Source organism: Cryptomeria japonica, chromosome 8 (assembly GCF_030272615.1).
Source record: "Cryptomeria japonica chromosome 8, Sugi_1.0, whole genome shotgun sequence".
Classification (NCBI taxonomy): Eukaryota; Viridiplantae; Streptophyta; class Pinopsida; order Cupressales; family Cupressaceae; genus Cryptomeria; species Cryptomeria japonica.
Genome location: NC_081412.1, coordinates 202003316 through 202075404, shown reverse-complemented (window position 1 = coordinate 202075404; position 72089 = coordinate 202003316). Strand labels below are relative to the sequence as shown.

At 35.9% G+C, this 72089-nt stretch overlaps 1 protein-coding gene across 1 annotated transcript; it reads right to left on the bottom strand.

Moving 5' to 3' along the window:
* Nucleotides 1-22168: 22168 nt before the first annotated feature.
* Nucleotides 22169-48482, bottom strand: LOC131048363 (pheophytinase, chloroplastic). The gene is made up of 5 exons (XM_057982305.2): nucleotides 47360-48482; nucleotides 33764-33990; nucleotides 33286-33477; nucleotides 32931-33087; nucleotides 22169-22490 (listed from the first exon to the last, which is right to left on the bottom strand). The coding sequence occupies exons 1-5, from the start codon at nucleotides 48149-48151 to the stop codon at nucleotides 22236-22238; spliced, it is 1623 nt and encodes a 540-aa protein (XP_057838288.1). The 5' UTR covers nucleotides 48152-48482; the 3' UTR covers nucleotides 22169-22235.
* Between the last annotated feature and the right edge of the window lie 23607 nt (nucleotides 48483-72089).

Sequence of the window (72089 nt, the reverse complement as noted above, 5' to 3'; positions counted from 1 at the left end):
GTTCTGATCATCAGTCACAGTTGAGTTTTTCTAATTGTACCGGTGTAATTGTCTCAGTGTCTTGTACCGGTTGAGGCATTGTCAGTTCAGTTATGATCATTTCCACTGCCGTTTTCAGTTCATCTTCCTTTAAAGCATAGAACACCCATTCCTTTCCATCGCCAGATCCACTAGCAGAGTCTGTTGTCGGTTCATCCTCAGAGTCATCACTTACTCCTTTCTCATCCACTATGTAGCATTGTTTACTTTTCTTGAATCTATATCTATTCTGATTAGGCTTAAATGATTTCTTAACTCTCTCTTCAAATCTTGCATTCCTTTCAGGACATCTAGATGCAAAATAACCAATCTTATTACATGCAAAACATTTAAAAGGTGTTTTTTCTTCATACTTACTTCTTGTCGGTCCTTTAGGTACTCTTCTAGCAAATAAGGCTTCAAGTTGCTCAAATTCTTCATCCTATTTCCTCATATCTTCCAATTCCTTTGCATATAAGGCTTTCCAATCACTTTTGTCGGTAGATGATGATGCATAAAAAGAAGGTTCAGATTTTGCAGTTCCAGAAGGTCCAAATTCTTCAAGCTCAAAAGCAAATAATTTCTCAATCAAAATGTCTCTGTTAATTGAAGTGTTTGTCATCATTCTCAATTCATTAATTGCAGTTGCCTTCATCTTGCAAGTTGTTGGAAGGGCTCTCAAGACTTTGGAAACTATTTCATCTTCACTCAGAGTTCCTCCACAACATTGAATTCCCATGACAATCTCATTTTCTATTTCCATAAATGTAGCAATTCTTTCATTATCTTCCACCTTCAAGTTCTCATACCTTACCCGGTAACTGTCAAGTTTATAAATTTTGATAGTAGGATCACCTTCATTTAGAGTTTGAAATTTATCCCACATAACCTTAGGCGATGAGTTATCAGTTAATCCCATGATTTGTTGATCAATAAGTGCACACAAGAGGGCTTCTCTATCTCTACATTCATTTTCAATATTATTGTCTAGGTCTGCAGGAGTAGGATTGCCAGATGTCGGATCATAAGGTGTGTATCCTTTCTCAGTGATCTCCCAAATATCCTTGCCAAGACATCTAAGATGAGTCTCCATTCAAATTTTTCATATCCCATAATTTGTTCCATCAAGCTTAGGGATTTCTCTTCTGAAAATAGTTGTCGATGAATTTGAAGTGTTAGTTGCCATAGGATCTACCTCAAGCGGTTAAGCTTTTGCAAAAGAGGACCAAAGCTCTGATACCAATTGTTAGGATAACCAGTGAACAACTAAGAGTGGGGGTGAATCAGTTGTTAAAAAATTATGTAAATCAAACCACTTTATAACCTTTAACCGGAGCACACAAATATTGAATACCGGAATAGCAGAACAGATACCGATAAGCAATAAAACTTAAGAATAAAACAGAGAATTAATACAATGCAACCATACCACATAACACCATGATTTGTATGTGGAAAACCCGGTAAAGGGAAAAACAATGATGGGAATCCTACCCATAGTCAGATGATACTTCTGCAGAAAGTATGTGATACAATGAGGGGCCATCACATGGAGGAAGGCACACTGCCTAGAGCGTACTGCTCATTACAAAAGAGTTTCACTGATTATAGAGAGGTTATAACCACCTGAAGATAATTGGACAACAATCCAAAGAATGAACTCCCAGAGATAGCATCTACCATGTCTGATTATGGTCTCGGTTAAGCTCAATACCAGAGGCCTTTGACCTCTTACATAAACCCAATTCGATCTTCAATGATTGACCAAATCTCCTTCGTATATGATTTTTTTTTTTTTATTGGTAAAATATATATTTTTATTTAATTAGACTTAAAGTATTACAGCTTCAAATGAACTATCAAAATTCTCCCAAAACAAGACATTACTGTCATCACCACCCTCCCAAAAACTGGAATTCAAAACCAGTAACCAACACCCATACATCCCCTCCCCAAACTTAAGAGTACGAAAATACTTATTACATCTTTCCTGTTAAAAATAGGCATTTCAAACTGAAAGTTAAAGTTCAACTGTAAAATTAACTAATAAAAAAGCAGAGATAATTGGCACCTATGGGTACCATGCCTGTAGTGAGCTATTCATGGTTCCTCCTTGACACCTCTTACAGTCGAGGCAGTCGATTCACTAGTCATCCAATTACGGTGAGTCTTCACTTTTGACATGTTGTCGCCTCCTTCTTCCTCTTGCCTTCTTGCTCGCTGCACCTCGTCGGCTTGGAGAAACCACCCACCATCCCCTCCATCATTTGCATAATCTCCCACATGTTTATCTTGTTCTACGGATAGTCTCCTTATTATTCTCCTCATAGGGCTCACAGTCTCTGCCGCTTTGCTGCCACCCTCTTGTCTGATCACGTCTTCTATGTTCATGATCTAGACGAAGATTAAAATCCCTTCCCACCCTCTTTGCGCGTCATCCTTAAACTGCAGTTTAACTTCCTCACGTCGTCAAAGAAACTGAATGCGTGAGAGGGGCGCCTTCATTTCTTGATTTGCCTCTAGAATACCTTCTGCAAGATCGAATCGCCATCCCGACACTGCCCACTCCAACAAAGTCTCCAGGTTTAACAGATATTCCCCTGGGATTAGTCTCTACATCACCTTTTGCACCTCATCCCCGAGTGTCCCAGCTCTAACCCCCATGCCAAGAGCAACAAATAGATGTCTACTCTACATCTGTAGCGATGACCAATGACAACCACCTCTTCACCTAAAACCAACTGAACCGCTTTTATAAGCAGCGAGTCTTCAGTGAGAAACATCCTCTCGAGTTTATTTGGCGGAACAGGACCACAAAATGTCGGCATCAGTTCGGAAGACTCCAAGGTGAAATTAGCTTCCATATCTAAGCTTACAAAAAAAAAAAAAAAAAAGCAGAGGTTTCTAATAAAACCAGATTCAAAATTGGTTTCACCAACTCGCCGAGTCTATTCATAATCCGTGCAGGCATTACGAAATTGGCATTGAATTCATATCTCTCCATCATTGCCATCATTTCATAGCATGTCACAATAACTACTCATTAACACACACTTGTGCAGGAAAAAACAGCTTCTGACAAGGGATTTGAATTTAATGTCGTACCAACTTGGCAGTGCGTCTTAACTCCATTCAACAATTTTGTTTCTTTCGTTCCGCCACCTCACCTCCCCTAGCTCAAGGCCACACGCTTCATTTGACAACTCATCTGCAAGAGTGTTTCCCTCTCTTTTCATGTGTGAAATGCAATAATTCTTAAACAGCTTGATTTTTCACTTATTATCTTTATATACTTGTCTAATTTCCAGCACGGGGTGTGTCCTTTAACCAGAGCCTGGACCACAATTTGGGAATCACCTTCTAAATATAAGTTCGACACCTTCAGATTAGCTACTAATTCAACTGCAAGTAAAGTCGCTTGGATTTCTGCCTCATTATTTGTGTCATCTTGAAGTCTTCTAGCCCCTTTACACAAGACCGTTCCTTCTTCATCACAAGCCACACATCCCGCTCCTAAGTTTCTTGGGTTACCTTTTGAAGCTCCGTCAAAATTTATTTTCACCCACCCCTTCTCTAGTTTTGACCATTTAATCATCTCTTTATCTACACGGTCATTAGCAGAATTAACCCTAGGGAACCCATGAACGGGTCAAAATTATGGTTTGAACCAAGGATGTAAGCACTACAGGCAAGAAGCCCCACTATTTCTCCAAGGTTCTCCCCAAGGTAATGATACTCCATTTTTAACATGGTAGAGATGAACCCATGGGGGTTTGAACCTAGGTTGTAAGCACTACAGGAAAGAAGCCCCACAATTTCACCAAAGGGCCATCCCCAAAATTATGGTTTGAACCAAGGATGTAAGCACTACAAGAAAGAAGCCCCACTATTTCTCCAAGGTTCTCCCCAAGGTAATGGTACTCCATTTTTAACATGGTAGAGATGAACTCGTGGGGGTTTGAACCTAGGTTTTAGGCACTACAAGAAAGAAGCCCCACCATTTCACCAAAGGGTCATCCCCTAAAATTATGGTTTGAACCAAGGATGTAAGCACTACAGACAAGAAGCCCCACTATTTCTCCAAGGTTCTCTCCAAGGTAATGGTACTCCATTTTTAACACGGTAGAGACGAACCTGTGGGCGTTTGAACCTAGGTTGTAGGAACTACAGGAAATAATCCCCACCATTTCACCAAAGGGTCATCCCCTTAAAATTATGGTTTGAACCAAGGATGTAAGCACTACAGGCAAGAAGCCCCACTATTTCTCCAAGGTTCTCCCCAAGATAATGGTACTCCATTTTTAACATGGTAGAGACAAACCCATGGGGGTTTGAACCTAGGTTGTAGGCACTATAGGAAAGAAGCCGCACCATTTCACCAAAGGGTCATCCCCTAAAATTATGGTTTGAAACAAGGATGTAAGCACTGCAGGCAAGAAGCCCCACTATTTCTCCAAGGTTCTCCCCAAGGTAATGGTACTCCATTTTTAACACGGTAGAGATGAACCCGTGGGGGTTTGAACCTAGGTTGTAGGCACTATAGGCAAGAAGTCACACCATTTCACCAAAGGGTCATCCCCTTTTAAATTATGGTTTCAACCAAGGATGTAAACACCACAGGTAAGAAGCCCCACTATTTCTCCAAGGTTCTCCCCAAGGTAATGGTACTCCATTTTTAACATGGTAGAGATGAACCCATGGGGGTTTGAACCTAGGTTGTAGGCACTACAGGCAAGAATCCCCACCATCTCACCAAAGGGTCATCCCCTTAAAATTATAGTTTGAACCAAGGATGTAAGCACTACAGGCAAGAAGCCCTACTATTTCTCCAAGGTTCTCCCCAAGGTAATGGTACTCCATTTTTAACACGGTAGAGATGAACCCGTGGGGGTTTGAACCTAGGTTGTAGGCACTATAGGTAAGAAGTCCCACCATTTCACCAAAGGGTCATCCCCAAAATTATTGTTTGAACCAAGGATGTAAGCACTACAAGAAAGAAGCCCCACTATTTCTCCAAGGTTTTCCCCAAGGTAATGGTACTCCATTTTTAACACGGTAGAGATGAACCCGTGGGGGTTTGAACCTAGATTGTAGGCACTACAGGAAAGAAGCCCCACTATTTCACCAAAGGGTCATCCCCTAAAATTATGGTTTGAACCAAGGATGTAAGCACTACAAACAAGAAGCCCCACTATTTCTCCAAGGTTCCCTCCAAGATAATGATACTCCATTTTTAACACGGTAGAGACAAACCCGTGGGCATTTGAACCTAGGTTGTAGGAACTATAGGAAAGAATCCCCACCATTTCACCAAAGGGTCATCCCCTTAAAATTATGGTTTGAACCAAGGATGTAAGAACTACAGGCAAGAAACCCCACTATTTCTCCAAGGTTCTCCCCAAGATAATGGTACTCCATTTTTAACACGGTAGAGACGAACCCGTGGGGGTTTGAACCTAGGTTGTAGGCACTACAGGCAAGAAGCCGCACCATTTCACCAAAGGGTCATCCCCTAAAATTCTGGTTTGAACCAAGGATGTAAGCACTACAGGCAAGAAGCCCCACTATTTCTCCAAGGTTCTCCCCAAGGTAATGGTACTCCATTTTTAACACGGTAGAGACGAACCCGTGGGGGTTTGAACCTAGGTTGTAGGCACTATATGCAAAAAGTCCCACCATTTCACCAAAGGGTCATCCCCTTTTAAATTATGGTTTGAACCAAGAATGTAAGCACTACAGGCAAGAAGCCCCACTATTTCTCCAAAGTTCTACCCAAGGTAATGGTACTCCATTTTTAGCACGGTAGAGATGAACCCGTGGGGGTTTGAACCTAGGTTGTAGGCACTATAGGCAAGAAGTCCCACCATTTCACCAAAGGGTCATCCCCTTTTAAATTATGGTTTGAACCAAGGACATAAGCACTACAGGCAAGAAGCCCCACTATCTCTCCAAGATTCTCCCCAGGGTAATGGTACTCGATTTTTAACACGGTAGAGACGAACCTGTGGGGGTTTGAACCTAGGTTGTAGGCACTACAAGCAAGAAGCCCCACCATTTCACCAAAGGGTCATCCCCCATCTAAAATTATGGTTTGAACCAAGGATGTAAGCACTATAGGCAAGAAGCCCCACTATTTCCCCAAGGTTCTCCCCAAGGTAATGGTACTCCATTTTTAACATGGTAGAGACGAACTCGTGGGGGTTTGAACCTAGGTTGTAGGCACTACAGGCAAGAAGCCCCACCTTTTCACCAAAGGCTCATCCCCTTTAAATTATGGTTTGAACCAAGGATGTAAGCACTACAGGCAAGAAGCCCCACTATTTCTCCAACGTTCTCCCCAAGGTAATGGTACTCCATTTTTAACATGGTAGAGACGAACTCGTGGGGGTTTGAACCTAGGTTGTAGGCACTACATGCAAGAAGCCCCACCATTTCACCAAAGGGTCATCCCCTAAATTATGGTTTGAACCAAGGATGTAAGTACTACAAGCAATAAGCCCCACTATTTCTCCAAGATTCTCTCCAATGTAATGGTACTCCATTTTTAACACGATAGAGATGAACCCATGGGGGTTTGAACCTAGGTTGTAGGCACTATAGGCAAAAATCCCCACCATTTCACCAAAGGGTCATCCCCTAAAATTATGGTTTGAACAAAGGATGTAAGCACTACAGGAAAGAAGGCCCACTATTTCTCCAAAGTTCTCCCCAAGGTAATGGTACTCCATTTTTAACACAGTAGACATGAACCCATGGTGGTTTGAACCTAGGTTGTAGGCACTATAGGTAAGAAGCCCCACCATTTCACCAAAGGGTCATCCCCATCGCATATGATATAACATTCTGGATGACCACAATACATATTATTCTCATACCATGCCTCGATCTATAATGATATCTAACATCAATTTATACAAACCCTAAGGCCTAAACCAATTTGGTCGGCCACCTAGAAGATATTACAATAAGATCATTACATACATCCATATTACAGTGATATGCCATGTCGACTTTAGACCAAAACAACAATAACCAATCCATAAATCATCCTGGTAATGTGTAGAGAACATGTTATCATGATACTGGTCCATAACCTAGATAGGTACCAGACCTAATCTGAGTCCACCATGCCAAATCGATGTCTCCAATCAGTTGAGGCACGATCAGGGATCACCTTCTGCATCTAGAATTCCATCTAGAAGTTGCACCAACACCATTTAGTATTATGTCAAATATTCTCAGTAAAAGCTCTGTCGGTTAAACCTTAAACCCTTACCGGTAACACAAGATCTTCTACTGGTAACCAAAACCTGTCTACCGGTAACCAACCAAAATAGCTAGTGTTGACATCAATGACAAAACATCAATGCAACACATAATCAATTCATCCAAAATGCCAACAAACATAAATTTTGAATAGGTTACAAACACATCAAAAATATGCTAGAACAAAATTTGTAGCAAATTGAGTGTAGTTTCTAAGCTGCTAGCTATTTTCTTTTTAAAAAAAATCTGTTTAGTGGGAATTCGAAATTTCAATGCAATAGTACTAAATTTTTAGGAAAAAGATTAAAAGTAGGTGTATGTCTAATCAACCTAAGTACAAGAAAAACATAATAATTTTTGTGAAACTTTAAATATAAGTAGAGGACACATGCCTTGATGTGTCACCTTTTTTTTTGTAATTTTTTTCTAAGTAATTAACTATGATTTCTTTACTATAACTTTTTTACAAATATAAAAGCTCATATTTCTAACCATCATAACTTGGTCAAAACTTTATGAGATTTAATTTTTTATTTTTTAATCCTATAGTATGTGAAGCATAGAATGTGGTACAACTTTCAAATTCAAAAAATATGAGATTGTTTAAGAGTTATAGATGTTTTTCAATCAGCCTATCAATCAGGACTTCAATCATAATGCATGTTAAAAATTAGTAAGAATTATTTATTAAATTTAAAATAAGAAATAATTTATATTGGTAGAAAGTAGATAATTTCCCTAACAAACCCTTTTTGTTTCATCAATTTTAGGTAAAAAAAAGTTGTTAGCCACATAAGTGAAGTTTGGAAAACCAAGGAAAAATTCTAAACACATTTTTTGTATTGACTTTCTAGTGACACATCCAAGCCAAATTCCAAAGCAATCCCAAGGAAAATTCTAAGGTTGAAGGATTTTTTCAAAGAAAAAGAATATATGTTGCTATCGGATATCTGCCAGCAACAGATATATCTGATAACGAATATCAATTAGTATTAGATATCCCATGCTAACTAATATTTGTTACCCTTGTCTGATTTTTAATTGTTCGTTAGTTTATTTATTATAAATAATTTGTTATATTATGATCTCTTATATAACTATTATTAATAAACATTATATATTTTGTATTTAATATATATAAATATTTATATATATTACTAATACATATCATATGATATAATTAATGATATTAAAATATATATTATAAAAATATTATATATAAGCTCGATATAACATTTTATATTAAATAATTTATGTCTCCCTCTATCCCTCTTATACTCTCCCTTTTGGACAATTTGTCTACAAGTTTACCTCTCTCGCTATCTATCTCATATTACACATGTTTTAACTAGTCTCTCATCATCTCTCTCTTTCTACCTACTTAGTACTTATATTTTGATCTCCCTCCCTCCCAACTTCTCTCATCTCCTACTATCCTACTAGACCTCTCTCTCTCTCTCTCTCTCTCTCTCTCTCTCTCTCTCTCTCTCTCTCTCTCTCTCTCTCTCTCTCTCTACATTTGTCCCTCTATTCACCGTTCTCCCCATCTCTCCCTCTCTCCCTTTGTTGATATGTGCCCCTCTCCTCCTACCCCTAATTGCCCCCTCTCTACATTTGTCCCTCTATTCACCTTTCTCCCCATCTCTCCCTCTCTCCCTTTGTTGATATGTGCCCCTCTCCTCCTACCCCTAATTGCCCCCTCTCTACATTTGTCCCTCTATTCACCTTTCTCCCCATCTCTCCCTCTCTCCCTTTGTTGATATGTGCCCCTCTCCTCCTACCCCTAATTGCCCCCAACTCCCTCTCATTCTCTCTTCCCTCTAATTACCCTATCTCTCTCTACACCCTAAATTTAATGATTTAGGGATAAAGGGTGAGACGGAAGAGAGATAGAGGTGTGTGTGTGTGTGTGTGTGTGTGTGTGTGTGTGTGTGTGTGTGTGTGTGTGTGTGTGTGTGTGTGTGTGTGTGTGTGTGTGTGTGTGTGTGTGTGTGTGATGAGAGATAGATAGATAGGTAGACCCTTACCAACTATAACCCCTACACTCTAAACCCTGAATACTAGGAGATGCACCTTCAACATTATACACTAAACCTTAAAACTTGACATTAATAATTTAACACTAAAGCCTATACCCTTAACCCTAAACAATGTACTCTCAGCCATCAATCTCAGAACCTAAACCCTTGACTCTAAACCATGTACCCTCAAACCTAGACCCTATACCCTCAATCATAAACCTTGTATGGGCTCAACCCTAAACACTAAACTCTCAAACCTTAACCCTAAATGTTATACTCTCAAGCCTCAACTCAAAACACTAGATACTCACAAACCTTAACCCTTAATGTTATACCCTCAGCCCTCAACCCTAAATGCTAGATACTCTTAAACCTAACCCAAAACTTTATACTCTCAACCCTCAATCCTAAACACTATACTCTCAAACCTTAACCCTAAATTCTACTCTCAACCATCAACCTTAAATGCTAGATACTCTCAAACCTTAACCCTAAACACTAACTCCAACCCTAAACCCTTAGTTTGGAGAGAGATAAAGGTCCAAAGAGGAACTGGGAGAGGGGGAGGGAGGATGGAGAGAGAGTAAGGGTGAGATCGAGAGAGAGAGAGGGGGGTGAGAAGAGAATGAGAAACAGAGAGATTTATTCTTTGAAAAAGAATGAGCATGTTAGATATTGTTTCTCTTCACAGAAATGCAAGTGCATTAGAGAGAGATGGAGGGAGTAAGAGAGAGGGAGGGAGAGATAGGTATATATATATATATATATATATATATATATATATATATATATATATATATATATATATATAGAGAGAGAGAGAGAGAGAGAGAGAGAGAGAGAGAGTTTTCAACAACTAGGGATGTGCTTTTGAGAAAAAAAATTTAAAATGACACAATGTTGAATGCATGGGGGCTTCATTATTTGGGCAATATCATATCACATGCATTCATATTGGGAGGTTTAATATCCCAAAAATGAGGGTACAATATATTGCATATTGGTGGAATAGGGGGGTTTTTAATTCGGGCTATGAAAAATGCAATATTTTATGAAAGTAGGCAGGTTTTTAATTCAGGTTGTGTATTGAGAGGGGGTGACAAAAAAGGAGTTTAAGGCAATATTTCTTGAAAATAGGGGGATTCTTTAGTATGCCATGAACTCACATGATATAACCCAAGTGCACTAGGTGAAGCCACTGTGGTTGAATGTGTGGTCCATCAAGTTTGTGTATCTTCTAATTCAAAGTTAAAAAAATACAATAACATTAATCTCTCTTGTCTTTCTAACCATGTAATTTTTTTCATGTTTTGAGTATGTAAAGGTTTTCATCTTTAATTTATTTTCTTAGTGTATGCATTTTTTGTGAAAAACTAATGTGACGTTTTACTTTATTTTATAACTATTCGTCAAAATTACAAAGAAAATATGTTTTTAGAAACTAAACTCTATTCTACACACAATAAAAAAAATACTAAATTTTGATTAATTTTCATATAAATTAGGTGTCTGCATGCTCAATTTTTTTTTCATGATGCACGTCCACTTTGAAAATTAGTAGAAAATCGTATATTCATTAGAAAAATAGTGAAAAAATCTGGCATAAACTACATGGTGTTAGCTAAGTTTTTACTAAAGAAATTTTTGAAATAATAAAAAAAACAAATTCAAGGGTGTTGTACCAAACACTATGGTTTTTTAAGGACCATTGTGTATGGCCCCTTTTTTCAACCCTTTAATATACACCATTTTTTTTTTAAATAGTATTTTAGAAAGTAGATTCAAAGCACTACGATGCTTGTGTTTGTTTCATCTTCAAATTTTAGCATAATTATCTTCAATTTTTCATTCAAGATCAGTCTTTATTGATTTCAAAAAAATGTGGCCACTTATGACCCCATTTGGTCCCCCATTTCCATGCGCTTATGCCAAATACAATTATTTTTAAGACAAATTATTTGGTAGGAATTCTAGTTCAATAGATACGACCTATCCTCTTCCACAACTTAAATTCAATGGCATTCTTAGAAATATTCAACAAGAAAAAAATTGTAAAATAAAACCAATGGTTCATCATGCCTTTTTATCTATATTTAACCAATCTTCATAGACACATTTGATGTCATTTTTTAATAGACAACCACTAATATCTTTCTATAAGTATATAATCTATCTTCAATTGTCACATCTCATAATTTGTACCATTAACTTCATCAATAACCATATAGGAAGTAGAAACCTTCCTTTCCGAAAATTTTCAAAACCACAAAATAAAAAAGCTTTAACTACAACCAAAATGCATAACCATATGATACCAATCACTATGCATAACCATTAATTCTAATACCAAATTTTGAGAAACAAGGTGAAAATGTTGCAATAATATATCTTATCTAGGTATACGCAAATCTAAAATATAATTATTTATGCAAGGATTATCATATGATGTTTACATGGAAAAACCATATGAGAGAGAGGAGAAATAAGAATAAAATTATCAAATCATATGAAAATAATATTTACATGGAAAAACCATTGAAGAAAAACTCCACATGAGAAAGAAAAATATGTATTAATATTCGATAAAAGGATACATCCATATGCTAACACTCTTTACTTTGAAAGCAATCCAATAGCACTTATGTACCAATAAAATAAATTATAAAACAACTATCTCATGCCTTCAATTTATAGAGAAATGAGAGATGAATAATGCAAGTGGTTTTCCAAATAATGTAACATAAAATCATAGTAAAATTTACAAAACTCCCACCTCCAAAATAAAAAGTTCCTTCTAAGATTAGTATTTATGTAACACCCAATAAATCATCGGTAACAAAAATAACCTCCATAACCATTAACATGTGACCTTTATAATGGACTGTATCTAAAGGAAGGCATCCAAAATCAACACCTAACTCACATAGGACCCACTACCAACATGCAAAATAATCCACTAGTAAATTATCATGCCTAAGTTGATAATAAATTTATTAAAAGTAGTTTTGTAACTACCTCTACCAACACTACTTTTACGAATGGATGTGATAACTAATTTCAATATTCTCAAAAGATATTATTACAAATTATTTTTTAGTTGCATCTTGAGCATCCCATGACACTTTCCAAGAGTGTTCAAGAACAAATTCTCATTTTTCCTATTTTTTTTTTCTTTTAGCAAAAAAAAAAAAAAAGTGTGAGTGGGCGTTAAGGTATCACTTCAAAAAAATTATAAAATCTCTCATAATTTGTAGAAGTGCTGTTTGGTTTGGTATCCATATCTAGAAAAATAATAATAATAATAAGTTGTCTCCATTTATTCCTAGGATTTGGTTGACTTTATTGTCACATGGGAACTTCCCCTTCTAATTTAAATAAAAATGATTATTCTTACATTTTATTTTGAATTTAAAAAAATTAAAATGATAAATACATAGAACAACAATTTCTCATAAGTACAATATTCAACTCCTTGTCTTTTTCTTTTCAAATAATATGATGCTTCTACATTATGTAAATGGTCTCATTTTTATATTTTTACCTTCTACAACTTAGCTTTACCAATATTAAATAATAAAATCTCCTTTTGTTAGTGTAGAGTCAAATTTTGTTTATATTACAATTTCTTATATAAATTTTGTTTATATTACAATATCGTATATATTACACACTCATTTATTATCAACGCCCTTGGCATGATTAGTGATTCATTTAGCCAAATCTAGAACTACTTTTCTTTTTGCACTCTTTTTGTACTCAGAGTTATTGTGCATGGGTATTTCATTGGGTCTGGTTGGAACATTTTTTCCTTACCTCGTTTGCACTTGAAGGAGTTGCTAGTCTAATTTTTTATTACTTTAGATACTATTATCTTAAATATGATATAATACATTTATATTTAAGTTTTTTTAAATAATTATTTTTTTATCTATAAACTATTTATTGTGGGAGAACTTCCGACTGGAAAAATGTCTCATGTTGAGAGCTCTAATCAAAACATGCTTCTTTTTTATGCATCTATGCAACGATGGGAGAAACACATTTTACTAATAAATTTTGTTTCAAGAAAGTTCAATAAAAATATAAATAAATAAAAACAACATTAATTTAGGAATCAATGATTGAATCCAAGAAATTGCATTTTGAACAACCTATTTAGAGGCTAATCTATTCCCGTATGTATGGATTTATATTTTAATTTAAATGAAATAAAATGAAAAAATCAGTTGTGATTTATTAAAAAGCTTTCAACATATATTGTTGATGTCGATCTTACGAGTATTATTTGTATTATTGAAGGGATTTCTGTCAAGAATATGTCCACAAACATGTGTTTAGCGTGTGGTTTTATATTATTCTATTTTAGTTTTTTAAATTGATGATATTTATGTTGTCAGAAATATTGCTTTGTCCTGTGGTCATTTTAAAATTAAAAAATAATAAAATACTGTTGATTTTATGTTGCAAGCGATTTCCTTTCAGACTACAGGAGGTTGACAACAGAGGATCAAAAACCAATGGACACCCCATTCGACTTCTATCATCCAAGAGACAAATGGCATTTTTAAGCGAAATTAAGGAAAATAGATTAAGGAGGTTCTCAATGAATCAAATTTTGTCACAATTTCTAGGTGATTTGTTCATCACAAATACAGGGTAAACATGGAAATATTGGCAGTGTTTGTAGCAACTCTCCTTCATTTTGGTTTGCCTAAAGACAAAATAGAGAAGCTCTGCTTCAAGGAAGATTTGCTTGGTGGTTTGAGAAATGTCCAGGAGAATATTGACGAGAATTTGACTATCCCCTGCCAATTGATTTTAATGTAACTATCAGGAATGGGAAACCTTCTCCAAGATTTCCCATTTTATATTTTGAGGGTAAAAAAATGTTTAAAGCAAGGCATTTGATCATAAAAGAGCATGCCAATTTCCTCTAGCAATATTCTTCAAACTAACAAAAAGCCCTGAGGAGAGGGTGGACGATTGAGAAGAAGAACTGAAAGAGGTTTTCACTCGTGGGGTCCTCAGTCAATGGAAAAGATTGACTGCTTTCCAAAACCTCCAAAATTGACTGCTTTCCAAAACCTCCAAAACAAAATTGGTGAAGGAAGATTCTAGCAATTGTCAACTGGGTGGACACTTCATTTTTATGTGGTTCTCCCTCCTCTGCCTCAAGCCTATCATCTCCCAGCTGAGGTTCTTCATGACCGGGTTTGGGAAAAAAAAAAAAATACTTGTTTTTGTTTTTATTTTCAATTTTAGATTAGATTTACCATTTGTTACCTATCAAACTCTATGTTTTTAAGTAGGTTTTATTTTGGTTCAGACTATCGTTATGGCTTTTATTATGTATTTTCTATTTTTTTAATATAATATATCCAGCCTCGGCCTTTTGTTGATCAAAAAAAGAAAGGAAAACTAATTTTTTCATTCACCGAATCTAATTGGATAGTTTCTTATATTTCACCCCATTTTCATGAACAAATGTTTAACTAATTTTTTAATCTAATATTAATATTAATTATTAATAATATAATAATATAATATTTATTATATTATAATAGTAATATAAAATAATATAATATTAATTATTATAATATAATTTTTTTATTAAAAAAATTAATATAATAATAAAAATAATATAATAATAAGATAATTTAATTATAATATAATACTTTTATAATTATTATATATATTCTTTTTTTGGCAAAAGTGGCAAGCCATATATATATATAAGAAACTGATTCAAGAGCTCAATAGGGAAAGAAAACCCTATACTATATATAATCTACTTGATGCTTCGTATGCAGTGTTGGCAGGAGGTGTTGAAAACAAAACCCAACTGATCTTCGGAAATATGATCCTCGGGTGGCTTTTCCCAATCAGCCATTAACACAAGCACTCTGTAATTTCTCGGGGAGTAGTTCATAATGCAATAAACAGGGTAGACTACAGAAGAAAACGTATGCTAGTTATGAGTGAAACCCGGAAGAAGCATTGTCTGTCTTAAATTCTAAAACTCTGCCAAATCATTTCATATCTTTATCTGTCGTGAAATAAATAGCAAGAAAGAGCAAAATGCTTAATTCTGAGCTTATTAATTATTCTACAGGGTGACAGAGGAAGCCGCATGTGTGAAATTAATCATGGAAATAATTAAGATCTCACGAAGTTCAAAGGAAAACCGTCATCGTACTTCCAACATGGAATTGCATAAAAAAGGTCGATTATGCCATACTTATAATCCACTTGTTGCATTATGAGGAACTTCATTAAATGTTTGCTCAACAAAGCCAGAATAAAAGCATTCAGGCGAGAGGTTGATGGTAGGGTGAGTGTGACAACTATTTAAATAATTTTCCTTTCCTCATTGATAGTGCTTGCAAGTTGAGGAAATTTTTCTAACTTGAAACTTGGGAATGCAGAATCCACTACCAACTTATCACATCCCAAATTAGCTAGAACATCTACCACTCTATTACCTTCTCTGAATATGTGAGAAATGCAGCATTCCTCAAACGAGTCTATTAATGACCATGCTTGCTTTAAAATGTAGGAAATTTTCTAGTTAAATGAATATCTGGAAATGCAGGCTTTTACTATTATAGAGGAATCTCCTTCAACATGAAACCTATGAAATCTTTTTTTTTTTGCCAATATAAGTCCATATAGTAAATCAAGAGCTTCAGTTACATTATTAGTTCCAGGAGGAATGGAAGAGGACTTAGTTGCCAAGAGAGAGCCTAAATGATCTCTAATACAAACCCCAATTCCCGAAGCACCAGGATTTCCCCTAGATGAACCATCGAAATTTAACTTGACAAAGCCAACTGAGGGAGGTTGCCATTTAGTTAAGATTTTGTTGATTGACTAACTTTCTCTACCAAATGTGGCACAAAAAAGAGGGGATAGTAAGATCTTTCCATATTTTGCTAATGCAGCCATCCCAAGATGAAACATTAAAATTGCTAGTTATATTCTTGATATGAGCATTAACCTATTATGAAGCATATTTCTCAATTCTTTCTAAAACCAAATGAATTGGGGATTCCATTTGTCTAAAAATTCTTTTGTTCCTTTCTCACCAAATTGACCAAATGACAGTTGTCGGAATACATTTCCAGATACTAGCAAACAAAGATTTTATGAAAAGAGTAGGTCATGATTGAAAAAGTTCCCATAAAGTATAGGGTAGTGGCATAGATATATTTAATTTCTCCATGACATGGAGCCAAGCCAACATTGCTGAGAAAAAGGGCACCTAAGAAGTAAATGGTCCACAGTTTCAGTTTCAGCTTTGCATAGGATGCAAGAGAAAGAGTTAGTAATGTGTAGTTTTTCCAACTTATCACTTGTTAATATCCTTTTTCTTAGTGCTAACCAAGCAAACTAGCCTGCTTTAGGAAGTACAGCGCTATTCCAGCAAAATGAATAAGCTCAGCTCTTCGTTGCTTGGTTTTCCATATGCCAAGCAGTCACATAACCATCTCTGACTGAATATTTGCCATCCTGAACTTGAGCCCATAATAGTTTGTCATCATGATTTGAAATATACACTCTTCTTGAAGATAAGATTTCCTGAAGACTTGACATTTGATCATCTCTAATTGAAAGATCAAGAGGATCTTTCCAGATAGCTTTCCAAGAAAATTTTTCCACCCCGCTAACATAATCTATCAAAAGCGAGCCCCAACAATTTTTTATAATTGGAATGACCTCCAAAAAGAGTTCTGAAGATTTTAGGGGAGGCGGGCCATTCCAGGAATCCTCCCAAAATTGAATGCTCTCACCATTATGGACTTCCTAGGAAACATATCTTGTAATAATCTGCCTGCAAGACATCATGAAGTTCCAAATAGCTAACCCTTTCAGGGGATCAAGGGTTGTAATGACTCGAGAAGGATTTAAGGAGTCCACGTATTTTTCTTGCATGATTCTGCACCACTTGGTGCCTGGTTTGGAGACCGTTTGCCACACAAGTTTACCTCCAAAGGCGATGTTCCTTATAGATAGATCATGTAGACCAACACCCCCTCCTCTCTTATCATGAGCCATTTCCTGACTTGAAATAAGCGAGATCTTCTTTTCTTCTGACATATTATCCCTGCATAAGAAACCTCTAATAAGTTTTTCAATCTGTTGAATGACTCCAACAAGGGCTTTGAATGGCAAATAGGACAGATTTTATTAGGAGTAATCTCCCTGATAAAGACAACCAGCGGGCCTTCCATGAGGATATGGATTTCTTAATTCTATTTATAATAGCTTTCCAATAAGCTGGTTTATTGGCACCAACAAAAAATGGAATTCCCAGATATGTGGAAGGGAGGCTTTCTAAAGAAAAACCCAAAGAATCCACAATATTCCTTGTGACTATATCATTTGCATTAAACATATATTTTAGATTTTTGAGCATTAATTCTTTGACCTGAAACCACCATGTAGAGGTCCAAAGTTTGTCTGATTTACTTTGTCTCCTAAGTGTTTGCTTTACCAAACAACAATGTGTCATCAATGAATAAAGAGTGTGTAACTGACACATATGTACTTTCAATAGGTGCACCCCTCCAGAGCTCTTGATCATGCTTAGACTTAATAATTCTGCTAAAAGCTTATGTCATAATTATAAACAGAGAGGGGGATAGGGGGTCACCTTGTCTCACACCTTGTGAAGCAGCAAAAAAACCAGCAGGAACTCCATTAATTAGCACTAAGAAATGAGCTCCTGAGATGCAAGCCCTAATCCATTTACACCATTTTTCAGCGAATCCAAATTTGCTCAAGACTTTAAACAAAAAAGACCAATTAAGTTTGTCATAAGCTTTCATCATATCCAAATTGACTACAAAAGCAAATGTGTTGTTGGAGTGAATGGAGTGCAATACTTCATGAGCAACCAAGGCACCTTCCATGGTTTCTCTTCCTAGAACGAAGCCACCTTGTTCTAGGGATATGATTTTGATTATCAAATTTTGTAGTCTTAGATAAATGGCTTTGGTAATGATCTTGTAAATTGTGTTACATAACGAAATGAGCCTAAAATCTGCAAAAGTTGTTGGTTCTTTTGTTTTGGGAATAAGAGCAATATTTGTAATGTTGAAATTCCGAAGGATGGATGAGCTTTTTCTTGACTCTTCCATTACTACCAACAATTATGTGCCCAAAACATCCCAACATTTTTGGAAGAAAAGAGCCGTAAAACCATCCAGCCCCAGAGCCTTGTCTGGCGGAAAAGAAAAAACTAATCTTTTTATCTCTTCAATTGTAAAAGGGGCCAATAGTTGTTGGTTATCCAAGGGGCAAATGGTATGGGGAATAACATTCATAATCTCATGCTCTTGCACATCAAGTGGACTGTCAGAAGAAGGGGGGGCAAGTAGGTTCTTAAAATAATTAACTCCTTCATCTTGAATTTCTTGAGCATCACAAAGGAGTTTACTCGAGGAAGCCTCCTTAATGGAAAATATAGTAGAAGCTACCCTCTTCTGCTTGGCTGACATTTGAAAGAATTTGGTGTTTTTATCCCCTTCCCTTAACTAAAGCTCATGAGATTTGTCTCCAATATTCCTCCTCGCTCTTACATAGTTCTTCCCAATCCATCTGAGCCTGATTTTGCTTAGCAAACAATTCTGAGTCGAGTCCATTAGAAATAATTTGTTCATTAATCAAATGCAACTGATTTTCAACAATTTCTTTTCGAGCAAATATATTTTTGAAGACACCCTTATTCCATGTTTTAATTTGTGTTTTAACATGCTGCATTTTTTTGTGGAATTTAAACATTTTGGTACCCCTAACCACAGGGGCACTCACCCACCATTGCCGAATCAAAGCATGAAAAATGAGGATGTCGGAATCACATCCTTTCAAACTTGAAGGATGGTCTAATATAATATTTTAGAGTAGCTACCGCTTTTTCAATGCTCACAAGGATAGGGAAGTGGTCTGAGCCTGATAAGGGTAAAATTTGAACATGTAAAGAATAAAGAAACAAGCTCTCTTATTGGTCCAAGTGAAAAATCCGTTATGTGGGGGACTATCAAATAAGTCATTATCATTTATAAAAAGTCATTAGTTATAATTATTTAATTATTAAAAATAATATAATTGTTATATGTATATTATAACAAAGATAATATAAGAAAATGTTCATTGGTGAAGCAGCCACAAAGGTTCAAACCCTTGCTAGGTTCGTGCCAAACAACACAAAGTACATTCTATAATTTTGTACACAATTTTTTTATTTTTTTATTTTGTGATGTATCCTCATCTTCATCAAATTTGAAAACTATTAAGATTGTAACTCTCTTTCTTGTTTTCAATTTAATAATTCTATTCATCACACTAAATTTTGAATGAAATGTCTATTTATAAATACTAATAATTATATAATCTAGTATGAGATTTTAGGTAGTGTACATTTACTACACCCAAATTAACTTATCTTTACACGTTTTCTTTTAATAATTTATTCATATTTCAATTCAAATATATCTATGCTTATTTTTCAGATAATTTTTATAAAAGAGTTCAAGTAATTTGTTTGCTTCAACTCTTATCACTTTTCATCTAAAAATTTGTAGACCAAAAAGTATTCCACTTTTCACTTGTCATGTTATTTTTTACTTGCATTTTTAAGACCAAAAGTGTACTTAGACTTGTAATAGATTTTGTGATTTTGTCATTTTCTAATTATTTATATATATATATATATATATATTATTTTCCATTTTTCATTTTAACCTCCTTTTTGTCACTTTTGTTGGTAAGGTAATGTTTATTCTTCTACTTAGAGATTACCTTACCAACAAAAGTGAAAAAAGGAGGTTAAAAAGTGTATAAATGAAAAACCGAAAATAAGAGAATATATATTTACTATTTTCCGTTTTTCATTTATACACTTTTTAACCTCCTTTTTGTCTCTATATTTATAAAGGTAAATTGTTGGACTATAAAATTATTTGTTAATTTTAATACTCAATTGTTGAGTGGAAGGTATAATCACTTGATTAAACAAGAGTTTCATTGAATATTATAATCCAATGAGATTAAAACTTAATAATATTGTCAAGAAACTGTACAAGAATTTACAAAAAAAAAAATTAAAAATATTAATTAGATGGTAATGATAGATTTATAACAAAATATTTTTTATTGAATTTTATAATTGAATGAGATCAAAACTTAATATTATCATGTAAGAAATTATTAATTACCTTACAAGTGCAAGAATTTCCAAATTAAGAAAGAAAAAAAAATATTAATTAGATAGCTAAGGATAGATTTAACAAAATGTTTTCCATCAATTATAAAGCCAAAGGCAGTTGTTCTTTATCAATTTTAATTTTTTTTTTCTCTCTTATTTTTATTATAATTATTTGTCCTATTCGTATGTAACTTCTTTTGGAGATTGATTGTTATTTCTTCTAGTCTTGTTTAATGCCATTGTTGTTTCTATGAATTATCAGATTTGATTTACTGCTAGGCATTGCTTCTTGTTTCTTCTGGTATGAGATTTGATTTACTGCTGGTCGTTGCTTATATCACGACTGGTTGCTTTGTATTGACTATGTAATTAATGCTCAAGTTACTATGTCCAGCTGCTGCTGTTCTCTTCAAGCCCTTTTTTTTTAATCATGCAAGTTTGCTGTTCTGTTCTTTCTGTAGCAGTCCTATGACTGTTTTCCTAATGTAATCTTTTTGCATTATTTCAATACTACAAAAACAAACAACAAACAACTTAAAAAAACTTTCAAATTTTTATTTTCATTTAATATAAGAAAACTTTGAAGGATGGACGCAAAATTATTTAGGATAATTATTATATCGATTGTCCTATTCAAATTCATTAGAAAGTGTGTATGTAACTTCTATTTTTAACTTTCTAACTTCTGTCCTCATTTAATATAAGACAACTTCGAAGGACGGACTAATGATTTTGAATTTTGCTAATTTCATTTCCTTTTGAGCATGAAGTAATCATTTTTAAATTTTATTACTTCTCCTTTCCTTTGTGAGTGTTGTCAAGACAAAAACACTTGCAAGGTAAGGGAAATTAATTTTGGTAACAATTAAATAGTTTTTAATTGGAGAACAAGCAAAACATTTGTTCTGTTACCTAGTTCTGTAAAGGATTGTCGCATTAGAATACTCAAAAGAGAGCTTAATATTATTGCATTAGTTTGACTTGAACAACTAAAATTCGGGCTGCAAGGTTGAACATAACCCATGGTCACCAACTTTAAACAATTGGTTCTTTTGAGGTATTTTGGAGGGAACTCCGTGGTTAAGCGCGCTTGAGTTAGAGTAGTGGGTGACCTCCCCGGAAGTCCCAATACTTCACCCCTGTGAACATCACCTAGATGCAATGAGTGCTAAGTGGACCATTCATTTTCATGAGAGATGGGTTCTTGTGAACCACCACTCATGAAACATAGGTCAATGAGTTTGACTCAAAAACTACACAGTTGAACCCAGATAGCAATATCATAATTTCAAGCAAAAACTGATCGTTTCATGACAGCATCACCAGTCAAGTTAAAACGTTTAGAAGGCATTATTTATAAAAAAATTGATGACTGATACCACAAGTCTTTTTTTTTTGATCGGGCTCTCTTATTCAAGAAGAAAATAAGCTTAATTCTAAATTGGCCACTTGCTTCTGGTACGTGGAATTTCTAGATTAAAAATTATCTTGCTGATGTTTCCTAGCTGTTTAGGTTCACAATAATTTTCAAAGCTTATCTCATGTTTGTTTGTTCTAATTTTAATCGTATGGAGATATCATAGTTTAGCCAATTACCTTGATGAAAAGCAAGCTCTCCTGGAAACATAGTCCAAGCAGCTTTGAGGAAATATCGTCATGAAGGCAATTTTGAGCTTGAGAATTGAAACATTTAGTATACATTGTATATAAAATCCTTCAACAATTTAGATCCGTGTCTTATAAGATTTACCTCCAAATATTCTTAACAAGGGTTGAAACACAGACAGAAAAAATTTCCAAAATGGGGTCTTGCTCCTAACCACACGTACTTGCACTGATCTTCTTAAACCCTTCCTCTCAAACTCCATCTCCCTCCAGAGGTCCGAATGAAGCAAACTAGGATCATCATAAAGAGGCAAAGCCACAGAAGCTTGTGATTCTCGATTCTCAATCCAACCTCGTAGCAAAAAATTCACCACCTGTTATGAATGAATGGTTAGTTTCTCTTATGCACCACCGCTCTATTATTCTCTCCCACAAAAACAATGCAACAGTCAACTATGAAGAATGAAGTTCAGAAAAATCAACCTGTGATATTCTAGGCAATTCCCAGAACTTATCAAGTATCATTCAATCCCAAATCACAATTATCATTATATTGTAATGTGCCATCACCCAAAAGCAAGTGATGTTTCTGTCATGTGCAATTGAAGAGCAACTACAAATAAGTGTGCCAAAGGCAACAGGAACCAACTAGTGAAAGAGTAACACAAACAAAATGAGTAGAACATTCTATATATATAAATACAATATGTTCCAAGTAAATATGAGAATCAAATATTCTGTAGTTGAAAAGTTATATGAGAATCAAACAAACTCTTCGTTTTGATGTTGGAGAATCAACCAAAGTTGTTAGCATCTCTCTTTTTATATTGGAAAAAGAGTCAAAGTTATCTTTAACCTAACTTTCAAATTTGCTAGAATCTAAGTTATCTCTAGGTCTACTATTCTCGTAGCGTTATCTATATGACTTCTAGATCAAGATGTATCTAGTCTTATTAGTTACTAGTTATTACTAGTAACAGCATCTGTCGAATGGCCTTTAGGCACAAATATTTACAGCCTACCATAGAATGGTTCATGGCCAAAAAAAGGTTTATTATATCTAAAAAAAATCAACACAATGCAGCATTTCAAAGTTTAATTAAATCCCTGAATGAAATATCAAAAGAATTTGAGCATAAAATAAGCTGCAGATACAAGATGGAGATTAAATTATCTACAAATGATCAAAATGAAAGTTGAACAATTGTTTTTCTGTCTTCACTAATTATGATTGTTATTAACACTATGTGTGTAACTGGTTCTATATTCCCTTTTTACTTTTTAGGGTTTTCAGCATTATTTTCCACTTCCTTAAAAAGTTACCTTTGTTTTATTTTTATGGACCGGTAGGAGCGGGCTGTCAGATCTTGAAGGGGGGCATCTCCTCCAAATCCCCCATGTCCAGGACATTGGGGATGTCACGAGGACCCCAGGGATGCATCCCTGCAGAATGCTCGAAATATTTTTTCTTCACAATAATTGAAACGTGTGTATATATTAGGGGAGGAAGAGGAGATGAGGCATGGCCGAGGAAGAGATGCTGCTAAAAACAAATGTGTTACTGAAAATAACTCGTGAACATTCTCCTTTATAAAAGGTCCCCCAATATGAATATCAAACACAAAAAGGCCTTGAAGATCGATTTATTAAAAATTAATGATATTTAAATACTATTGTTCTATTAGGTTTGAACCTTTAAAAACGATCCCAGAATATGAAAATCAAACGCTTCATAAAAGATTAATGATATTTCAATACTGTTATTCAATTGTGTTGTACTTATTCGAATTCTCTTTTTGAAAGTTGAAAAGAAAGTGTTTAACCGTTATAGCATCCAAAATTTATATACTCGATGCATTGAGGTGGTAACTAGTGGGTTTGATTTATGGCTAAAGCATGTATCATCTACACCATAAATTGATAATTTTGAATATTCACAATAGAATTGGAGGCTCTTTAGAAACAGCTTCCATGCTAGAGATGACTTCAATTTCCAATTGCCCTCTTTGCAGCAAGCCATCAGATGAAGTATTATAAGAAATTGGATAGCTTACAAAGCAGAGTTCTTTGGAAGCATAATTCTTGTGTTACAGGGATCCATGAAAGAGATGCTACGTGCTCCACATGGCTGTACCCTTCAACAGAGAAATGGTGATCACAATACTGATTGTTTTATAAAATGATCAAGTTAAACATACTTGGGAGGAAATTTAACAAGTTAAATCATTTCTCTTGCATCTGTTGATTGAACCACTAACAATCAGAAGTGCAACATAGTCTCTAACACTTATCTGTGACATCCCACCCAGTGAAGCTTAAAGAATGGAAGACCAAGAAAGTAATGACCTGGGTATAGGTGCCACGATAATAAAAGAGGGTGGAAAAAGATGTATTTAATATTTTAACGAGATATGGGCTGTGTATGGACCTGTTGTGTAGACATTTATTGCAGAGGACAAAAGATGTTGGCCAATACAAGTACCATGTAAAGGTATGGTCACCCATTTATTTTGGGAGATTGGAATCAAAGAACAACATGGGCATTCATTTCCCATTTAAGGATTTAGAAACCACTAAGAAGACACATTATTATTTTGGGTAAAATAAAAAGTGGAATTCCATGACTATTCCTAGCATCCTCCATGCCAGCGATGAAGAGATTAAAAACAGAGAAATAGGCAAAGGGCAGAAAAAGGATGCAGAAGAGAGGATGAGGCACGCAGAAAGGAGAAAGTGGAGAGAATCGGAGAAATAGGCAAAGGGCAGATAAAGGGTGTAGAAGAAAGGATGAGGCACGCACAGAGCAGAAAGTGGAGAGGATCGTGTGGAGGGAAGAGCAAGAGCGTGGAAAAGGAAAAAGGCGAGCGATTTTGGGAACGCGGGAAGAAAGAAAAGGAAGTAGAAGCTTTCAAGGAAATGCAATTGGTAGATGAAAAGCTAAATCGCACCACTGTTGCTAATATCCTCCATGCCTGAGCTGAATGCTACTGCTAGAGGAACTAAAACTTTCAAGTAAGTGATAAGGTAAGTTTGTGGAGAAAAGAAAGAAGTATCAGAGGGCAGATCTTCAGGCTCTGTTTTTGAGGGAAAATGGAAGAGAATCGTGTGAGAATTTGGTTATGAATAGATGTATAAAAGTGCCAAGTTTCTTGGCGTGGAGATTTGGTTTATGAGGTTTAACATTGATAATCTAGTATGAAAATAATTTGTTCTATATATATTGGAACATATATACTGATTGATCACAGTATGCTATGTTGAAATAGTAGCTAGCTCAGATACCTATCTATTGTATTTTAATGTTGTCAATGGCAATTAAAATACACATGTATTATCTATTATGTAAATCGAACTAGGGCCGGGCCCAAATACATGTAACTTGTATTTATGTCTTGCTTGGGCAAGACCTATATATAATGTAACTTGTGGATAGGACAGGCCCTATAAATGTAACTTGTAATTTGGTTTGACCCTAATTGGGCGATGTAACTTGTTGTCCTATATTGAATGTAACTTGTAGATAGGGTAGGCCCAATATGTATTTTGAGTGATTATGTAATTGGGCTGGGCCCAAACTCATGTAGCATGTGGTAAAGGAAATCAAGCAATAACGTCTTAATAGGTCAAGATCTATTTGGACGATATACATAATATCATTATTAAATTAACAAGGCAGGCCGACTTGAGACTTGACACCACAAGTCAAGTATATAAGCAAGTCATTTGCATAGCATAATGAATCAATTCACATACAAGGCGAATCATTCTTAAGGCTGTCAACACATGTAATCTGCTCTCCAACATTTGGCGATCTCTCTCTCTCTCTTGTGCGAACTTTCTCCTCATCCATTGTGTGAAGGCTGGTTGTTAGGTGATGCTATCAAGATCTTGCGAAGCTAATGAAGACTTGCCTTGAGCGAATTTGATGCTGATGATAAAGGCTGCAATCTCCATTATCATATAAAGAGGAATTCAGATCTGCTATCTTGCTGGTTGAACAACAATCTGAGATAAGCACACTTGCCTTGTAATTGCCTACATTTGAGATAATACACATTGTACTTTGTGGCTGGGTTTTTCACCTCCAAGAGGGAGGTTTTCCCAGGGTATTGGTGTGTCTTGTTTTGTGTTTTTTTATTGTTGTTACTGTTCTGTTATAACCTGATTATTTAATATTAACATAACAAGTGTTGAAAAACTCTGTCATGTCCCCATCCTTAACCCAAGAATTAGATTAAAATATCTGTCCACAATATCACTATCCATGATCCGGCATGTCTAAGAGATGGCATCCTATACCGATCATGTCACATTGAATTAGTCAAGTAAACTATAATGATATTCATTAATGGTCATGCCCTAATTTGAATATATTTGTGTCAATTATTTATTGTTCATATGAATGAACCTCTTTAATCAGATCTATGATATCTCATATCCAATCCATCCACAGTTCCAACTATGTATGATGAAGCCGATAACTATACATATATGAGTCTCTGAAATATTTATTACTGTTTAATAACCAGACTGCGATAAAACTTCCATATGCACATCGGACTCCTTATACAATTCAGATTGAAGTTATTCCAACCATATGATCAAGAAATCCGATGGAATGGGATCAACCATGATGCGGATTAAGATATCCTTGCCAACCATTAAACAAGGAAAATCCGATAACATTAATACCATCAAACCATTAATTATTGATCTCCATACAATATCGATATAAGAAAGACATCAAGCATGATTAAGGAAGTAAACCAATTCATTAAGAATCACTTCAACTTACAGAAATAATCGGTTAATATATTGAAGTGATACGATTATGACATAACCAATGGACATGTCTCTATACTCCAAGAGACACAACCAATCAGTTGTGTAAACATATATATTTGCAACCATTACATCACTTGGGGGATCATCGAATCAGAATATCATCAAGCATTCACTCAGACCAAAGGATCGAAAGAGGAAAGAAGATCAGATTTGGACATTAATAATGAATGGAGTAAACAGTAGACTCAAACACATAGTGGGGACTTGTTGTGATGTATTCACACATCGCCCCATTGCAAATGGGGACCCCTTCTTTTTGCTTTCTAGGGTTTGTTTTCTAGGTCTTTTAGGGTTTTGTCTGTTAGCCTTTGCAGGATGAGTGCTGTCGAGGGGATCGTTGGATTACAGGCTTTGCTTGAGCCAGGGTGAGTCCACAGGGCCCCAGAATTAGGGTTTCTTTGAGAGTCTTCCTTAGGGCCTGGTTTTGCTCTTGTTGCTAATTGTGTCTTGCTTTGTGAGTGGGTATCATTCTTGAAGGTCCAAGCTAGGTCGAGTTGGTGAGTGATGAAGTCTAAAATGTCATCCTGATCTTCAAATGCCCTGAAATTTGGCTAAGTCTGAAATGTTCTGATCCTGAAATTTGGCTAAGTTTGGAATGTCCTGATCCTGAAATTTGACTAAGTCTGGAAAACTGAAGAATCCTCCAAAAACTAGATTTTGCAATATAACTCCTGGAGGTCCGAAACCAATCTCAAACATCCTGGAAGTATATATAGAATATAACTTAAAGTATAAGTGACATTTCCCCATAAAATGATCTTGACGGAGAGTCCAAAATGTCAAATTTCGCTCCCTTCCAAAGGGTCCAAAGCAAATTTCGCTCCTAACCCTTCCAAAGGGTCCAGAGCGAAATTCTCCATAGGACATTCTACTTTGACCAAAACCTAGAACTAATGCATTCCTAGGCTTGAATGAAGGCAAAAGCACTTGTTTGAATGAAGAAATGCGAAAAAATGAAGTCAGGATCATGGCCTAAGGTGAATTTCGCTCTTGACCCTTCCAAAGGGTCCAGAGTGAAATTCATATTTCCTCTATTTTTCTCCTTAGCTTGACCAAGTTTGTAGACTTTTGAGGCATAATTGAGAAGCTTTGATGCAACTTTGCCTTGGAGAGGAGATTTTTGCTCCTGACCCTTCCAAAGGGTCCAGAGCGAAATTCTTCATGAGCCTCATTTGCTCCCTTGTTTTGGATACCAACCTTGTTCCATGGGCGGATTTGGGAAGGAAATAACATGTCTCTGCCTTTTGAGGTGATGGAACGTAGAAATGTGAAGGATTTTGGCCAAGATTAGGAATTTCACTCCTGACCCTTCCAAAGGGTCCAGAGCGAAATTCACTATAATCCTCATTTGCTACCTTGAATGAGCTTAAAACCTGGTTCCTCAAGTGGAAAACAATCTATATTTGCCTCCAGGAGAAGATTGAAGTTTGAAAAATGAGCAATTAAAGCCTAAATCAGGATTTTCGCTCCTGACCCTTTCAAAGGGTCCAGAGCGAAAATCAACCTAAGACTCATTTCTTGCCTTATTTGACCAAATTTTGATTTGCAAGGCATTTTGAAGGGAAGAGTAGACATGTTTGGACGTCGGAAATGTTTTAAAGCTTTGAAAAAATGAAGGATTCTAGCCAAGAAGGTGAATTTCGCTCCTGACCCTTCCAAAGGGTCCAGAGCGAAATTCCTTACAAGCATATATTTTTAACCTTGCTTGAGCTTAAAAATTTGTTCCTAAGGCGAAAAGAGATGAAATTTCACCTTGCAAAGAAGATTGGGATTGAAAAAATGATGATTTTGGGCTAGAAAAGGAAAATCGCTCCTGACCCTTCCAAAGTGTCCAGGGCAAAATTGTGTAAAACCTATCTTTTCCCTTAGTTTCATGCCAAATCTAGTGTGGATCATCATTAAAGAAGTCCTTAGGCATGTCCTTGAATGGTCAATAATTATCAAGTTTGAAGGAATTGAGCCTAGAAGTGATTTTCGCTCCTGACCCTTCCAAAGGGTCCAGAGCGAAAATCCTTAAAATCACTTTTTTTCCAGATTTTGAGCAAAGCCAAGCTTGGACAAGGGTGTGAGAAGGCATTTGGATTGCCTTAGAGTGGATTTTGGTCACCAAGAATGCAAATTTTGAAGCCAAAATGAGAATTTCGCTCCTGACCCTTCCAAAGGGTCCAGAGCGAAATTCTTAAGATCACCCTTTTTCCTTGCAAATCAAGTCAAGATTTTGGTTTTTTATGACCTGGAGAGGAGTGAGGCAATGTGTCCTTAGTCTTGGAGGAGAATTGAAGTTGAAAGGATGAAGGAACATGCTCAAAACAAGAAATTCGCTCTTGACCCTTCCAAAGGGTCCAGAGCGAAAAACACTAAAACCATCCTTTTCTCCAAATTTTGTGCTAAGTCAAGCCTGGACTAGGGTGAGAAAAGCTATTTGGAATGCCTTGGAAAGATGTTTGACCTTCAAAAATGTGAATTTTGAGCTAAAGTTGGAATTTTGCTTCTGACCCTTCCAAAGGGTCCAGGGCGAAATTCTTATAGGGTCTGTTCCTGGAGAAAATCTTGGGCAAGTTTCATGTTAATATCTTTTTGTTGATGATTTAAGTTGAAAATGCTATGTTGAAATGAATTTATCATGTGTCCTTCATCATCTTTTAATTTGTTTTGGCAGATGAAAGAAGACCAAGCCAGGACAAGGACGACCTTCTCCAGCCCAGCATCAACAAGGACGACCTTCTCCAGCCCAACATTTGAAGGAAAGACAAGGTGGCATCCCAGTCATCACTCCTCCAGTCGGGTTGGTCCACTCCAACATGTCCAGATTCAATGTACCTGACTCATCAAAGATGGCACTAACTTCGATGTACCTACCCCGGCTATCCATTGGTCGAATATTCCAGAGAAGACATGTGTCCAAACAATGCAATTATTTCATTGGTCAGAATTAAGTTTGTTGTAACAAACCCTAATTAGGGTTTCATTGTAAAATCTCGGCCATTGATCTCAAAGTGATCTGAGCCATTGAATTGTATCGAGGGCGCTATATAAGCCCTGGCTCCTCATTTGTAAAAGCTAATAGTTAGTCAATAGTCAGAGAATAGTTAGTCAATAATAGCTAATAGTTAATAGTTAGTAATAGAGGCCAGAATAGTAGAATAGCAATTAGAGTAGATTAAGAAGAGAAGGCAAGACATTGTTGCCTTAATTGTAAAGACTTCTTTTCATTGAAGATATGGTGGAATATGTTGTTTCTTTGCAATGTGCATGGTCTCTTGTTGAATCTTCATTTTTTATGATAGATGATTAAATTGAGTGAAGAAAATTGTTGAATGCACCTGTGTGGAATCTGTCTAGTCCATACCACTAGCCTCTTACTGATGGTAAGTGCGCCCTGCATGGTCAACTAGCATAAAATGAGCTTAATCTTAAGTCGTTACACGTCCATTGTTCATGCATTATCTTGAATGGTGATCATTGTCAGATGGTGTACGATTTGAACATATTGGAATCATCCCTTAGAAGATCGCACTGAGTTGGTGTTGAATTGTTCAGCCTGATGGTGAGACCCAGCCCAGTAGGACTCCACCTAGTCATCCATCCATTTTCTCGCATTCTAGGTAGTAGAGTAGACGTCTTGAACCCTGCATCTTTTGTCATTCGTTTGTCTTCCAGTTAGTTAATAGGACTTATGATTCCAGCAAATCAGACGTTTAGGTCATTGAGTGTAAGTCCCTTGTGATTCCAGCAAAATCACATCATACCGCGAAGAGCTTATCCACGAGTAGAGATCCTACAAAGCAGAACCTTGGAGTTGCTTCGACTGATCCTTCGGCGAGATCTTCAGCAGTCGGGAACTTTGTTCAAGAGAGGATAAGGTACCTTTTAGGTATTTTATTTTGTGTTCACATGTGCATGAAAAACACATCAACAGGACTGTGGTATGTGTTCCCTATGTATGGCACATTGCATACTATTTATCTAAACGCTATTGATTAAATGATGCATAGTGGCTATGACCGTTTTGCATAGTATAATAAATAAATATCTGAATATTTTTGTAAATACAATAGCAATATTTATATAGAAATAGTCCATGTGAGATGAATTGCACTTGAAGAAGTGATAAAATCTGCTTGTTGCATCTTGTGGGAAGAGGATAGAGGTGTAATCTAGTGGTGACGAGGGGCTCACAAGTGGTCATAAGAACCCTTGGAGTCAAGGAACCAGTTACACTCTCTATACCAGACTCACAAAATGATGTGTGTATGGGTAATGAGCTTGAAGGGCAAGCAACATGGGCCGCCAAGACTAGCAATGATGCAGGAGCATCCCCGGTCGTTGATCAATCTTGTATCAACCAAAAATATATTTGCTTTTCAATTTGTTCTTGTTCTATGTTGCAGTTTCTGTGTTATTTCTAGATTTCTCCAGCAGTTGTTCATTTTCCGTTGCGGATCAGATTCTTGGCTTCTAGACGTGTTCTTATTCCTTGTTCTAGCTTTCCAGTTCATTTGGACTCTTTTCCGGCAAGTTATTGCTTCCAGATTGGTTGTTTCTTGGTTCCAGAGCAGTTTTTGAGCTTAACGGCTAGTTGGAGATTTCTTATCTTGCGGAGCGATTTCTCGACTTGCGGATCTAATTGGCACCACATACGATGTTCCTAGGCCCTTTGGCCGACCTTCCTTGATGGTCCGCACTTCGTTATTGTCTTTGGCGGAGGTGATCTTCACGCTTTGGGTCCGACCTATCTTACACGTTTCATTTTCCTTTCTTGGAGAATGCGATCTTTTGTGGCCGACCGGATGTGTTCCAAATGCTATTTATATTGTTGTAATTGATCCTTAGGAGAGCAGCGAAATATTGTGTGAATAATTTCATATTATGTAGATTGGATACCTCTTGGAGGTCCGGATGGATTGTAATCTAGAATGTAAGTTGTTCTAGGCCTGTTAGCCTGCATGTACACTGGATGTTGCTGGCTGATTTATAGTGAACCTATGATGTTGCGGATGTTTGAATCAACATTTTCTCTATGTTTTGTTGGTGCTTCTGTTGTGTTACTCTTGCTACATGATTTGGATTGTTCTCTTTGAGGACCCTCCGGATTATGGCTGCACCAAACAAGGAGGTTAGAAGCAATCATTCCTTGGGTTTGATAGACAACGGACCCACGCAATCCCCTCTCATGTCTCATATACCAACGTCTATCTGTTTTTGCATTAGAATGGATAAGGTCTAATTATAATTGAACATGTATGTAGGTGTTTGCCTTTCTTTTTGGGTGCAGGTTATCCTTCCAAGACTACACTCATCCAATATAAGGTATGTGTCAACCCTTAATCCCACTTATATCATTCATGATTTGCTTGATTAAGAAACAATCACATTATAGTATTGAAATAATGATTTGTTTCAAATAATCAGAATTGTAATTGTCTCCTAATTAATCAATTTAAATCATAAATGTATTGCAACAGATTAATTATTATTGAATAGGCCTATATCTAGTAGGGGACATGAGAAACTCTCAGACAGTTGCATCATTCATGATTTCAATAACATGGACTGTGGAAATATTATGTCTATGAATAACAGTTATGTTAACAAGTACCTAATTGAAGGAACCTATATTCACAATATTTTCATTCCTTCATAGCCCTAAAAGGGAAATAAGCAATAGATTAATTGTGATTTCCAAACAAATAGAAAGTCTAGGCCAAGGGAATTTCTTGACATACTTTTTCTCACAGGAACACTATTCAGTTTTCATCTATTTAACAAAGTATCATGATACCATAAGACACATAGCATGTATGGGAAGAACAACATCTTTTTAAAGCTTTGATTTGAATATAATGGAATGCATTGAATTCTTTCTGCTTAATGCTATCAATCATTTCATTTTTGCAGATTTATTTTGTTAGTGCACTTCGGAAAGATATGAAAAAGCATATAGCGCATTTGAACGAAATCAAACACACCTCAGGAACCTCACTGTGAGGACAATGCCCTGCAGGACTGATTTCATAGTAGACAGCGTCTGGCACTTGGCTCTTCACCAGTTGACCCCATTGAGGCCTCACCCAAGGATCTTCCCTCCCATAAATAAGACAGATTGGTATGTTCATTTCCTGACATCTGCACATTCTCACAAGTATAAAAATTGCAAATATCTAAAGGGATATGAAGTTTGTAAATTCATGGTATAGAATGACTAAAATAAATCGAGCCGAGATGAAAATTTAAGAAAAAGCGCAAATTTTGTCCTAACTAATCAATGTTTTTAAGATATTGAGAACAAAATTTCACAGCATGAGGATGCAGTTTTCAGTGAACCTTAAAAGAATTTCATTGAATGAAAGCTCGCCCTGAGGAGCAAAGATTATTGAAGCAAACGAAGCTGCTGCAGCTGGATGTTCTGTTACTTCTAGTATACGCGAAAAAAGTTCATCTGTCATGGCTGAATGATCAACATAAACTTGCTTAAGGACATTCTTTATGGCTTCCGGCTCACTTATCTTGCTCCAACTTCACATCAAAAACAAGAGAAGATCATTTTGATATTGAATATACAATAACCATCACATAAATATAATTCATTATATTTGCATCCTAGTGTGTTTTAAGTGGCTTAAGTCCAATTCCTAACAAAATAAGATAAGTGCATGAAACATCCAGCAGAATAACAAAGAGGTGAACGGCATTCTAGTTTCTTGAAATTTAGAGGTGGTGACCAATTGTGAAAGATTCGACGCATGAGAAACCGAGGTAAAACATCCTAGGTACATTTGTATTTTGCAAGTAGAAACCTTACACAAATTCAGTGAGCTTTCTTGCTTTAGGTGGCACAGGAAAATTTCCAGCCCAAGGAAAAAGTTTTGCCATGTTAGGTGACCTTGAAGAATTAGGAATAAATGCCCAAAATGGTGTGGCATTCAGCAATGATATTCCCCTTACTAGTTGAGGGTAGCATGCAGCAAAGTAGAGTCCCATAAATCCACCTAATGAGTTGCCTACAACATAAATTGGCTCACCAATAACCTGCAAGATTAACAGGAAATAATAAATTTAATAAGACCACTGGATAAAAACCAAAAAAACACCTTCCATGTTTCACATCAAACTTCAAACACATATATCTGGAAAAACTGCACCAGAATAGGTTATGATGCACCTCTCTGATGTTGTATCCTTCATTAGGAAGGGACATGACAATATACTCTTTAATTAGTTGAATTGTAGATGTATTTGCTCCCCTAATCTGAGTCACTTCCATTTAGTTAAAAAATGCACACCGGATAATGCTCTGGGCTAACTAGTGACTGAATATAACAAAAAATCAGTTGACAGATTAAAATGAAATGGAATTACATAACACATGACAACACACTCTGTCAGAGGAAAACACCAACATAGGGAACTAACATGAGCATGGTCGCAATGAGCTTCTGTAAACATCAGAATAACAACATGCCACAGAAAAGATGGAAAAATTCAACATTGCCAGTGTAAGCCCAGTTTGGTGATTTTTCACTATTAAATTATTAACCGAAGGTTTTAGAGGGAAAAACATAGAATCCAAAACTAGCTTCTGGATTGGGAGCAACACTCAACCTTCAAAGCAAGAATACTTGAAGGCTGGATTAAAAAAATTGTGCCACCCTAATATTTTAAGCACCAGTCCACAAAGCCAATACAATTTCAGCAACCCAACTATTTTTAAAACTACAATAGAGTCATCATTAAAGATATAACTGAATCTGTATGCTGAGAATGCTCAAGAGAAGGGCCCCAAGTTAAATACATCAAAATGGTAAATATGTACATATTATTATGATATTATATCAAAGCATAGTTTGAGACAAACTCATTGACCCATATTTCAAGAGTTGTGATTCACATGAACCCATCTCTCATGACAATGAATGGTCTACATAACACTCACACATTGCATCTAGATGATGTTCATAAGGTTGAAAGATCAGGACTTCCTCAGAGGTCACCCATCCCAATACTACTTCAATTCAAACATGCTTAACTATGTTGTTTTTTCAAGATCAAATCCACTTAGCTTGTGAGCCCATTTGCAAAACCTTCAGCTAGTGTTGTGCCTCATGAAACATTCATTATTAAGCCCCTCTAGCTCATCCATTGACAAGTACAGGATATGAACAAAGCGAATGTTCCTAGGAGTAAGTTTGTGCAAATGTTCTCTAGGAGCGAAGGATCAGAGAATTACTAGTCTATTATTCAATCAGTGTCAAGAGTTGGCAAGGAAGTTTGGAGATGAAGCATAGCATAACCTGTCAAATCAGGAATTGAAACTCAACTTTAAAAGTAAATACAAGATGAGTCATCTTAAAGAATAGAATATTTAGTCCTCCTCGAACCATGTGTTGAATTGCAATGGCCGGCTAGAAGAACAATCCAATATGTTCTGTCCCTCCTAGACATAGACTTGTATTATTCCTCTTTACAAGATGATTCAATGCATTTCCATCCCTCCTCCAATGAGGAATTTACAGCAGTTAATATCTATGCATGATTTGAGGTGTTCTCTGCCCTCTTCCAAAATATATAACTCAACCCTGTGCACATGAAAAAGACATGAAGGCCTCACTCAAACCTATTTGGAAGCTCTTTTCCCGTGTGCATCAGAAAGGAAAAGTGTGATGCAGCAGAGTAAAATGGTATTGAGTCTATTGACCACCCTCTTTTCACAAGCCAAGATTGAATATTAACTCATCAAATCTTGGTGCTATAAATTTGACTACATATTCAGAATCAAGAAATTCTTATTTAATGCTGGGTCCTGGTAGACTGTATATGAAATCGTTTCTTATATTTACAATCTATATATGGAATTATTTATTATATTCAAAATCTGTACATGGAATAGAAAGTGCAGTCAATCTGACAGCTGTGTGAAGCAACGAGCAATGCTGAGGGGACTGTGCCTCAAACCCGATGGACTGCCAACAGTGATTAAACAGTTTATAGTCTTGAGTGCCAACAAATCAGATCTGCTGCATAAAAGGTTGATGAGTTAACATCCCATTCTGGCCTTCTCGAGAGAAAAGTTTTGATGCACACACTAAGGAGTGTCAGCAATGCTTTCAATTTGCTTTACATTTGTCGAGTAATGTCCCCAATTTTTAGAGAGGTCGGTTACCATTATTTTTAAATAAATAATTACTAAAAAAAACATTAAATGAAATTATTAAATGATTTTTTTAAGCAACTTTAAGGGGCTGACATTGGTGAACATTATTAAATAAAGTTAACTGTTTAAGCCAACCTGATTTGGAATTTGTTATTGGGTCGGTTTTCTAATCTTGGCCAAACTAAAGAGCAATCTATATATATTTGGGTGATGGATATGAAGAGAACATTGAATGTTTTATTTATTCTGGCATTGAACAAATGCTAATTCCTTCCAGATGCAAACCTGGAGGAAACTCTTTGTAGGATGAAATCCCTACTAATAAGTCTTTTTATGCTTGGACGCCAATCTGAGCATTGAACTGGAGCAGTCCAAAGGAGTCAAGAAAATCAGATTCAGATTCAGGAAACCAGTCAGTAGAAGGCAATTTCTTTGCCTTTGTCTTTGATAGGGCAAAGCTTAGCTGCAAAAATTAAAGAAGAAGTCGCACTACATACAATCCTGAGTTTGAAATCTGAAGCTGCTTAGGTGCCTACAGACCTGGAAGGGATCGTGGTCTCTAAAGGAGGTGACCTATTCATTACCAGCCATATAAAGATCATTCGAGTAGGGATATCTGCCACAGAAATATGAGCAACTAGTCAGAGTTCGTGTATGCAAGACTTTGAACTAAAATTGGCAATGATGTATACGGGAATGGGACTAATGTGATTGTATTTGAAGATGGTGTTTAATTCTGATTATTATTTCTGGATATTGTGATCTGAATCTTTCACTCTAAGCCAGAATTTTTATATTTTCCCTACAATCTAAAGAATACTATTGCAAAATTTGTTGTTTCATAAGTTGGTCTATTTCAGTGGTATCAGATCAAGGAATCTTGCCAGCCTGTGGATCAATCTGGATATGCAAATATTGATTTATGCGGAAGAATGACAAAGGAATCATGAGTAACCGAGGTGAGGAGGCAATTTGTCTGGATGTCATTAGCAAAGAAAAAAGGGAGTTAGAGAGTTTCAATCCTTCAGCGCAAAAATAGTGCAAATATTGATTTATGCAGAAGAATGACAAAGGAATCATGAGTAACCGAGGTGAGGAGGCAATTTACTAGATGTCATTAGCAATGAACACAGGGAATTAGTTAGAGAGTTTCAATTCTTCAGCGCAGAAATAGTTCAAATCTTGAGGGAATTGAATCATAAATTGAATACCTCTAAACCAAGTTGGAAGAGGGCTGAGGGAAGCAATTCAAGCAAAAAGAGAGTCTCAATCAATCCTCCTAGGAAGACGGTCAAAGCCAATTTTTTGCAAAAGGAAGAAAGTTGAGTTGAGGAGCCACAATTACCACTTGGCTCAAAGGACGAAATGCTAGGTAACCATGCAAAATATAATGCTTTAAGTCGAGCAATTCGTAATGGTTTATCTTTTGATGAGTTCTACAAATTGAAGTCAAGGAGCTCAAGAACGGGAGGAAAAAGCGAAGTTGCTGATGAGCATGAATCCAAGAATGAGGAACAGTCAAAACACAAACCAAACAGTGATGTAGTCTTGGTTGGGAAAACCTTGCTTAGTGAACACAAAGAGGCCAAGATGGAAATAAATGTCTCAAACCATGCAGCATCCACTGATCTGTCAAAAGGTATGCCAAGGAAATCAAGTTGCAGGGTTACCATGTGGAGGATGTCTTAGTGGATTCTAATTCTGAGATTACCAGCCATAAGGATGATTGTGTTGGAATGAATCCCCCAAAAGCATCTTTCTCTAAAGGAGGTAAGTACTCTCGTTATTTCATCTTAAGATATGAGACTACTAACTGAAAAGTATTTCAGTTTTGCCATCATGAAAAATGTCATTATATGGGGAATGTGTATGGTGGCATAAATTGTTTTGTCCAAAATTGTCCATAAATTCCAATTTGGGATCTGGGAGATCAATTTTATTTGAGGGATATTCAAAGGCATGTCACGATTTATCACAATGGAGTTTCACATGAGCAATGCATAGAACATAGTTGCATAGTTTGGGGTGTTCATATTGTAGACTATGATAAGATCATTGATGGAGTTTGGATGAGAGAAGTTTTCATCAAGTAGTGCAGATGAATGGTGGAGCAGTGGTTTTGAGGTTGATATGGGACCTATTGATGGGTGTTTTATGACCACACCAACATAGAATAAAGTGTGAAAGAACACTCCATCCTCTCTTGAGCAAAGACCCCTCGTATACTAAGATCGCCATAGATCATAGAGGCGACTCCAAGGTTCCTACTGCGAATGTGCGACTTTATGTTGGATATGAGCTCATTTGGCTTGATGTATGTTGGTAATCCGAGGGTGACTTACATGAGGTGAAACGATCTTTTCTCAAGGAGACTTAGACAATTTTGAACTCTAGAGAAATATGCGAATGATTTGATAGTGGGAAGTACTTTGAAATGTTACAACAAAATATGCTGAAAGTTAAAGAGAGTAAAGGTTGAGAGATTCTATTCTACTCCTAAAGACAATGATGTCAATGGATAGTGCTCCGATGGACGAATTCCAAATAAACCAAGTTCTACTTCGCCAAGATCAACTCCAACTCCACAAGAACTGTTGCAATCTTCCAAGGGTTATCCAAAGAATTTGCATATCATAATGAACACCATCATAATGAACAAAGCAAATTCAACAATTGAAGTTAAGCATCCATATAAAAGGGCTCAAGCTAACTTTACATTGCAACTTATAATCAATAAGAGGCAAAAAGTGTGAGCCATGGAAATTCATCAAACACCATCACATTCTCCATTGAAATCAGAGTACTTCATCTAAAAATTTGAAAGCAAATCTAATCTACTCAAGGAAGAAGAAACCATGCAAACTCCCCAAACAATATAAGTAATCACCAAAACTTCAATGAGCTACTTTTTACTCTAGTAGTTTCTAGCAACAATTTCACAGAATTCTCCCTATTACAAATGAAGGGGGCGAACCCCTTTCATAGGCCTCAAAATGACAATGAACGGCCAAGATTGAATCGGAATCAAGGGCTGAGATTACACCATGCAAACCCTAATTTGGGTTTGACTAATAATAGCCCTTGTGGCACAAGGTAGTAGAGGCCAATAATTAATGAGAAAACAACATGCCCACTAGGCATCCAATAACTCATTGCTTAAAATAGCGAGTGCATTATCCCTCTCTCTGGTGGCAAATGCAATGAATCGGTTCATTTCTATTTCAAGCTCACCCATAGAGACACTTGGCATAGTCTCAAGTTTGTACTCCATAATGGCCACGTCCTTTTCACACCTGCTGAAAATCTTTCCCCATCCTAACATTGCCTCTTGATATTTTCGCATGATGTTTGAGAATATGGAAACGTTCTCCTGATCATCTTTTGAGAAAGAACCCATGTAAAAGAATTCCTCCAACCTATTTCTCAAATTATCTGCTACCATCTCTTCATCGGTCAATCTCTTTGTGAACAATGCTTCGACTATATTTAGGATTCCTTCCTAAATGTTCTTGATCACTTTCCTCAATCAAGTTGACTATTCATTTGATTTTTCAAAGAATTCCTTCCTAGTGGTCACTACACAATACCACCAAGGGAAGTCATATGCTTCATTTTCCCTTATGACTTTGCCATCTACTAATGATTCCTTGGGGATTTCAATCAATGCTTCCATGCATGGAATGGTCTTATCCTAGTCAATATGTGTATCTTCCCATGCCTGATCTACATTTTGTATTCTATCAAGAATAGCTAGGACTCTCTTGTACATCTAAGCCAAATCCTCAATCAACTTACATGCGTCATTGTAAAAAACCTTCTTCACCCATTTCTTGGTGACTTGGGTGATCTTCCTCATTTCTTCAAGGCCATCAATTGATTCCTTCAAAAGAGCTATAGGAGGAACAAATGCCTGATCTTCCTGCCTAACTGGATGCATTAGGCATTGCACATACCCACACAAAGACTTGTTTTCACTTTTCAACCTCTTGTATTCCTCTTTCGTCTTCTTCATCTTCTCTTTCAATGCTTGAGTGGAATCATCAAAATCTTTTATTACATGTGCCTTGGCTGCATGTCCTAGATCAACTGTAATTACATCATATTCTTCGGGAATGATTTCATCCTTGGCTTTGTCAGTCCTTGGTACTGCTACATGTAGAATTCGGGACCCTGACTCATTCTTGGTGATCTTGGAGAATTTCTTTGCCTTCTTCTTCTTTATTGGCTTATTTATTCAGCTTAGAAATTCCTCCAACTCAAGTGCAGGATCAATTTCTTCTATGGGATCCTCTCTCATTCTTTCCCTTAAGCCATTCCAGAGCTACTGATTGCTAACCTAGCATTTCTAGTTGTTCTTGCTCCTGTAATGCTCCCTCATGAAATTATCTGTTAGGAAAGGGATTTTTCATATCTTCCAAATCTTCAACTACCACTGCTTTGAGAATATCCAGGATATGGAGATCTGCATCTGGAGGAAGTTCTTGTTTTTCATGCCTTTGCTGAGGAGATTTCCTGGAAGTACTTGCACTTTGTTTGTCTTGAGCCTTTGGAGTCATTTGTCTTTCTTCTCATGACTCATTCCTTGTACTGAATCTAGTTATTTCTCCTACAAAGAGGTCAACTTCTTGCACACTTGAGGAATTATCAAGTGATGATTGTACTCCTTCTGATCTCTATCTTTTCTAGTGTGGTTCTTCTCTCAGGACATCCTGCCTTTTCTTAGATTGCAAATCTTGGTCAATGTTCTTCTCTTTTCCATGCTCTATTTTTCCTTGTGGATTTATTCCTTCCTTGGCCTCAATTCCCAATGATTCCTTGGTTGCTTCATCATGTGATTCTAGATCTCCCATCAGATCATAAGTCAGGCAAGCATTCTTTGTTTTCAGCATAAGCATTCTTTGTTTTCAGCGCACCTAAGCCTGGGAGAAGGAATTTCTCCATACTTAAACCAAATTTTGATCACTTCATGCCATTTGAGAGGTGGGCACATTTGAGCCTTGGAGAAGAAGTTTTACCATACAGCCAAATTTTGAGTTTATATGCCACTTGGGTGCATGTGCACACTTTTACCCTAAAGGAGGAATTTTGGATTCTTTGGCACATTTTGACCTTGAAGGACGATTTCTCCATGATGGACGCAATTGAGACCCTTAAGTGGAATTTTCATGCCATAGTCAAAATTTTCATTGTCTGCTTTAGTCGTTTATTCCACCGGACTTGGATCTAGATACCTTGGTTTGTCTTACAGTTAGTGCTCACCTATTGCCAAAAATAGACTTACTAAAAATAGTAAATTTGTTCAAACTCAAATTTAGGCCAATCGGGGACACAATAAAACTAAAAAATAGACATTGCTAAAAATAGAAAGTTTGTTCAAACTCAAAATTAGGCCAATTGGGGACATGGCGGAACTTACTAAAAATAGATAGTTCATGGAAAGCACTTAGAAAACTTCACTAGTAAGCCCTTAGAAAGATTTTTCTTTCCACACTTACTCAAATTTCACTATTTCACTATCCTCTTGAACCCTTTTGATCACAACCTTCTTCTCTTCGAGTCTATAGGACAAAAACCCTAAAGGCAAACGACGCTCGACTCTAGACTTTGTATGAATCACTCATCCATCCAAACACTTGAAACTCTCGAGAAACCATTGCCAAACTACCCAAAAACTAGAAAGTAAAAGACCAAGTGGAAAAAAATGTAGGGGATCCCCATTTGCAATGGGGTGATGTGTGAAAAGGTCACAATAGTACCCTAGCATTCAGTTTGAGTATGTAGGTGTGGATTGCTTGAGGAAAAGCAATCTCCGGGATGGGAGGACTATAACGTCCCTGACTTTTAGATAGGTCAGCTACCATTGTTTTTAAATAAATAATATAACTAAAATTAACATTAAATGAAATTATTAAATGATTTGTTTAACGGGCCAACATTGTGAACACTATTATATAATGTTTTAACCATAGATGGACTACTTGCCGAGTAGTTAATTACTTGCGATTTTTTGGGCTTGGCGAGTAAATTCGCTATTTACTCGCCAGAAAAACTCGTTGAGAACTCGCCAAAAAAACTCGCAAAGTTTTTGGCAAAAACTCAGTGAATCTATGCCAAAAAATCGTGGACACAAAAACAAAAGGCATGGACGTCAACAAAGTGATTCATTTTGCATTTTGTGTGTTTTAATTTGTTGTTAAGAGAAAAAACACCCTCCCAGGCATTTCCAACCTAATTTCCATCAATTTTAGTCAATTATAAGCAGATTTGGAGTGGATTTGAAGTGGTTTTCAAAGCAAAATCAGATTCCCAGGTAGGTTTTCTGAATTTTTTTCTTATGTTTTTTTAAAACATTTTATTTCTTTTCATTGCATCTAGGTTAATAGAAAATCAACAATGGCCTTTTCTTAATAGTCTAAATTGATTTAGAGTCCAATGAACAAGAATTAACACTATTTTTTGACAATTTTTACTGATTTTTTCATTGTATTTTCAAGAATATCTAATTTTCCAAAAAAAATTCAAACCCTAACAGTTTTTTTCAATTTTTTCAACTTTCAATGATGTCTAAAATTATTTAAACTAATTTAGTTTGCTAAATTTTTTAACTAAAATATTAACTTTGTGTTTTCACTTTGTATGTGTAGGTTAACCATTAATTTATAATGGCAAATATAGTTGGTTCAGCTTTAGGGTCTACCCCGTCAATAGATGCATGCCCATCTGGATATGTAGGCACTCGTCCTAAAGATTCTAGAGACAGGGATTGGAAGTGTACCTTTGAAGGACCGGAACCTAGGTCGGTAATATGCATTAAATGTGAAAGAGTATTTCATGGAGGCATACGCCTCAAATACCACCTTGCAAAATCAGTAAGCATGATGCTAGGGAATGTCATAGGGCCACAAAAGAAATAAAAAGAGAAATGAATGCCATACTTGCAGCTGGGGAAGAGACAAAGTTAAAAAAGAGAGGGCAAAACTAGCTATAAGAGCATCCATAGCTGAATCTCAAGGTGCTTCAATTGACCTTGAAGAAGAAGAAGCAGCACTTCAGGGAATAGTGGGCTCTCCGTGGCCCACGTATCCGCAAATCCAGCACCAACTCAGCCACCACTTCAGGTACTTCTAGTAGAGCATTGTTTGCATCACCATCAGTGCCACAATCTATAGGTGATTATTTTGTGCCCAAGAACACAGCTAGAGCACAAACATCATTAGAGGCAACTAGGTGGAATAGGGAGGTGCATGAGAAAATAGACATTGCATGTGCCGATTTTTGGTACTTCAACAACATCCCATTCAATGTGGCAGACAATCCTTATTGGCTTAATTTGGTTACCACATTAACAATTTTGGGAAAAGGATAAAAGGCCCCTTCTCGCAAGGACTTGGGTGGGAGGTTAGTAACTTAGTCCACTTGTTTTCATTTTTAAATGTTTTTCTTGTTTTTTAAATCAAAATTGTGTACTAAGACCTAATTTCACTTTGTACTTGTAGGTTGCTTACAAATGCAATTGATAGGGCAAGAGAAATGGTGGAAGACCAAAGAAAAGAATGGAAAAAATATGGCTGCACTATTCTTTCTGATGGGTGAACAGATGGCAAAAACCGCACCATAATTAATTTTTTGGTTGCTTGCAAGAACAATGTAGTGTTCTTGAAATTGGTGGATGCCTCCAACAAGATGAAAAATGCTAAAACTTTGGCTCTAATGTTGGAGCGAATTGTCATGGAGGTGGAAGTTGACAATGTGGTGCAAATAATAACCGATAATGCAGCAACATATGTGGCAGCAGGTAAAATCCTCCGAGAGAGACACCCCACTCTTTTTTGCATTTTGAACACCTTATGCAGCACATGTCCTTGACCTTCTTTTGGAGGACATAGGAAAACTTGATTGGGCGACACCAATTGTAGAAGATGCAAGGAGGATCACAAAATACATCTACAATCACCCTTGGGTTATTTACTTAATGAGAGAACACGCCCAAGAGAAAGAGTTGGTAAGAGCGAGTGTCACAAGGTTTGCAATGATTTTCTTAACGTTGCAAAACATTCTTGGTGCATTGACGGCTTTGAAACAAATATTTGTGAGTCAAGCATGGCTAGACTCACCCTATTCAAAGAAGCCTAAAAGAGAAAGTGTTGCATGCATAGTCTTCCACAACCTATTTGCACAAAGAGTTGTAGAGATTGTGAAGGTAACTTCAAAACTTGAATATTTAATTATTTTCGATTCAAGTCTCCCATTATTTATTTGTAAATTTAATGATTAATCTTTTCGTAATTTGTATTTTTCAATTGTAGGTGTCAGAGCCCTTGGTTAGAGTTCTCTGCTTGGTAGATGAGGATCAAACCCCAATGGGGTGTATGTTTATAAGGCCATGGATAGGGCCAAGGAGTCTATCAAAAATTACTACAAGGGGGTGTATTTTTCAATTGTAGGTGTTGGAGCCCTTGGTTAGAGTTCTCCGCTTGGTAGATGGGGATCAAACCCCAATGGGGTATGTTTATGAGGCCATAGATAGGGCCAAGGAGTCTATCAAAAATTACTACAAGGGGGAATAGACTCAAATTTGATCCCATTTGGAAAATTATTGATAAGAGGATGATACCCGAGGCTGAGGTGAGAGACCTCATTGTGGCCGAACTCCAAAATTACGAGGAAGCAAAGGGTAAGCTATTCTCTTCAAAGTTGGCCAAGAGAGAAAGAACCACTCAAACCCCGTGTATAATATTTGGAATCTTTCACATGTATCTTACAAGTTACAAATTACAAGTTGTAACTTACAACTATTGATAATTTGATAAAATATGTTTTCACTTTGCTATCTAACTCTTCAATATTTTATTTTGCAGATGCTTAGTGGCAAAGTTGGTGTGGAAATACCCCAATTCTCAAAAAAATTGCCCTTAGAATCTTATGCGAGCCTTGTAGTTCATCCGGTTGTGAGCACAATTAGAGCTTGTTCAAGGCCACCCACGCGAAGAAGAGCAAATTATCTCCAAAACACCTCAATGACCTTGTCTTTGTTCAATATAATCTTTGGTTGTGCATAAGGAAGGTAGAGGAAACACCAACTGGTCCAATTGATTTGGATGATATAGATCCTTACAGTGATTGGACCTCGCAAGAGCAACCTCCATTGTTTACTGAGGATGACATTTATGATTTGGAGAGGCAAGCTATGGAGGAGGAGGGGGGTGGATTTGGATTCACACTAGATGACATTGAGTAGGATGAGGATGATGAGGAGTCATTGCCAATGCCAGGAGCAGCCAGAGGCAAAGCTACAACTAGGATGGAGGTTGAGCCACAGTCAGTCGTACCGAGCGAGGAGGCACAGCCATAGCAGACTCCTAGGACTAGACCCTCTAGTTCTACCTCTCTCCTAGTTTATACTTGAGCAGGGAAGAGGAAGATGTAATTGTATTGATGTATTTACTTTTAGTTTTACAAAAACGATTTACTATTTTGCTTCCAGCCATCAGCATTCCTCATGAGGATGCGATTTTGTACCCAATTTGCATTTAAATCAATTAAATATATCTAGACTCAGCTTGTTTCTTTTGTGTACTCATTTATTGACTCATTGGATGCATCTCCTCATTGAATTTTGCAAAAAAAATGCATTTCTAATCAAATTTAAGCAATTTCTTTAAGTTCCCAAGTTTTTTGGGCCTTGGCAAGTTGCTTTTTGGCAAGTAGTTCAGCTATGGTTTTAACTGTTTAAGCCAACCTGATTTGGTATTTGTTATCGGGTCGGCTTTCCAATCTTGGCCGACCTAAAGAGCAATTTATATATAATTGAGTGGTGGATGTGAAGAGATCATCAAACATTTTAATTTATTCTATCATTAAACAAATGCTAATTCCTTCCAGACACAAACCTGGGGGAAACTCCTTGCAGGATGAAATCCCTGCGAATTAGTCATTTTATGCTTGGACACCAATCTGAGCTTTGAACTGGAGCAGTCTAAACTCTAAAGGAATCAAGTGAATCAGATTCAGATTCCAGAAACCAGTCAGTGGAAGGCGATTTCTTTGCCTTTGTCTTCAACAAGGCAAAGCTTAGCTGCAGAAATTAAAGAAGTCGCACTACATACAGATCCTGAGTTTGAAATCTGACGCAGTTTAGGTACCTACAGACCTAGAAGGGATCGTGGTCTCTAAGGGAAGTGACCTGTTCATTACCATATAGAGATCATTCAAGTAGGGATATCTGCCATAGAAATATGAGCAACTGGTCTGAGTTTGTGTATGCAAGACTTTAACCTAAACTTGGCAATGGTGTATACAGGAATGGGACTCATGCGATTGTATTTGAAGATGGTGTGATCATTCAAGTAGGGGCATCTGCCATAGAAATATGAGCAACTAGTCTGAGTTTGTGTATGCAAGACTTTAATCTAAACTTGACAATGATGTATACGGGAATGGGACTAATGTGATTGTATCTGAAGATAGTGTTTAATTCTGATTATAATTTCTGGATATTATGATCTGAATATTTCACTCTAAGCCAACATTTTTACATTTTCCCTACAATCTGAAGAATACTATTGCAAAATTTGTCGTTTCATAAGTTGGCGTATTTCATGTGGAGTGTGTTAGGAGTGTAGTTGCAAATTTAGCGGCAGCACGCTATGGTCTCATGCAGATGCTGTTGATGAAAATTAGAAACCTTTTTAAGTAAGGGATCCTATGGATTTTTAAAAATTAATCTGCTAATTTTTATTTTTGGGATACAAACAGGAATTTTATAAAAGAAAAAAATTAAAGCAACTATATTAAAATAAAAATAGAATTTCAAAAACATGTTCGTACAGACTGCCACATAGACATAAAAGTCCCTAAGAACTAGTGGAGGAAATTTTCAAACCCTTTATCTATATTTTAAAGAAAAAAATCAATGTTGTAGCTGTGTTTTTCCAATTCCGTGGAACTGTCCTTTGAGTTAAGTAGGAGCCCAAGCCCCTTCAATGGGACCGCTTGGAAGTTATTAATTGATTTCAGAAAAATAATAACTATGTAAACTGTATACAGTTCAACCAGCTTTGTATCACGTTCAGCATTCGTTAACCAATATAACATGTAATGAATGAAAGTTTTTAATCATGTAAGAGATGATGTATCATCTATTCTAATTATTAGATTTTATATTCTTTAATCTTTTCTGCCTCTCTGGTGGATCCTACTAAATCCTGAATCAAGCACTTATATTAAGATATTGGAATTAATACACACCTGCTCTACAAAATTGCGAATCTGATCACGCCACAAATCCACTGAATACACAAGCTCACTTGCCCACGGCTCCACTTTTGGACCAAAACCCCAATACTTGATATTTTCTTCAGAATCCACTTCTCCGACCGGAGGTGCGGGATCATCACAAGGCAGCGACTTTCCTTGGCCTAGAAAATCAATAGCCCAGACCCTAAAATTCCTTCCTAAGTCACGCAATTGATTATCATAATGGAAAGACCCCACACCAAATCCAGGCAAAAACAACACTGCCGGAGCACCCACATTCTGAGAACCTGCCTTGTCATAATTCACTATCCATTTATGTTTCCACTCCCATGAACCACTAGTGATACAAGAACCGTTATTCCCATCTGGCAGGCCAGGAATCTGAATCACCGAGGAGGGCTTAGTATCAATAACAGTGAGATCTTTGCCCATACTCTCGCCCAAACCTTCTTCTTCAAGAAAACAACTACTACCAATCAATGGCTCCATTGAAGAAATTGAAGACCCAAAAGCCAAAGGATGTTCATTGAACTGTACTTGAGTACTGTCATTTTCATCAAATTCATACTGTTTTTTGGTTTCTTCATTAGCATCTCCTTTAAGACGCCCTTTAGCACTTGCCACTAGAGGCCTGTATCTTAATCTATGCCTCTTATTGATATTCCTCTTCAAAAACCCTCCCGGGAGTTTGCATAGCTTTAAACCCTTAATAATCCTTGAACATTGAAAATTTAAAGGGATAATGGCCACTGGAGCATAACGACTGCAAGCCACTGTCTCCATGGCTAAGCAAAATCTCAGATTACAACAAAGTTTACTATAACCAATGAATCAAACTCAACATTTAAGGCTATTCAAATCACTCAGTATCTATTTTAACAAAACTGCTGCCTTCCAGTTCCAATTCAGTGAGATACCTAAATGCTGTCCGAAGGAATTTTACTCCTCAACTTCGGGATTACACGACACACTGGTGAGGTTGGGATTATAATGAAAAGCTTGCGGGATTGGAACAAGATACGTTGCAGGCTCAATGGTCTAGACCTTTCCTGCACGCAAGTAACCAGAAGACTTAGTCGACCCATTGTGTGCAGATCGCGGGCCACGTGTCAGTGGCTCCTACAATTAAAGGTTTACGTGGCTAATGAAGTGGGAAGAGGAAATTATTAATAGCGAGTCGTGCACGCAACGTGTGATTGATTCAGGTATACCCAAAATTATCCGGAAAAATTAGGATACTATTGGGCCCTCACCTTGGAAAAATAATTGAGGAAAAATCCATATATTTTATCCGGAAAAATTAGGATACTATTGGGCCCTCACCTTGGAAAAATAATTGAGGAAAAATCCATATATTTAGGTAAGAGGATTATTCAAGCTGTCGATTATTCAAGCTGTTAAATGGTGAGAGGATTATTCAAGCTGTGGATTATTCAAGCTGTTAAGTGGTGAGTCAATAAATTTCAAAAGATTTAGGATATTTTGTAATATTATTGGGGTTTTAGGTATTAAAGGTGTAGTTTAAAGGTTTTGGTAAGAACATTAGATCTATGTTGTAATAATCATGTACTTTGAAATGTGTACTTTTTTATCCTTGCGTGCATAACTAATTTCACAGCATGCATCCTTATTATCCAGAAGCTAGAACAATAGCTATTTTAGGATTTGTGGGTGCGTGAAGTTAGTTATAACGGTTATTTGTACGCTTCCTCTAATGTACCCAAGATTGACACTTAACACTTAATTTTCATTATTATTAACAAATTTATGATTCTTTAGAACCTTCTATAAACCTACAATTCTCCAAATGCATAAACTCAATATTGTAAAGTTTTTTTCTTTTTTAATCAAGAAGTCCATTAAAAAGAGAAAGCATCAATTATTAACCCACCATATTAGCATCAATGCAAAGTATTTTCATGTCTTACCATTCTACTTAGATGCATCAAAAGTCATTGTCAAGAAACCAATTGTATATCTATCCTCTCCCAACAACGAAGATACATCTTTATTCACTATTTAGCCAAGTAACCAAGCCATTACCACCTAGACATAAACTTTCTCATGTAACCCTTGAAGAAAACCTTTGCAATGAATCCTAAACATAGCTTCCTTGATATCTTCTATCCCAAAAGACAAAAAATATTTTTAATAAGAAAAAGAGAGATATCAAAGATTTTCTCAAGACACCTATCACATATGATACATCTAAAGTGGGTATTACTCTTCTTTAAAGCTCCTATTGATAAGTACTATTTTTAAAAATTGACTTGAACTTTTTTTTAATGAATTTAATTTTTAAGTTAGGTGATGGTAGTAAAGTTGAACAAGCTTTAATAAAAAAATAAAATAAAAAATCTAATAAAATTCATCACTTCCATTTAAACTTATCATGGATAATGTAAAGGTGAAAAATGCAAATTATTAGTACATTTTTCTATTTTTTTGGACTCACTTTGGCCCTTTGCCTCATTAGTGTTCAATTGATGTATTCTTATGCAATATTTTGTGCACAATTTATATTGTTTAATTTTGAATCCATCTCCTCCAATGATCTAAACCCAACCTTCATTATGGTGTTCATTAAATATCTTATTTAAAAATCACAGCTACAATTGTTGTCACGAAGCAAATATAGATTAGTAATTTTTAAACATTTATTTTGATGTTTTAATGAAATTTGAAGTGTTGAGTTACAATTGGAATGCGGAGTTAAACTCCTTAGGATTTCAGTTTGAACTCTTGATTAGTTTTGTCAACTGGCTAATCTAATGAGTCCTCTCCACTTCAACTCTCCAATCACCCTGATTTTCTGCAATCAAGATCCACTTTTCTAACATTTATTTTGATGTTTTAATGAAATTTGAAGTGTTGAGTTACAATTGGAATGCGGAGTTAAACTCCTTAGGATTTCAGTTTGAACTCTTGATTAGTTTTGTCAACTGGCTAATCTAATGAGTCCTCTCCACTTCAACTCTCCAATCACCCTGATTTTCTGCAATCAAGATCCACTTTTCTTGGATCGCACCCTCCTCTTACTCCCCTCTTATTCTCTGAGCCAAATCGATTCCTCTAGGGTTTGTTTTGGCAGGCAATTTGATGCATATATGGACTTAATTGAATCTCTAACTCTGTACAAGAACCGCAATTTTTCCTCATCTCTCCTCACCACGTGGATTGTGGAGTCCCCCATCTGGTAAAACGTGTTGCATTACTTGTTATCTGCAGATTTATCTCAGGAAAGTGGCATATACATTTATAAATTTTGTCATTTGCCTAGTCGATTTTGGATTGCTGAAGACTCTTATTTTATTTCATGTATCTTTTACCTTGGCTGATCGTAATATACAAATTGTGCATACTTGTTGATTTCGTCGTTTAACTAGCTAGTCGATTTTCTATGTGGGGGGGATGAAACCGTACCCCATAATCTTTTCTTTCTTTGTGTTTTGGCCAATCTGGCTGAATACAGTGGGACGATTTGGGTATGGAGGACAGAGGTGTTTGGCAGGGGCCTCACTAATCAAACTCTCTCTCTCTTTTGCAAATTGCCATCACTTGGCAAAAGGGAGTCGCCTTACCTTGGTTGTTTTCTAGTGAAGTCAGCATTGGGAAGGCTTGCTTAGCTGATACCCCCACGAGGGAATTAAATCGCACTCACTCCCCTTTTAATTTATTCTTTTTGCAGATTTTACCCCTCTAGATTCAGGTAGTATCGACCTTGTCTTTATTTATTTTTGTTATTTGATGTGGCTGGCAGTTAATATAACCCATTTGATTCCTATGTGGCAGAGATCGACCCATGAGGTGGGTAAATTTGAGAGGTGTTTGGTGATTTTACCGGAGTCCTTTCCAAATGCCAAGAGGAATCATCGATTCAACTACCCGTAAAATAATTTGAACATTACATGATTGACAATGATTCTTTAACAATCAATTTTCTTACGATATTTTCGGATATGTTTGTCTTCTAGATTGCAGATGGAGGTGACTCTGATGGCAAGGAAGACACTACATTCGGAGACAAAAATTTATGTATATCATTGTAATATCTTATGTATTAAAAGTATGTTGTATTATCTAGTCATTGTATTAAGATCAGATGTGGTCTCATAATCAAGCTATGTAAGATAAGTAAAGGGTCTATGAAGCCTAATGTCAAAAATGCAATATGAAGTCACCAAGAGAATGTAACTAAAAAAAAAAGAAGGAAAACTACTAACCACTAACCTACTAACATGTGCCCTTCTTGTGCAAGATTGTGGATTGTGTGCGTTCATGCTTAGTTTTCCTTCATTTCATGAATGCTTGATGCTTACTCTAAGTTTTTCTAAGTTACTTTGATCATATGCATCATATGCATGAAACATTGCATTATGTGCTTCTAGATTAGTTCATCTATCATTTTAATGTTAAATGCTAGGGATAGAGGTAACAATGGGGTTTTAAAGTGTCCTTATTCATATGCTCATTAATTGGTCGACAAGATGACATAGTATTTCATGCAAATTAAATTTGGTGCCTTTAATTTACCTTATCAAATGGTTGAAATATTTACCCATTTGTCATGATATTTTCATATTTGATAACTTATAGTTTCCACCTTATGTTAAGTTCTGCACTTGTGTGGCAAATGTATGTGGTTTTTAGTAAATGAATGTTAGATTAAATAGGATTTAATCATGTTAGCTTTTCTAAGGTTAGGACTAGCGGGTCCTTACCTTTATGAGCTATGATTTTGAACATATCTCACAACTACATGTAAAATTTTGACCCTCAAATTTCCAAATGTAATTATAATCCCAAGTTGACTTACTTCCAATTAGCCATTGTTTGCCAAGTCAAGCATAAAACATTCAAATTATCTCATAATGGTGGGTAAGTGTAAAATGATGGGGGTTCAAAAAGTAGTTCCTATTCAGATATCCTTAAGGACTTCGTATTGGTGATTCACAAACCAATGTTAGTTATCTCTCAGCAAATCTCAAATCTCTTGACCAGTGTTAGATATCAATGAGAGTGCCTTGGTTTGATGACCTTTAGCCACTCATCAAATACCTTAAAGGTTTATTGTATCCATTATTATATTCAACCATGACAATCATATGGTATAGTTATTGTGTCATTTGGAATGCTATTACTCATGAAATCAACATGAAAGAAGGTTGAAAATTTGCCTTAAGGTTTTTAGAAGATCACTAAAAGAGGTAATGATGGATATCTTCATGAAAAGGAGAGTTTCGAAGAGTTTGCAATTGTCATAATCAACATCATGGTCCACTATTATGTTGTTATAGTCATAACAACCCATAAGATCATTAAATCTCATGAATATATGCTACAAAAATAAAATATCCAAGTTTTCTAGGGTAGTACACACAAAGATCTAGCTATGGGGTGTCATTATGTCCACAAAACTAAGAAAAATTAGGTAGTTATGACTTGTAAAACCATGGAAAGGGTTGTTATAATAGTTATAATTATAAATATAAATATAACAAGAATCTAGGTTTTCGACGGATTGACCCACCCATCTTGATATGTTGGCATTGTTAAATGTGCCTCATGATACAAAATGTAAAAAATTATGTTTCCACAATTACACTACTCAAAATTGATATTTCTGAAAGAAAGCATCCATTGCTAGAATGGTCAAATGATAATGAGTTGACTAGAATCGAGATACAATACTATAGAGGGGCCTCATATCCACCTATAGATTTAGACAAAACATTCATAGGTGTTAAATATCCTATGAACTCGTCCATCATAGTTAAGCATTTTTTGCACTTAGGGCTCTTAAGAAGCTATATTGGAATAATGTAGGTCAAAATGATTGAGATATTTAGGGTTTAAAAAAGGCATCTCCTAGTGTTCACTCACCCATCATGACATTTTCACATAGTCGAGAGAGCCCAATGAGATTAAGAATCCAAAATATGGCTCCCAACAAGTTTTTACTAAACATAAATGACACTTAAAGACATTAGCTTTCCACAGTGCACGTTGATTAATTTGAGAACTTATGGACCTGACTATGTATCTTTTTTCCTAACAACATTTTCAATCATATTATATGATTCATCATACTCTATTTTCTCTTATCTACTGTCATGAACCGTATTTTCAATAATTATGTTATTAGGAAAATAATGTATGCTTTTTGTTATGAAATGAAATTGTAATGAATATGAAATTTTATTGCGATGATAATGGAGTTTGTATGCAAATGTTATGAAAAGATTTATGTTACTTTGCTCATGCGAATGCAATTACATCGTTAGTGTTATTTTATTGGGGATCGTCATTACTGATGAGCTATTGAGTGCAAGTGATGCAGGGATAGGTGAATGTAAATGAAGGCGAGAACAAGATTCAGGTAGAGTTGTCTTAGCTCATGGACTTCGATAGATTAGAGGAATCTCGCACACCATAGTAGAAAAGTTTGTTTGTGCATTTGCAACTTCATCAATGCATGATTTTGAATTAGAAATGAAATGATACGAGTAAATGGTAATCGTTACATTTATTTCGTCTATAAAAGTGAAAATTAATTTGGTATTTAGAGTTACAAAATTTATCGACATAACGTTCTTTATAAAGATGATTTAGTGTTTCTAGCATAAGAGAATGCAAATATAATTTGTATTTATGATTGACGTGTTTACGATTATATGGAATTCGTATGCATGTAATTTTGATAATTGTTTTATAATTTATCTTATTTTTAAGTGATTAAGATAATCTTTTCAATTTTAAATATAATGTTTTTGAATATGTATGTATATAATTTAGAATTATAAATATCATATTTAATATACTTTAGACATTATATATAATAAATCGAACAGTTAATATATATAATTAAATTATTATATATATCCTATTGTTTTTCTAGGTTTTCTCTTTAATATAGCATATATTACAAAGTCGTGTATTAATTGTTTTATTAAACATATTTATGCATCAAATAGTAAAAAGGTGGTGGGTTTTTAAGATAGCGGCATTTAGTAATTAAAGTCGATAGTCAAGCCATTGTAACTAGTTGACTTGGCATATACCCCCCGATCCATGGTAGGAGGTGGCTGACTTAAGCCCTCCACGACTATAGAGAACAAGTAGACGTTGGCCATAGATCTATAGACGTGTCGACAAGGGCAGATAACCCGAGAGGTAGGAAGATCTGTGAATAAGTCGTGCATAGTTATTAAATAGAACTCTAGCTAAGTCGAGGAAAGGATTAGATGTGGAGCAGAGGTGATAGAGATCTGTCAGCCATAGAAGCCAGCCTAGTCCACAAGTATGCAAATGAGTAGAGTTCTAAGTCTTTAGAACTAAGGGAACCTTGAATGTTTAGCAGAGGTGTTGATGTCACGGCTAAGTTAAAGGCAAAGTTTCAGCAACTAATTTAGATGGAGAGCAGTATAAGTAATAGCAAAGGCTTGAGGGAAAAAGATAGGAAGATAGGAAGAAGAACAGAGAAGTAGAACATAGTAAGAACAACAGAAGATCAATAAGAGAGAATAGAGAGATTAGAGAGGAAGGTTTAGAAAAGAGATAGAAAAGAAGGAGAGGGAGGATATAGAAGAGAGAAATAGTAGAAGAATTGACAGTTGGAGAGCGACAAAGAGCTTTTGAACCATCTTGAAGAGAGGAGTAGACAGATTTGAGGAGGGAAGCAAGTCCATCACCACAAGCCCATAAAAAGAGCATAAGAAGGTAAGATCTACTTCAATTCTTTGGTCAATATGCATTTAGAAAGGATAGTGAGTAAGTCGTAAAATCGTACAATGTTTACTAGAATAGAATTTAATTAAGACAATCCATGATTAGAATAAAATTGCTTGAATTTTCTTTTGAATAGTCATATAGGGAAATGCATTATGAGGTACATTTGATAAAATAACTATGAACATGCATGGTAGATGCTAAATAATGGTAGGAAGTGCATGCTAGGTTGCTTTAGTTAATCTTTAAAGAATGTGTACTCATTATAACTCATTTATATGTAAAGATTCATACATGCGCTACACCTTCTTTCTTAAACTTAGTTTGATTTACTTTTTAGTTTAGAAATGAAAGAATGTTTGTTTATCAAAATTGCATGATAGTTAATCAATGAAAGATTGTTATCAAATATGTGTGAATGTATTTCCATGAAAGAGTGTTTGATCTATGATCAAAAGCCTAAGCATGGTATAACATTCTTATTACTTTCGATCATAGATCAAACACTCTTTCATGGAAGTACATTCACACATATTTGATAACAATCTTTCATTGATTAACTATCACGCAAATTTGATAAACAAACATTCTTTCATTTTTAAACTAAAAAGTAAATCAAACTAAGTTTAAGAATGAGGGTGTAGTGCATGTATGAATCTTTACATATAAATGAGTTATAATGAGTGCACATTCTTTAAAGATTAACTAAAGCAACCTAACATGCACTTCCTACCATTCTTTAGCATCTACCATGCATGTTCATAATTATTTTATCAAATGTACCTCATAATGCATTTCCCTATATGATTGTTCAAAAGAAAATTCAAGCAATTTTATTCTAATCATGGATTGTCTTAATCAAATTCCATTCTAGTAAATATTGTACTATTTTACGACTTACTCACCATCCTTTCTAAATGCATATTGACCAAAGAATTGAAGTAGATCCTACCTCCTTATGCTCTTGTTATGGGCTTGAGGTGATGGACTTGCTTCCCTCCTCAAATCTGTATACTCCTCTCTTCAAGATGGTTCAAAAGCTCTTTGTCGCTCTCCAACTATTGATTCTTCTACTATTTCTCTCTTCTATATCCTCCCTCTCCTTCTTTTCTATCTCTTTTCTAAACTTTCCTCTCTAAGCTCTTTATTCTCTCTTGTCGATCTTCTGTTGTTCTTACTATGTTCTTCTTCCTGTCTTCCTATCTTTTTCCCTCAAGCCTTTGCTATTACTTATACTGTCTCCATCTAAATTAGTTGCTAAAAATTTGGCTTTAACTTAGCCATGACATCGACACCTCTACTAAACATTCAAGGTTCCCTTAGTTCTAAAGACTTAGAACTCTACTCGTTTGCATATTTGTCGACTAGGTTGGCTTCTATGATTGATAGATTTCTAACACCTCTGCTCCACGTCTAATCCTTTTCTTGACTTAGCTAGAGTTTTGTTTAATAACTATGGATGACTTATTCACAAATCTTCCTACCTCTCAGGTTATCTGCCCTTGTCGACATGTCTACAGGTCTATGGCCAACATCTACTTGTTCTCTGTAGTCATGGAGGGCTTAACTCGGCCACCTCCTACCGTGGATCGGGGGGTATATTCCAAGTCAACTAGTTACAGCAGCTCGACTATCGACTTTAATTACTAACTGCTGCTCTCTTAAAAACCCACCACCTTTTTACTATTTGATGCATAAACATGTTTAATAAAAACAATTAATACACGCCTTTGTAATATATGCTATATTAAAGAGAAAACCTAGTAAAACAATAGGATATATATATATATATATATATATATATATAATAATTTAATTTTATATATATTAAACATTTGATTTATTATATCTAATGTCAAAAGTATATTAAATATGATATTTATAATTCTAAATTATATACATACATATTCAAAAACATAATATTTCGAATTGAAAAGATTATCTTAATCACTTAAAAATAAGACATAAATTATAAAACAATTATCGAAATTACATGCATACGAATTTCATATAATCGTAAACACGTCAATCATAAATAAAAATTCTATTTGCATTCTCTTATGCTAGAAACACTAAATCATCTTTATAAAGAACGTTAAGTCGATAAATTTCGTAACTCTAAATATCAAACTAATTTTCACTTTTATAGACGAAATAAATGTAACGATTACCATTTACTCGTATCATTTCATTTCTAATTCAAAATCATGTATTGATGAAGTCACAAATGCACAAACAAACTTTTCTACTATGGTGTGTGAGATTCCTCTAATCTATCGAAGTCCATGAGCTAAGACAACTCCACCCGACTCCTGTTATCGCCTTCATTTATGTTCACCTATCCCTGCATCACTTGCACTCAATAGCTCATCAGTAATGATGATCCCCAATAAAATAGCACTAACCATGTAATTGCATTCGCATGAGCAAAGTAACATAAATCTTTTCATAACATTTGCATACAAACCGCATTATCATCGCAATAAAATTTCATATTCATTACAATTTCATTTCATAACAAAAAGCATACATTATTTTCCTAATAACATAATTATTGAAAATACAGGTCATGACATCCTTCCCCTCTTAGAAGAGACATCGTCTCGATGTCTTATTATCCATCAATAAGCACATAGCAATTCTATCTCATAAAATGTTAACCATACATCAAGTCTCAAATATAAATAATAACAATAGCATACATGCTATCCAAGTTCACATTATAAAAATCAAAATCATTGTTCCAAGGTATCTCATATGATAAGCAACTACTTTTCTAAGAAAGCAAATGAGGAAAATGACGGTCAAGCATCTCAGCATCCTCCCATGTAGCACTATCCTTAGAATATTGGTCCCACTAGACCTTATACTGAGTGAAAACTCTGTTGTGTATCTTCACGCTATGTTGATCTAGGATTCAGATGGGCTCCACTAGCACCACCCCTAGATCCTGTACTTATAAAGACCGCCAATCAAGAATATGAGATGCATCAGCATGATAAGGTTTCAACAAAGAAACATGAAACACATTATGGATTTGAGCTAGAGTAGGTGGTAAAGCTAATTTATAAGCAATTGGAATAGTAACTTCCAGCACATCAAAGGGTCCCACATATCTAAGTGCCAGCTTTGATGATTTCCCAAATGAGATAGAGCTCTTATGAGGTTTGACTCTCAAGAAAACTTTATCTCCCGCAACAAATTATCTGAAAGTCCTATTTCTGTCAGCATAACTCTTTTGTCTGTCAGATGCCTCCTTCAACCTACTCTTGATCAACATCATTTGCTCATCCATTTTCTTAAGTAAATTAGGACCAATGATGATCCTATCTTCTAGTCTATCCCAACAGATAGGTGTGTGACACTTTCGCCCATAGAGTGCTTCAAAAGGCACCATCCCTAAAGATGCATGAAAAGAGTTGTTATATGCAAATTCAACCAAAGGCAAATACTCCTTCCACTTGTACTGCTAATCCATGCAATACATTTGTAAAAGATATTCCACAACCTGATTAACCCTTTCCATTTGGCCATCAGTCTGAGGATGATATGTTGAACTAAAATTCAGTTTGGTTCCCAATGCGGCATTTAATATTGTCCAAAATCTAGAAGTCATCCTGGTATCCCTATCTGAAAATATGGTTTCTGGTACACCATGCAACCAAAATATTTCTTGCACAAACTTCTTCGCAAGAACAAATGATCCATCCTTGAGATTTCCCGGTATGAAATGTGCAACTTTTGTCAACTTATCCACCACTACTAAGATAGTGTCATGCTTATTTTTGCTCATCGGCAATCCTTGGATAAAATCCATACTGATTACTTGTCACTTGTACTCTGGTATAACATGTTGAAATAAAAGTCTTGCTGGATGAACATGCTCAGCTTTCACTCACTGACATTCCAAACATTGTGCCACATACTCAATTACCTCTTTTATGAGTTTAGGCCAAAAATACAAAGATCTTAGGTCAGCTACCATCTTTGTTATTCCAAGATGTCCTAAATAAGGTGTATTGTGCACCTCATGCAATATTAACTTCCTCAACTCTCCCCCTTTAGGAATGTACATTCTTCCTTGGTACCTTAAAATACCATCAGGTTCCAACTCATATCTATCATAGCGATGATTTGAATAATCTTCTCCCATGGCTTGCTTAACCCTTAGGTAATGCTCATCTTCCGAAAGATTTTGCAACACTTGTTGCTTCAAGTTTGTTCTTGTAGTAACCATAGCAGATAGATGTCTTCTTCTGCTGAGAGCATTGGCTACCCTATTCTCCTTCCCTTTGATATATTCAATACCAAAATCATACTCACTTAGGAATTCAAACCACCTTCTTTGTCTTGCATTAAGGTTAGGCTGTGTAAAGATATACTTTAGTCCTAAATGATTTGTTTTTAGCTCAAAAAGCTTCCCTAAAAGGTAATGCCTCCTAATTTGTAATGCATGAACAATAGCTAGAAGCTCTAAGTCATGTGGTGCAAAATTCAATTCATATTGCTTTAGCTTCCTTGATTCAAATGCAACCACCTTTCCCTCCTGCATTAACACTGCTCCCACACCTTCACTTGAGGCATATGTAATCACTATAAAGTGTCGATTGGGATCTGGTATAATCAAGGCTGGTGTTGTTGTCAATTTATGCTTCAAGAGCTGAAATGACTCTTCACACTTCTCAATCCACTCAAATATTTTTTCCTTTTTTTGAAGTGAAGTAATAGGTGTTGCTATCCTAGAAAATCCTTCCACATACTTCCTGTAATATCCTACAAGACCCATAAAACTTCAGACTTCTAAAACATTCTGAGGTGTTGGCCAATCCACTATTGCTTCTATCTTTGTGGGATCAACTAAAATTCCTTCAGCAATTATAACATGACCTAAGCAATGCACCTTTTCCTGAAAGAAAGAACACTTAGAAAATTTTACATAAAGCTTGCAATCTCTTAACCACTGCAAGACTATCCTTAAGTGCTCCTTATGTTCTTCTTCATTCTTAGAATAGATCAAAATGTCATCAATGAAGATAAAAACAAAATCATCCAGGTATTCTCTAAAAATATTGTTCATGAGATTCATGAATGCTGCTTAGGCATTGGTTAAACCAAAAGGTACGAATGTGAATTCATAGTGTCCATACCGTGTTCGGAATGCAATTTTAGGAATATCCTCATCATTAATCCTTAACTGGTGGTATCCTAATCAAAGATCAAACTTGGAAAATATTGTTGCACATTTCATTTGGTCAAATAATTCATCTACCCTTGGTGAAGGATATTGATTTTTGATAGTCACTTTGTTCAACATCTTGTAATCAATACATAACCTTAAAGTGCCATCCTTCTTCTTTATGAAGATCACTGGTTCACCCCACGGGGATACACTAGGTCTAATAAAACCTTGCCTAAGCAATTCTCGCAATTGAGCCTTAAGCTCATACAATTATGTAGTTGTCATTCTATATGGAGCCTTAGATTGTGGCTTTGTTCCTAGTGAGAGTTCTATAGAAAAATCAAACTCCCTCTTCGGTGGTAACTTAGTAAGATCTTCTGGAAAAACATCCAGGAACTCTCTAAGAACAGGATAATCCTTAGGGATTTTCTCAACATTATCCAAATCACTTACCATGATAGCAATTATGGAACATCCTTTCCTTTGGGCTTTCTTGAGTTGCATTGCTGAAATGTGTCTCAATTCAAGAGGCTTTTGAGACCCAAAAATCTCAACTGAATTCCCAAAATCATCTATACAACTAACGACCTTATCCTCACAGTTTACTACGACTTTGTGCTCAGTTAGCCAATTGATACCTAAGATCACAACATACGATCCTAATGGTACCACATAAAGGTTAACCTGAGTTTGGAAACTGGAAAGTTCCAGACCACTACAAAATAGACAAGAATCTACCCTATGTTCTGCTCGATTCCAATATTGGACCATCCATGTATTTGACATATAACCAAATCTAACAGATAATCTAGAAACTACTTTAGGATCAATAAAACATTAAATAGCTCCTGTATCTATTAAAATAGAAATTGATTGCCCAAAAAGATTACCCGTCATCTGAATAGGTGAAGCTTGAAAATCAGCCTGACAGTTGTTAACCATTGTGTGAATCTAGTGTTGTGAAGCTCCTTGCTGACTTGCTCCTCTTTGTGTGGGGATACGGTGTGGACAATTTGTCGCACAATGATTCACTCCATAGTTGTAACACCCATCCTTAGGTCCTGAATTACCACCTGACCTACTTCTGTCCAAGTTTTGTTGGGCATTGTGGTTGGTATAGTTGGTCTTACTATTTACTCTCTTATTACCATCCTGATTCACTCGTCCTTTTTCTTGAGTTTTGGGTCCTCTCTTTAGATTCCTTATTTGTCTGTTTTTGTTGTTGCTTTTCTAGAAATTCCTATTTCCAAAACTTGGTCTGGTATTCATATTTCTATGGAAATTCGCCAACTGCTGCAACTTCTGCTCTTGCTTAGTTGCTTTCTCAAATACTTCCTCCATAGTTAGTGGATTATGCATATCTATTTCTACTCCAATATGAGTTCTTAAACCCAAGATGAACTTTCGGATGAGAAATCGTTTGTCCATCTGATACTGTGGAACATACTTAAGAAGATTGGTAAACTTCTCCCAGTATTGAGTCACCGACATGTCACCTTGTGTCAGATTCTGAAATTCAGTCATCTTATTATCAAAGAATAACTGAGGAAGCCACCTCTTCCTAAAGGATTGCAAAAATAACTCCCAAGTAACATCTCTAGGTTGCAACTTCCTTTCAAGCTTTTCATTATCCCACCATGTAGCAGCTTCTCAAGTAAGCTGGTAAGCAGCCCATATTGCTTTAGTTTCGTTAGACATGTTATGGAGCCCAAAGTAATTCTCCATCTCTACCACCCATGCTTCTGCACCATCACCAATAGTCTTTCCATCGAACTTTGGTGGTGCTATTCTTTTCAGGTCTTTAGCCAATTCTCCTTCAATCCTAGCTCGATTATCTGGTTGTTCCTCAACCCTAGGAGCTTCGTTCCAGACTTCACCAACCCTTCAAACCTCTTATTCGAGTCCATCCATCCTTGCAGTCTATTGGTTTAATAGATCAAGGATTTGATCGATTCTTTCATTCCCATTACTTGACCCAATCCTTGTTGTTCTTAAACTCATTGTAATTCAAAAATTCCTGCATCAGGGAATGTTAATATTTCTTAGCGAAAAAGAAAGAAATATCTTCAAGGGTTACAATATCCATAGCTTCTACTTATCAAAGCTCCCCTATAAATCTATCGTTACAATATAGACATAGAGAATAATATCCAAGGAAAAAGCCAATGTAATACTAATATAGGACATAGTTAGATAGTTTGCACATCTATATCATCCAGTTTTATGATATCCAACATTGTTAAATGAACTAAGGTCCAAACTACATATTTTTCTATCATAGGAAACATGCCAAAAGGTTTTCAACTCAAACTTATTATAAAATAGCATCTTTATTTATTGATACATATAAGTGACATTACATAAATATATCACTCTTCAGGTGGAGTCAAGGGAATATATCCTTCAGACTCATTAGAACTAAGTGGGGTATAACCCTCTGACTCATCAGCATTGAGCGGGGTATATCCCTTTGACTCATCAGCACTAATCATAACTGGCCTAATAGGAGAATACTCTAACTCAAGCTCCTCCTCCTCTTTAGGGACAATCATACTAGTCTTATCAGTAGGTGCTATTCCTAGATCAACAATTTCTTTTTCTTTTGGTTCAACAGAAATTTGTTTCTTCACAGAAGGAACATATTCTTCCTCACTTATCCATCCTCCACTTGGATGATTATCAACATTAGGCCTGATAGGAGATATAGGATCCTTTTTGACCCTTAGGTATTGAGCATACCTAGCTACCGATTTGTGAGCTGTTTGTTTTGTTCGCACCATTTATGTAGGTTTCAACAAAAAGTTATTATTCTCAATGTTCAACTTGCAAAGTGACTCATAGGTCCTAGTGTTATACAACCTAAACTCTGATACCAAAATGTAAAGATGCAAATTATTCTATATTTGAATATAGAATAATTTACATCTTTACATCTACTCACTATCCTAATTATGGATCATAGAGTATGATCTAAAATGTTGATAGAAAAAAGATACAAAAAGACAAATCTAGAAGCTCTCGAATTTGTAAATGACACTTTTTGCAACTTTAGAAACATTCTTGCCACGGTAAAATGGCCTTTTGCAACTTTACAAACATTGTCATTGTGATCAAATTTGGCTTAGACTAAGCCCCACGAGATGAAGAATGCAAAGTATGGATCCCAATAATTTTTTACTAAACATAATTGACACTTAATAAAGACATTATATTTTCACGGTCCGTGTTGATGAATTTGAGAGCTTAAATGGACTTGATTGTATATCATTTTTCTATCAACATTTCAGATCACATTATATGATTTATCATACTATATTTTATCTTATGTAGTCACTACTATGATGATGGATCATAAAGTGATCTGAAATGTTGATAGAAAAAAGATAGACAATCAAATCCAGAAGCTCTCAAATTTGTACATGTGCTTTTTCAACTTTAGGAGAATTGTTGCCATAGTAAAATGGCTTTTGCAAATTTATAAACAGTGTCATCATGATCAAATTTCTTGGACATATAAGAAATTTGAGAGATTTTATTCTAGAGGGATCCGACATGCAACTATAGGTTTAGACAAAACATTGGTAGATGTCATAAATTATGAGAACAAATTCATCATAGTTTGACATTTTTTTCAGTTAGGGCTCTTAAGAGATTGTGTTAGAATAGTTTAGCCCAAAATATTTAGGAAAAATGGGGTAAAAAACAAGGTCTTCCCTATCATTCACCCACCCATACTGACATATTCATATCATTGGACAAACTCCATGAGATCAAGAACACAAAATATGGCTCCCAACAAGTGTTTACTGAATGTAAATGATGCTTTTGCAACTTTAGAAACATTACCAATAAAATGGATTGGATATATAAAAAATAGAATAGTAATATTAGTGGAGGTATCATACTTGAAACTATAAATTTAGACACAACATTAAAATGCCATGGATTTTGAGAACTAGTTTTTCATAGTTTGGATTTTTTTGCTCTTCAGGCTCTTAAGATATCGTTGTGCAAAAGTGTATCCCAAGATGATTAGGACAACTAGGGTGTGAAATAAGATCGTTCCCAAAATTCAACTACCTACCTTAATGTGTTTATGTAGTTATTAGAGCCCCAAAAATGAAGAACACAAAATATACCTCCCAATAAGTTGTTATTGAACATAAATGATGCTTTTAGCAAATTTAGAAAAATGATGCCACAATCAAATGTCTTTTAAGAGATATAAAATATGAGAGGGGTTATTGTGGACGGATCCTACATGTATTTGTAGTTTTAGTTATAATATTTGTGGTTTCCTCATATTTCAAGAACTTGTCTGTCAGAGACTGGTATTTTTCTATACTAAGGGTTCTTAAGAGACTTCATTGAAATAGTGTAGCTTGAAACGATTGGGGTAGATGGAGTGGAAAAAGGTCCTTTCCTAGCATTCACCTACCCACCTAAATATTTTTATGCAAAATTTTGAGCCACATGATGCATGAAATGAAAAATATGGCTCTCAACAATTTTTCTTGAACATAAACGACAATTTTTGCAAGTTTTGAAACATTGTCACAATAGTCAAATTCTTTGGAGATAAAAAAATTAAGATATTTCATTTGTAGAGGGACCCTACATGCATATATATGTTCAAATAAAATTTTCATAGGTGCCATGGATTTTGAGAGTCAGGTTGTGATAGTTTGGTAGTTTTTTGCACTTAGGTCTTTGAAGATTATCATAAGTTTCTTAGGACTATCATAAGTCTCTTGGAAATTTCATAGGTCTCTTAGAATTGTCATAGGACTCTTAGGACTATCATAAGTTTATTAGGACTATCATAGCTAGTTTGGGACACTAATTTATTCAATTTACCAATTTTATTATAGTTATGGTATCATTGATCAATGTTTTCAAGTTATAAATTATTATAAATTGATGGAAGATATATTCATAAAAGTAAGAAACTATATAGTTGAGGATTTTAGTTTGTCGTGGTTAATTTAGACTAAGATAAAATAATTTGGAATAGGAAAGAAGAAGAAAAGAAAGAGACAAGGTGGTATTTCCTTTTCCACTAAGGAACTATGGAAATTAAAAAGATTTATAAAAAGGAAAAATTCAAAGATATGTCACTTTAGAAAATATACAATAAAATATGGTTGAATATAAAATATTGCATGATGTAGCATAAGATAGAGTAACATTTGGATTTGGATTTTAACCATTGAAAGTGATCTATCCCATGGGTAAAGAAGGACACCTCCAACTAGTACTCAAGGAAATATAGGAGAAAATAGTACAAGATTAGTGGAATTTGACTCTTCTCTTCTAAATAGGCCCCTTCAATAATTAGATCATCAGTAAAGTCACATCTACTGACATGCTAGCTACATCAATCAAGGAGGTGGATAATATTATAAAAATGATGAAATTAATAGGATAAAAATTAGGAAACAATAAATACAGGATGAATAACAAAAATAAGAGGCACCGGAATAAATGAATTATAATACTATGTAGAGCATAAATATCCCTAGATGGGCATAATATCACAATGATCAACTCATGAGTGGGAAGAAAGGCATGTTCCCCCTAATTGAAAGATACAACAATAAAGGCCTAAGTTGTGAGTGGAAATGAAATATGTGTTGGCAACAACAATGAGAGAAAACTGAGAGGGTGGGGGGGTGAGTCGGTTTTCACCAGATCTACAAACTTAACGACAAAAACAAATCTGATAAACTGCAGCAATAATAGTGATAAGCAAGATGATAACACAACACATAACACAAAGATTTTGATGTGGAAAATAGGTTAAGGGAAAAACCATGATGGGAACCTACCCACAATAAGATGATACTCTATAGAAGTATGGGAAATATTACAATGGGGAATGCACATGCATTCAAGCACACTGCCTAGAGATCACTGCTCAAAAGATAATGACTTGAAAGGCTACAACCCTTAAGGAAGTCTCATTGACTTACAAAAAGATTAGGACTACAATCTGGAAGGAATGAGCTACAATAATAGCATCTTCAAATGCCTGATGATAGTTCTGGTTAAGCACAATTGTCTACTCTGCAACACCAAAATTTCCTCAATGCACTACACCAAAAGATGAATCCTTGTTCACACATACACCACTCTCTGATAATGAAGACACAACCATGATACCTAAATTACATGAGAACATCACCTATTTATATAATTCATCAACCTTGACAACAAGGTCGGCTAAACCCTCAACTCACAATTACAAAATTACATCACATGATACAAAGATTGACCACCAGACCAATATAATGATTTACATGACATAGTATGGACCTAAACCAAATCTCCAAACATACAAGACCATGAGAAATCATGCCAAGATCAATCGCAAAATGCTACACCACCAGGAAAAACTGCATAACATGAAGAACATCACCAGTTCAGCAAAATCACCAAAAACTCACACAACGATCAATGCAGATCATCGGGACAAATAGGACACGATTAGGAAACACCAAAAATCATTTTAGAATCATCAATAATAGCTGCACCAACACCACTTATCAAATCATCGATCAACATCTGAAACTCAAGAATACTCAAACAACAACAACTGTCACAAAGAAAGATAACTTGTGGAGCACCAAATCACAAACCATCTGAAATGAAGAAACACAAGGCTATCCCAAACAATATCCCAAAATCTCAGAACAAGATCTAATCACACCGAAATATACTGGAGGAAATAATGAACTCTATAAAGCATTGATCAGATAAAAAAACTGCAAAAACCGGATCATATGATATGATCAATTAAGCGGATCACCAACACCAGTACGGAAGAATATAATGATACTAAAGATACTCCATACACCAAACTATAATCGCAATGAACCAATCTACAATCAGTGAAGCAGGAATATGTGGACATCAATGACAACATCATATCCTAGCAACATCAATGTCCAACAATCTCCCCCTTTGGCATTGATGACAACATATGAATGTGAAAAATAATCAATGCAAAGAAAGAAACATCTCTAGCAAACTCCCCCTAAGATCAAGCAGATAAAATAGCTTTTCACATGCTTCTCTCCCCCTTTGACAGCAATGCCAAAGACAAAATATAGATTATGCATCTCTCCCCAAAACTCACCCTCATGAATCTCTCACCCTAAAACACATAACTAGACTACTCCACCAGAGGAGTGACACCAACTCATCAATCTGGATAAAGAGATAAGACTGTGAATTCCACCGGATTGATGTAACTCAATGCATCTAGTTCTCATCAGGAGGGGTGGATACCCCTAACTTGTCTCTCAAATAGACAAATGTATTTATAGGCAAAGGCTTAGTGAAAATATCAACAATGTGTTCCTTTGTAGACACATACTCCAACTTCACTGACTTTTTCCCTCAAGTAATGATATTTGATTGACACATGTTTAGTCTTTGAATGTTGCACCGGATTCTTTGACATGTTGATAACACTGGAATTATCACAGTACATGATAGTAGGCTCATCATAGATAACTTTGATATCCTTCAATATTTGCTTCATCCAAACCACCTGCGTGCAGCTACCAACAACAACAATGTACTCAGCTTCAATAGTAGATAAGGACAATGAATCTTGTTTCTTACTAGCCCATGAAATGATTTTCTTACCCAAAAAGAAAGCACCACCAGATGTACTCTTCCAGAAATCATCACCAGCCCAATCAGTGTCAGCGTCAATGTAAGCACATAACATGAAATCATCATTCCTCGGATACCACAAACCATAATCCATAATTCCATTAAAGTATCTGAATATTCTCTTAACAACAGTGACATGACATGACTCTCTTTTGTATCAACTTGATATGTAGCAGCCATGCACACAATATGCATAATGTCTGGCCTAGTCTGGGTAAGATATAGCAATCCACCAACCATAGACCTATATAAACTCTGACTAGATTTTAGAGATTCATCATTCTTAGATAATTTGCAGCCTTTCAACATATGAGTTCCAACCGGTTTGGAGTCATCTAACCCAAACTTCTTCAGTAATTCCTTCACATATTTAGTTTGAGATATAAAGATACATTTTTCAGTCTGTGAAATTTGTAATCCTAAGAAAAATTCCATCCCACCTATCATAGACATCTCAAATTCTTTATGCATATCACCAACAAACTTCATGCTCAAGTCATCATCACCTCCAAAGATAATATCATCAACAAAGACTTCAATAGTTAAGATGTTATCATTTTCAATCTTAAAGTACGTATTACTATCAGCAACCCCTTTATTAAATCCCAATTTCAACAAGTACTTATCCAATCTAGCATACCAAGCTCTAGGGGCTTGTTTCAATCCATAAAGAGAATTCTTCAATTTACGTACCATGTCTCCATCATCTAATAATGAAAATCCATCAGGTTGCTCAATGTAGACTTCTTCCTCAAGATCATCATTTAAAAAGGTAGATTTGACATCCATCTGATATACCTTGAAATCTTTATATGCAGCATATGCAAGCAACAATCTAACAGCTTCAAGTCTGGCCACCGAAGAAAAGTATCCTCATAATCAATTCCTTCTTTCTATGAATATCCTTTGCATACCATTCTTGCTTTATTTTTGACAACTTCTTCAGCTTCATTCAATTTATTCCTGAATACCCATTTAGTACCAATCACATTCTTATCTTTAGGTCTAGGCACAAGCTCCCATGTGTTATTCTTTTCAATCTGATCTAATTCTTCTTCCATAGCTCTAATCCAATGTTCATCTTTGAAAGCTTCAACAACATCTTTAGGTTCAATTTTAGAAATCAAACTGTAATGGTGGGGAAATGGTGAATGATAAATCAAGAAAGAAACTACCCTTTCCCTCAAAGAGAGATGAGAGTTTCACTATTGATTACCATTCAACCACTTTTTACCATTACAATAGAAAGAGGAGAGGATAACTCACTAGATTCAACCTCTCCACACAAAGATAGTAGATTAAATTCTGAATGAATGGGGAATGCTAAGTTGATCCCCTCTTTCTTGTTTGAAATTGAAAGGAAAATGATTGAATTATGTAGTGTAAAAGTGACAAAGAATCGATTATAACTTGAGATCGGAATATGGGATGAAGTTGTGCACCTGGATTTGATAGTGAAATGTCGAGATGAACTCACCCTGCGAATTTGAGGAAAATTTGCCCAGACCATGGCGGGAATGTACACGACCCTCCGAAAAACCCGCGAAATGAAAAAGGGTTTTTCTGCCTCTGCAAATGAAGCCCGAATCCGAAAGTACAGTTGCGCACCTTGCAACCTACACACAGAAAAGAGAGGGAAATTGGTTGGGATTGGGGGTTTGCCTTTAGGTCAAACCTTAGTTTTGGAATTAACCAAGTAATGAAAGAAAGTACTTGCAAGTAGCTGCAAATGAAAGACTGAATTGTAAATCACCTCAAGGGAGGTTGCAGCAGCAATGTTGATAGAAATACTTGTGTGGAATTGAATGTTGGAATCAATCTCCTCTTCAATGGTTGAATCCTTGACTTCAATGCAACATGTAGCCTTGAAGGGAGACTTGAAAATGCTCAATGCTGGAAAAGAATGCATGAATGCTTGAATGCTCTTGAGTGCTTGATCGTTTGTGAATTTCCCACTCATCCAACTTATTGAACCCCGCTCATGCAAATGAGAGGACGAATGCCCCTTAAATACATGTTAGTGGATTTGAATTTCGTCACGGGCCGATATTGGGGGAGTTTACCGCCCGAGGCACAGCCAACAATGCAACCCTAGGAAGAGTCTTGCCCCAAAATAGGGCAGAGACAGGGGCACCACGCCCATGTCTTGGGAGGGCAAGGGCGTAACACCCTTGTCCAAGGGGGGAGAATGGCGCCATGCCCCTATCCTACCCCTTTATCCAAGGCAGAGTGCGGACGAGGTATTGAATGGACCAAGGAAGAAGTTGTTTCTGCAAGCCGAGCAATCTACAGTCTCTGATCAGGCTAGAGGATTTGAGTTCGCATGCGTGAGGACCCTAATGCAATAAAAAATTTCTAGGGTCACAATTTTATGACACTACATTTAGCCCCCACCTTAGTGGGAGTATAAGCGTATGCCAATACTGTCGGTAAAGTACAAGGAAACAAGATTGAAAGACTTTTACCATGTCAAGGAGGCAAGATGTGCCAAGCCCCCAGTGGACTTAGGATCTTACGACTTCAATTGAAAAAGTAAAATGGAAGATCAAGAAGGGGAGAACCATGAATGCAAGTAGCAAAGTTCCCTTCACTATGAGTCATAAAAGCAAGGATACTAAAGATTACAAATCAAAATAAAGTTCACTAAGTAATTCTAAGTATCACAAGAAGGAAAGTATGAGCGGAGTGTATGCCCCCATGTTAAAGCAATCACACATGCCTTATCAGGAGTGATTGCTTTAAGGTAGGATACACCCAAGAGAGAGAGAAGAGAGGGAGCACGTTATCACAAGGATTTAGCCCCCAATCGAGATATAAACCCAAGCATAATGAACACAAAACATGAGCTAGTGTCACTTTCCTTGGGGTTAGTATGTTGTATAATAACTCATGTATGTCATGTATGTATATGCATATAATAATCTTCATTCCTCAAAGAAGTACACTACCATAGAAGAAAGGGAAGAGAGGATGTCTTTTGAGTCAACATGAAAGAGACCAGGAAAATATCTTAAAGCTTTGCATCATCCCCAAGTAGACATTTAAGGGAACAATAGAAGAACAGGGATACACATAGAAGAATGGTCACAAAAGAGCAAGAAAGGAGAGAGAGAGAGAGATATCTACAGTGCTAATATTGATAATCTAGCATGACATCCACCTCCCAATCTTGTTTATCACTATTTCAGAAAGGCGAGCAACACGCGAGAGGAGTGATTAGTAGCATAGCAGATAAAGCTATCACAAGATCCAAACAAGGACTATACTCATGTTGTAAGTCACTTTGTTAGATTCAAGGGGCTAGGATTAGAGTTTGTGAAAACCCGTATGATAAATGCTTGTCCACATCAACATACTCATACTCATTATCAGAAGCATTAGGAGTTGTATTGCCATTGTGAATAACATCTTCACCCATTTCTTCATTAAATTTAGAGAAAGAGGAGCAAGAACATGAATAGGAGTAAAACCATTACATGTTTTATGCAACTTTTGATTGGGAGATGTAGGTTGAACATCTTGCTTAGGATAAAAGGGAATCATGTCAACTATCGGAGTTTGAGTAGATTGATTATTTTGAGGGATAGCTTCACCAGCTCAAACATGACGTCTTCATCAGCGTTCTCTCGCAAAACAGTTTCATTGAGTCTTAGTGGAAGGTTGTGAAGAAGGAGGAACACTTGAGAAAGTAGGAATTTTTCACTCCTTGATATTGGAAGGTTTAGGTTGAGGTCTTTTTGGTTGAACAATAGGAGAAGAAGACCTCTTCTCTCGATTAGAGGAAGGAGGTGGAACTACGCCATAGAAAGGAGGAATATTAAGTTTAGGGAGGAGACAAGGTCCATCATGAGGAGGAGGTATAGTTCTAACCTTAGGAGGAATACTGTTGTTCTCCTTTAGAGAAGGTAAAGTCACATCCATAGGTATAGGTGGACATGATAGTTTTGATACTTAATATAAGCACAGATCCATTAGCCAACAAGATGAGAGGGAGGGGGGTGAATCATACAAACTTAATCTTCCATAAAAACATCAGATTCAACCTCGGTAACACATAGTTCAGTAATATAACCAAAATTGTTAAACATGCAAACTCAAAAGCATATAAACATCATAAACCTCATAACACCA

Bases quoted from the DNA above. Each gene is read 5' to 3' on its own strand.
- LOC131048363 (XM_057982305.2), bottom strand. From the start codon at position 48,151: ATGGAGACAGTGGCTTGCAGTCGTTATGCTCCAGTGGCCATTATCCCT. The intron at 33,478-33,763 runs GTAAGGTTTCTA...TTTGATGTGAAG, and splicing joins AGAAAGCTCACTGAATTTGT to TTGGAGCAAGATAAGTGAGC. The intron at 33,088-33,285 runs GTTCACTGAAAA...GAGAATGTGCAG, and splicing joins TTCAATGAAATTCTTTTAAG to ATGTCAGGAAATGAACATAC.